Here is a 64,144-nt window from a genome sequence, read left to right as displayed (position 1 = left end):
TTATCTACAGCAGGAAATATTTTAGATAGTCTCTCCTTTTTTAAGTAATAATGATGGACAATTTTAAATTGAATTAGACAGTGATTGGCAAATATAAAAGAATTCACATTTTTCAAAATTCGAAACCAATCTTCATTCACAAAGGTCACATTAAGTTCTCTCCCAATCTTGTTTAATCTTTAGTGATAGGTTCACTTTTTGTACCAAGAGTAAATTATAAATTCTGCTAATGGAACATTTTGCTAAAGGATTCAATTTCAAAATGGTATCCAACAAATCAGATTCTTGTAAGTATGGAAACGTAGGTAAATATTGTTGTAAAAAATGTCTAACCTGAAAATATTGCAAAATATGTATGAGCAAGGGAATATTTATTAATTAACCATTATAAAATAAATCTGTAAAAAAACGGATCCATTTATTTTTCCATAGGAGAAAAACGGGTTGATTATTGAGGGTTTAAATAAAAAGTTTCGATAAAAAAATAGACAACTTAAATTGCTTATAATTTTAAAAAATTACGAAACCGAATCCAAATCTGTAAAGGTTGTTTAATAACCGGGTAAAAATTTAAATTTGGAATTTTAGAGAGCTGTAAAGGTAACGGAGCTCCTAATATTGAAGTTAAATGAAATTGTTTGACAGCTTTTAATTCCAGTTCAACCCAAAGTGGTTTTGGCTCTTATCGAGCCAATATAACCAAAAACTAATTGTCTAATATTTACTGCCCAATAATACAGTCTTAGATTAAGAAGTGTAGGTCCGCCATCTTTTTTGGGTTTTTGTAAATGGTATTTATTAATTCTTGATCTCTTATTGTTCCATATAAAGGAAGAAATAAGAGAATCAATTTGATCAAAAATTTTTTAATTTAAATGGTAGGTACATTTTGGAAAATATATAAAAATCTAGGTAAAATCATCATTTTCACAGCCTGAATACGACCTATTAAAGAAAGGGTAAGTAGATTCCATGAGAAAATAGTAATTTCATGGAGTCCATTAAAGGAACTATATTAGCTTGATAAAGATCTTTATATTTTTTAGTAATTATCATACCTAAATATCTAAGTATTAACAATTCTAAAAGGAATATCATTATATGTACTAACAGGAGCAGTCAGTGGAAACAATTCACTTATATTCATATTAAGTTTATATCCTGAAAATTTTCCAAAATCTTTAACTGTTTCCAAAATATTAGGAATTGATTCCTCAAGATTCGAATAAAAATCAAAAGATCATCTGCATAAAGAGAAATCTTATGTATGGTTCCATTTATAGAAATACCATGAATGTTTTTGGCCTCCTGTAATCTTATAGCTAAAGTCTCCAATACAAGATTAAATAATAAAGGGCTTAATGGACATTCCTGTCTCGTACCATAAGAAAGTAAAAAAGAAACAAGACCTGCAATTGTTAGTTATGACCGTGGAAATAGGGTTCTTATAGATCATTTGAATCCATCTATTAAAATTATTACCAAATCTAAATTTTTCTAATACTTTGAACAATTATGGCCATTCAACTATATCACATGCCTTTTCTGCATTAAGAGAGATAACACATTGAGTTTGCTTAGATAATGGTGAATAAATAACGCTCATCAATCTCCGAACATTAGTGAATGAGTAATGGCCTTTAATAAGGCCCGTCTGGTCCATAGAGATAATTTTAATTAAAATAAATTTCCAAGCGCTCAACCATTATTTTAGAAAGAATTTTGGTATCCACATTTAATAATGAAATAGCGACATATGATGAACATACGACAGGGTCTTTATCTTTTTTAAGTATTAAGGAAGTCGATGTTTCATAAAAAGGAGGTAAATTACCCTTCTCATTCATAAAACATTTCCAAAAGATATGGAGAAAGTAATCTTCCAAATTTTTTGAAAAAATCCCACCGAGTAACCATCAAGTCCAAGAGATTTACCTGATTGCATTGATAAAATAGCTTTCTGAATTTCATGCTCAGTAATTGGAGCATCAAGCATCTGTCGATCTTCATCAGAAATTTGTGGAAATTTAATCTTATGTAAAAAAGCTTTCGTTTTGGAGGAATCTGCAGGAAATTGAGATCTACAAAGATTAGAATAAAAATCTTGAAAAGTATTATTAATATCTTCATAGTTACTTACTATATCGCCATTGTTTTTACGAATCTTCCAAATTTGTCTTTTAGCTCTAACTGCACTTTGTTGGGAAGCTAAGAGCTTATTATTTTTATCCCCAGAGATATAAAATTGACTTTTCAATTTAAGTAAATATCCTTCAATAGGATATGTTAGTAATAAGTTATACTGTGATTGTAGTTCTACTCTTCTTTTAAATGAAACAGCATTTGGGGAGAGATTGCATTAATGTTATCCAATTCTTTAATTTGTTTAGAAATTTTATCTAATTCCATTTTTGTTTGTTTCTTCAATTTAGCTATATACGATATAATTTAGCCACGTAAATAAGCTTTCAATGTATCCCAAATTACTAATTTGGAGCTATTTCCTATGTTGCTAGAGAGAAAAAACTCTTTTATCTCAGTTTCAATAAGCTCAACAAATTCTGCACTTTGTAATAAATGTTCTGGAAAACGCCAAAATGGTCTGGTAGAAACAACATCTTTCAATTCAAATATTAAATTTAAAGGAGCATGATCCGAAATAGCAATTGCATCATACTCACATTTCTGAACATTACATAAAAGTCGACGGTCGACTATAAAATAGTCAATTCTTGAATATTTATTATGAACATATGAGAAGAAGGAATATTCTCCGTCTTTAGGATTCATATGCCTCCAGACCTCAATTAAACCATAATAAATTAAAAAGGAATTAATAAGTGATGCAGAACGGTTAGGAAGTTGATGTTTGGATGATGACTTATCCATTGAAAGGATTTAAGCAAGTATTAAAATCATCACCCATTAATATATATTCATTTAAATCGGGTAATAGAGCAAAAACGGCTTTAAAAATGAGGGATCTTCAACATTTGGTCCATAAATATTAACCAAACCCATTTTCGTATTACAAATAGTTCCTTTAACAATTAAATATTGACCATTAATATCAGCTATAATATCCTCCTGACTAAAAGCAATATTAGGATCGATAAAAATGGAGACACCTCCAGTTTTACTTTTGGAATTTGCGTGAAATAGAGGGCTTTTCCAAAAATCGATTTTTATCAAATAACCTGATATGCGTCTCTTGAGCAAAAATTATATTAGGCTGGAATCGATTTATAACCTTAAATGTTTTCTTATGCTTAATAGAATGATTCCAATTACGAACATTCCAAGGTAAAACATTTAACTGTTTAGATATCATCATGAAACTTTGTATCTAAAAAAAGTAGTTTGACGCATGTCAGGATAAAGTGATTGGAAATGGCGGAGATGAACAACAATAAAAATAATTAGCGTATGCTCCAGGGTTCCATAATGTGGATAAAAACAGAAATAATAACACCCAACCTAGAAAGCCCAGGAACAAGTCGATATCAATTGACACAAGCTGCAAGAGAAGCATTGACGCAAATACAGCTCCGCCTAGCTGAATAAAAGAAAATACTAAAAAAAGTCATCTCTATCTCCCTCTACCAAATATAAATCTCATTTCAGTCAACATATATCTCAGTGTAATTAACTTGGAAGGATAGTGTTATTCTTGTGAAAGCAAATAACGTTCAATTTGAAAGTAACCTTCATAACATTCGATAAGAGAAGAAAAACACATCCAAAACAATTCTTGAAATATTTTCACAAAAGTTGAACAATTGCCATCTTTACATTGTCGAAGCTGTCTTTAAAACACAAGGATATCCAAATAATTACTTTAAAAAATCTTCAATAACGCATACGGAATAAAAAAAATACAACTGTTTCATTTAAATACTGCAAAAAAAAGTTCTAGATGGTTCAAACTTAACTGCATTCTATCAACAGTTCTCGCACTATATCTTCTAAGGTTGAAACGCTCCAAACCAGTCTTTTTCAAAAAATAAAAATACATTTTAAAATAAAGACTTTCTGTGACCATCAAATCTTCCAATTTTATCAGTCTTCCCTTTTCTCTTTTTTTTTACAATATTTTTATTCAGAAGGGGAAAAAAAACAAGATTTACAGAGTGCAACACATAGATACATCTCAACATAACTTGTGTACATTCATACATTGTGATAAAATTGCTCAAAATGTTATGGCATAACACATAAAGATACACCACTCTGTAATCAAACATTTAAAGATAGGTCATACATCATAAAAGAAATGTTTTATATAAAAAAAGTCAACCCCTTACCAACTACCAAAGAAAAAAGCTCATGGATGATAATGGATAAATTTGAAAAGAAAACATATTCGCTTAAGAAGAGAAGATAAAAATATACATAAAAGTCTGTGTGTTATTACACTTTATAAATTGGAAAAGAAATTTAGGAAAGGTCCCCAGATGTCATAAAAAGATTGTTTCAAATTTAAGATTGAGCAGCGGATCTTTTCTAAATTTAAATAAATAATATCACGTAGCCATTGAAGTTGTGTAGGAGGGGTAGACTCTTTCTATTTAAGCAAGATTGCTCTCCTTGCTATAAGAGAGGTAAAAACTCTCAGAAGTAGGTCAGAAGTATTTACTGTTATATCTTCAACTGCAATAATACCAAACAAGGCAGTAAGGGAATTTGGGTCAAATTGGACCCTTAAAAGGTGTGAGAATGTATGGAATACTTCCCGCCAAAACTTTTCAATTTTAGGGCAAAACCAAAACATATGAATTAAAGAGGCATCAGCAGAGTTGCAAAGTGGAGAAACGTTCGGATAAAAACTGGACAGCTTCTGTTTAGAAATGTAAGCTCCATGAACTATTTTAAATTGTAGAAGAGAATGACGAGCACAGAAAGATGATTTATTAACCCGTTTAAGAATTTTATTCCATCTATCATCAGAAATCTGACAATTTAGGTCATCCTCCCAAGCTTTTTTTATTTTATCTAAAAAGTCTTATCTAGATTCAGCCAACAAGTTTTAGATACCAGTAATAGAACCATTAACAAAAGGTTTTAAATTTAATAGATCGTTCAGTAAATTTTTATCAGGACCTATAGGAAAAGTAGTTAATTGGAAACATAAGGAATCTCTAATTTGAAGGTATCTGTAAAAATATGTTTTTGGGAGTGCAAATTTAGCTGACAATTGGTCAAATGAAGCAAGAGATCCTGAGATAAACAGGTCCCAAAAACATTTAATACCTAGTTCATGCCAATCCTTAAAGACTTTGTCAGTCATGGGATGAAAAAATAATTAAGGAGAATGGGAGATCATGAAAAATTCGCTAAACCAAAAAATTTCCTAAATTGAGACAAAATCCTTAAAGTTTGCTAAACAATTATGTTATCTGTTATTTTATTTGCTGTAAAAGAAGAATATGATCCAAGAAGAGAGACAATAGAGGAATTTTTTTACAGAATTAACTTCTAAGGAGACCCATGATGGGCAATCTTTACGATAAATATAATAAGACCAGAAAGGAATATTCCTTATATTGGCAGCCCAATAGTAAAACCTGAAATTGGGTAGGGCTAATCCACCCATCTCTTTATTTCTTTGAGGTAAACTTTACTTAAACGAGCTTGCTTATTATTCCAAATATAAGATGTTAAAATTGAACCTAATGAATCAAAGTAGGTCTTAGGAATAAAAATAGGTAAGGCCTGAAAAAGACATAAAAATTTAGGAAGAATCTTCATTTTAATCCAATTAATTCAGCCTATTAGAGATAAAGAAAGACGAGACCATTTAGAAAGCATCTTTTTCACATAATTCAATAAGGGGTTTATGTTTTCTTTAAATAAATTCTTGAACTTTTTAGTAAATGTTATACCTATATATGTAAATTGACGTAACAACTTGGAATGGAAATTTGGCATTTGATGACATTAGGTCATTTAAAGGAAATAACTCACTTTTATGTAAGTTCAGCTTATATCCTGAAGAACTACTAAACTGGAAAATTAAAGAACAGAAGGTAAAGAAGTTTCAGAGTTAGAGATAAAAAGTAAAATATCATCAGCATATAATGAAATTTTATGAGTCATACCTTCCCTTAGTATACCAGAAATGTCCTTAGATTCTCGAAATGCTATTGCTAAGGGTTCTATATCTAAAGCAAAAAGTAAAGGGCTAAGAGGGCAACCTTGTCTAGTTCCCCGCTGTAATTTAAAGGGCTTAGAAATTTGAGAATTAGTAATAACCTGAGCGGTAGGTGACAAGTAAATTAATTTAACCCATTGAATAAAATTAGGCCCAAAATTAAACTTTTCTAGGTTCTTAAAAAGATAATTCCACTCAATCCTATCAAAGGCTTTTTCTGCATAATATATACTCTGGTATTTTTTGGATGGTGAATATATCACATTCAATAACCGATGTATATTAAAATGTGAGTAATGATTTTTAATAAATCCTGTCTGGTCATGTGATATAATAGATGGTAAAATATTTTCAAGTCTTCGAGCTAAGATTTTGGACAAGATTTTTGCATCACCATTTAATAAAGAGATCGGTCTGTATGAAGAACATTCAGCTGGATTTTCTTTTAAGAACAAGAGAAATAAAAGCTTCATAAAAAGATTGAGGGAGTTTACCTGATTTAAAGGACTCTGATAAAACAGAGGATAAATAAGGTGTAAGTAACGTAGTGAAAGTTTTATAAAACTCCCCTGGAAAGCCGTCAGGTCCTGGGGTCTTACCAGAATGTAAAGCACGTATAGCCTCAGCCACTTCTTCATTGGAAATAGGCTGATCTAATGGTGTTAGGCTATCAGCAGCCAATGTAGGAATGTTGATACTACTGAAAAAAAGCATTCATATTACTGTATAAAGCATTCATATAGGTATCATGTAAAGAAGAGTCAGACTGATACAACTTAAGGTAAAAGACTTTAAATACGTTGTTAATTTCAGAATGGTCGGATATCTTAGTACCATTATCTTAAAAAAATTCTGTGATTTGATGATTAACTGTAAAAGATTTTAAGTGATTGGCTAATAAACTGCCTGTTCTATCCCCGAGAATGTATAATTGAGTTTTATCTCTCAACAGCTGTCGTTCAATTGGGTAAGTCAGATTGGATTCAATACGCTTATTATATATAGTTGGATCTGGAGATAGGGCATACTTTCGATCAAGATCTTTTAATATCGCTGCGAGGTCAGATCTTTCCTTGTCAGCTTTTTTCTTTATATAAGTAGAGTAAGAGATAATTTCTCCACGAATATATGCTTTAACAGTATCCTAGACTATAGTACCAGTAGTATCTCCTTTAAAATTTTCTTTAAAAGTAGAAAGTAATATAGTTTTCCAAACACTTTAGAAAATTTTTATCAGATAACAAAGATAAGTTAAAATGCCAACTTCTATTTGGTACAGAGTAAACAGGTAATCTTAAAGTCAGAAGCACCGGTGCATGATCAGACACATCCATCTCCTTATAATCACAGGATCTAACCAGTGGAAGCAAGTTTCTATCTATAAAAAAGTAGTCAATCCGAGAGTAAATATGATGAACCTTAGAGAGATATGAATATTCTTTTTCTTGGGGGTGTAAAAAATGCCACACGTTGAGAATACCACATTGAAATAGAAAAGATCTAAAAAGTAGGACTGATTTATTAGTGACAGGGGTTTTCTCTGAAGAGCGATCTAATATAGGGTCAAGTCAAAAATTAAAATCTCCACCCATCACTAAGGAATACCGATTCAAATCAGGCAGAAAAGAGAAAAGTCGTTCAAAGAACAAGGAGTCGTCTATGTTTGGAGCGTGTACATTCGCAAATACAATTAGTTTATTCTCAAGACTACCCGAAACAATAACAAAGCGCCCATTTGTATCAGAAATTACATTATGTTGAATAAAGGATACATTCTGATCAAAGAGGATAGATACGCCTCTCGATCTAGATTGAGAGGGTGAGTGAAACTGTATACCCTTCCATCCTTTGAAAAAAGCGTGAAATATCATCTTTATGAACATACGTTTCTTGGAGACAGATTATATGAGTTTTAAGTTTCCTGATATGAGAAAACCTTATTTCGTTTAACAGGGTTATTTAGACCTTTCACATTAAATCTGAGTATATTAATAAAAGAATCCATCAAGTATCCTTTAGTAATGTATAAAAGGTCATCACAGACATGTAGATAGCGAATAAGTAAAAGAGTAAAAACCTTCAATCAGCTTTCTGGAAGAACCCATTTACCCCCTCCCTCCCCCCAAAGAGAAAAATCAGCCAAGGGAGTTTGAAGACTAATTCTAACGTTCCCAACCCAAAACTCCGGTGGCTCCAAAAATGTATATATGTATAGCTGTGCTGAATAAACGATTGTAAATATATGTATACAAAAACAAAATATCAAAGTAAATAAGTCCGCTATTTACGAGAAAAAACCATGGGAAAATATAAGTATTAGTCTGGGTAAAAAGGAAAGAGAGATAAGGAAAATCAGTAAGTAAAACAACATATACTCGCGGGTGCAAAAAAAAGAGTAAAGAAACAAATAGAAAATAATTAGAAAGGGAAGCGGTTTAGATAACTTCCTACATGGCTAATTAAGGCATTCAAGGGAGAAAAAAAAACCCAAAATGATAAAACGTAAAATAATGGAAAAAAACAACAACCAGCAATAGAATATTGTATACTATTGAAAAACAGTAAAAGACCGAAAAGTGTATAAATAATCAAAAGATAGGAAAAGTCTGAATGAATTTAAAGTAAAGCAAAACATCATATAGTTTCATTCCTCAGTAATTACTACATGTATATCCTACATAATTCCTTTCAGTCAAATTACTAAAAGGAAGGTAAAAATAAAAATAACACTGAGAGAATATGACGTTTTGTTTAAAAAGAACTGCGAGAAAGTAACATTAGAGGACCCATATAAAGGCGGAAAACAAGAGAAAATGGATTCAGTCTGTCTGCATATTTTGCATAGTTTGAAAGATAACAAGGCGCCAGTTACTTAATCAAACAAATGATTAAAACTTCGTAAAACCAAGAAACCTTGTTATCAACAAAGCGCCAATTACTTGATTGAACACCTGAAATTAAAACATTTAGCATAAAGCAACTCAAGGTTGAATTTAAGCATGGAGAGTATGTAAAAAATTTTTTCTTCTTCAGGCTTCGTAAACCAAGAAACCTTGTTAACAGAAGTAGTAACCTTGAGTTTACACGGATCTTTGAGAGAAAGGCGACAGCCAAGCTTAAAAAGATCGGACATGACCTCTTTAAAAGCCTGTCTAGCTTTTAGAACTTCCGGTGGATCATCTCGAAACTGTTGATCACGGAATTGTAATCTGCGTTTCTTCCTTGATTCACGAAAGATCTGTTCTTTAATCTGATAGTTATAAAAGCGAATGATAATAGAGCGAGGTTTGGCAGGATCCCAATTCGGCGGGGTAACTCGGTGAACGCGCTCAAATTTTTGTAGTTCCGAAGGTATAATCAGGGAATAAATCTTTCAGCATTTGAGCACAAAAATCGATAGATTGATTACCCTCCAGTTTTTCGGGAAGTCCAAGAATTCTGATATTGCACCTTCGGTTCCTGGTCTCCAAATCTGTCAGTTTCTTCAGTAATTTTTTCAGTTCTTCCTTAGAAATTTTCTTGAAACCTTCGATATCCTTCTGCCACTCCGGCAGAGATTCTTCGTGTAGCTTAATACGAATTTCATGGTCACTCGCAGTCTGCTGTATACTTCCAAGTTTCCGATTGAGCGTTTTCAGTTCAGATTTAACCAGGTCGAAGGAATTCTGTAACAAGTCAAACTTGGATTCCAAGTCATCCAGTTTGTCCAATTTTTCGAGTCTCTGACATTTGTTGAGACATTTCAGCCAAAGTATCTAAAGTAACCTCTTTTCCAGAGTGTTTTCTACTCATGGTGCTCTCACCCAGATAGGTTTAAACAGCAAAGTAAGCGAATAATTTCGGAGCACGCAGCTACTGCAACCTACTCCAAGACAGCCACCGGAAGTCTTTACACCGCGAGACACTGGAACCATGATAAGTCATTCAAATTCAGGCTTCAAATTCGTCGTCATTGAAATATTTGCACAGAAGAAAAAAAAATCGCATTCTTTAAATTGTCCGGTCTTTCTTTAAAACGTAAGAAAATCCATGTAATTACTCAAAAAAAACTTTTCAAAAGCACACGAAACAAAAAAAAAGTTAGTACATTAGATGCTACAGAAAAAAAAGCCTAAATTGTCTAGAATTATCTACAGTCTTTCAACAGTTCTCCCGCTATATCTTCTGAGGTTAAAACCCTCTAAAGCAAACTTCTTCAGAGATAAAAATACATTTTAAGATAAAAACTTTTATAACCATCAAATCTTCCAATTTCTTCACTTTACACCACGAAACAATCAAACTCATTCAATCATTCAATCTTCAAACTTCAGATTCGCCATTGGACTCGCCAGACAAAGAGTTAATAAAATGCAATGTATCAGCTAGATCATGGAAAATAAGAATTCCAGAATTTTTATTACTGATCCTTAATTTCGTTAGATACTGTAGTAATGGAAAAGGCTTCTTTTGAAAAGCTAGTTTCATGGAAGGACCAAAAGCAGCGCGTTGTTACACAATTTCACGTGGAAAATCATAAAAAAACGGATTTCTGAGCCTTGAAATGAAAATATTTTGTTTTCTTGCAAGCTTAATAATGCGTTCGTTGCCTCTAAACCGGAGAAAACGCACCACAATATGCCTGTGTTTACCTTCATCCAGGGATTCTAAAGCACCGGTTCTGTGAGCCGATTCGATCTCCGGGAGTTGCGAACAAACCTCCGGAAATAAAGACTGAAACACTTTAGCAAAATAGTCCAGTGTGTCGGCAGATTTTTTTCTTTTAATCCAACAATTAGAATATTATTCCGACGTGATGGAGCTTCCAAATCCACGATTCCTTTTTGAGCCTTTTCAAAACGAGGAGCGATCAGCCGCATTTCGATTGACTTCTTTAAGATCGACGCTCAAAGAGTCAATTTGTTCTTCAATTTCCCTTTTAGTTGAGTTGCTTCAGTGCAGATACTGCTGATTCGAGATTCTAATTTCTTACCCCAAGGGGGTTCTTCCGCGTACTCGTCGGTCTTCTTAGATCTTCTGTTGGGCGGGTCCGGAGTTCGTCTGGTGGTCCTCGAAGTAGCCATAACTATTGCTGTGCAAACTCGACTGAATAAAGTTGAAATTTCAAAGTTTAAATCGGAAAAGGGAGGCATTAAAGGCGGACAGTGAGCATTAGGGTCTTACATGTCCGAAAGCGGGAGGCGGAGTCTACTACAATGATCAATCTGTGGTAGATCCCTTCCCCTAAGAATCTCCTCCGGTTCCGGGGCCTGGCTGCCGAACTGTCCGTTGGGTCACCGGTAAGTAGCAAATTCTCTGCTTCTCTCTCCAGTCTCTGTCACCCTGGATGTTGAAACAGCCTCTCGGGAGCTTGAGGTGTCTGAGGATCGGAAGCGGGTCAGATTGTCCCAATACGAGCCGGTAAACAGATCGACCTGGAGTCTGTTCGGTTTTCTGAATGACCGGAAGAAGTTCACTGCTCAGCCTTGTGTGCTGGGATCGGAGGAATTCACATCGGGGAGACATTACTGGGAGGTGGATGTGGCGAAGAGTCAGAGATGGGGGCTGGGTGTCGCCGCAGAGTCTGTGGAGAGGAAGAAAGAAATCAAACTGAAACCGAAGTTTGGCGTCTGGGCCATTGGGCGAAGTGCTGACAGTTTTTATGCATTCACCTCCCCTGTGTCCCGTCTCCCTGCCGATCCCATCCCCGGGAGGGTGGGAGTTTATCTCAGTTACGAGTCCGGGACTGTTTCTTTTACAACGCAGAGACCAAGTCCCATCTCCACACCTTCACTGGGAATAAACTCACGGAGAAACTTTATCCTTTCTTTTGGACTTGGAATGAAAACGAGTGGCTGAGAATCTGCTGCCATTAGGATCGGGAAAACGGCGTGGTCCTGGGACTGGCGTGAGGAGCGCAGCGCATCGGCTGTGGGACGGAAGCTGCGCTGAACAGGCTCCATTTAATCCCCAAAGACTGTACTGTAAGTCTGAAAAGAGTCCGAAGATGACTGGAAGAATTGCATCAGCCATGATCGAATGACTGAATTTATGCCGTAGCTCTGCTGATTTTAACGTGTTATCTGCATCCTTCGCACTTGGAAATAATCGCCATACCTGCGAATTCCGCAATAGCTGCGTGCAGAGAGTCCCGTGATCCCCGACTCATAGAACATTACAGCACAGAAACTCGTCTTTTGGCCCTTCTTGGCTGTGCTGAACCATTTTTCTGCCTAGTCCCACTGACCTGCACCTGGACCATATCCCTCCATACCCCTCTCATCCATGTACTTGTCCAAGTTTTTCTTAAATGTTAAAAGTGAGCCCGCATTTACCACTTCATCTGGCAGCTCATTCCACTCTCCCACCACTCTGTGAAGAAGCCCCCCAATGTTCCCTTTAAACTTTTCCCCTTCACCCTTAACCCATGACCTCTGTTTTTTTTCTCCCCTAACCTCAGTGGAAAAAGTCTTCTTGCATTCACTCTATCTGTACCCATCATAATTTTATATACCTCTATCAAGTCTCCCCTCATTCTTCTATGCTCCAGGGAATAAAGTCCTAACCTATTCAACCTTTCTCGGTAACTCAGTTTCTCAAGTCCCGGAAACATCCTTGTAAATCTTCTCTGCACTCTTTCAACCTTATTAATATCCTTCCCGTAATTCGGTGACCAAAACTGCTCACAATACTCCAAATTCGGCCTCACCAATGTCTCACCATAACATTCCAACTCTTATACTCAATACTTCGATTGATCAAGGCCAATGTACCAAAAGCTCTCTTTAATACCCTATCTACCTGCGACACCACTTTTAGGGAATTTTGTATCTGTATTCCTGGACCCCTCTGTTCTACTGCACGCCTCAGTGCCCTACCATTTACCTTGTATGTTCTGCCTTGGTTTTTCCTTCCAAAGTGCAATACCTCACACTTGTCTGTATTAAACTCCATCTACCATGTGCAAAACCCAGTAGAGAAAATGAAAATAAAAACAAAATAACACAATGATATTAAGTAACTAAGCTATAACTCTAGAGATCATGAGATAAAGAGACCCTGAGAGTGAGTCCATAGGTACTGGGAACATTTCAGTGATGGGGTAGTTCAAAAGCTTGATGGCTGAGGGTTAGTTAGATAGTGAGGGGGACGGCAGTGAGATCATGTTGGAACTGGAGAGCAAAGGGCGAGGAAATATGCTACTCCTGTCAGAGGACAACAACAGCACAGATATTGATGTATCCAGAATATGATTTGAGACCTGGGACCATTCATCGCGAGCTTGATCCAATCTCTGGCCGTCCCGTTGGTGCATCTCTGTAGCCAGTTCCAGATGAAAATATACTTTGTTCAAAGGAAGAGGCTCGTCACTGCAAATTGTGAATAATGTTAATCACTTACATCATTCACAGTAGGAATCAGGGGTACCGTACAGTGAGTGTAGGACTGTTGGTCAGGTCTGGCACTGCTTGGAGTAGGGTGTAAAACAGATGGGCAGGGGGCTATCACTGTGCACTACCGTGCAAGCATCATTGGGCACAAGTCTGTCTCCCTATAAGAGTAGGGTACATTACCTGTAACCTTCGTGCTGTCAGATGGGTGTGGGTCACGATAGAGCGAACAGGCAGAAAGAGGTACACAAACTCCAAAAACTGCATCCTTGAACATAACTGAGATGCTTGGCTTTTTTTACGTGTAGTTATGTTGCTTGAAAAGGTTGCATATCAGATTTGAATGGTTGCAGTATCTCAGCGTAGCATATGGTAACACAAGTATTGCGATAATAAATTTTATCTTGAGCTTTGAAACTTGACTTCTGTGCCTTTGAAGACTTTCACATCATCAGCATCTTCATTTATAATATTAGACCATCAGAAATGGGAGAAGCAATTTCACATTGGACCTATATTAATCATTTACTGTTCACAAGTGCCAATAAAACACTGATTTAGACAGTCTTTTCGAAGCTCTAAGGCACTCGTGAGACCACACGGAGTATTGTGTGCAGTTTTGGGCTCCTTATTTTAGAAAGGATGTACTGACCTTGGAGAGGGTCCAGAAAATATTCACGAGAATGATTCCAGAAATGAAAGAGTTACCGTATGAGGAATATCTGGCAGCTCTTGTGCTATATTCCATGGAGTTCAGGGGAATAAGGGGGGGGGGGAAATCACATAGAAACATTCCAAATGTTAAAAGGCCTGAAAGGAGAAAGAAAAACAGCTAATGGTAATTAATTAATTAATCAATCAATCAATTAATTGATGGATAGATGGTTAGATAGATAAATAAATAAATGAATAAGCAATAGATATCAAGATCATGAGATGAGGTGTACTTGAAAGTGAGTCCATAGGTTGTGGGAACAGTTCGGTGATGGGGCGAGTGAATTTGAAGTTATCTGAACTGGATCATGTGGGTCCTGATGGCCCCAGTGGGAAGAGAGCAGGAGCCGGGTGGTGGGGGTGTGCAGCTTTCCTGCAACAATGGTCTGTGTAGATGAGCTCAGTGCTGGGGTGTTGGTGATTCCAGACCAGACCGTGATGCAGCCAGTCAATATGCTCTCCACCACTCACCTATATAAGTTTGTCCAGGTTTTACATGTTGTGCTGAATCTTGGCAAACCCCGGAGGAAGCAGAAACGCTGTCTGCTTTCTTCATAATTGTACTGAATCGTTCCGGGCCCCGGTCAGTTCCTCCGAAATGACAACACCGAGGAATTTAAAGTGGCTGACCCTCTCCACCTCCGATCCTCCAGTGTGGACTGGCTCATGGAGCTCCAGTTTCCTCTTCCCGAAGTCAATCATCAGCTCCTCAGTCTTGCTGACATCAGGAGGTTGTTGTTCTGGTGCCTCTCAGCCAGATTTTCAGTCTCCTCCGATACGCTGATTCATCACCACCTTTGACTGGCCTGAGAGAGAGGTGTCACCAGCAAACTTAACCCTGGCATTTGGGCTGTGCTCAGCCACACGGTCAGGAGTGTAAATTGAGTTGAGCAGGGTCCGAGAATACAGTCTTGTGGTGCATCTGAGCTAATTGATCTAATTGAACAGCCTGATCAGAACGCTGAAACTATTGAACTGTCTCAATAACCAAGGGTTTGATTACTTTTACTTGAAACAAAATCTTGTAGCATTTGCTAGTGATGGGGTGAGTGTAATGCTTGGTGTCAAATCTAGTGTTGCTACAATTCTCAAGGAACATTACCCTGATGTGATAATTTGGCCCTGTCTTAATCACAGATTAGAACTTGCAGTAGGTGATCCTGCGAGAGAAGTTCATGGAATAAATCATTTCCAATCATTTAATGGACAGATTGTACTCTGTTTACAGTAAATCACCTCTAAATCAAAAGGAACTGTCTGAATGTGTCTCTCAAGTAGGTCAACACATTTGCAAAATAGTCTGTGTTCTGGGCACCAGGTAGATAGCTAGCTCATTTTAAACAGTTTCAGCAGTGTGGCAAAATGATGAAGCACTGTGTTTTTATTTTGAAAAAGCAATTAAGGATGAATCAAGATCTGGGAGTGACAGAAAACCCTGTGAAGGTCTGTTCAACAGACCCTCTTCAGAACAGTTTCTATTGGCCTGAGCTCTAATGTATGACACCTTGCACGAACTTGGTTTACTGTCAGAGAGTTTACAGAAACACACTACTACGATTGTTTATGCAGGCAAAACCTGCAGAATGGATGGTCACTGATGACAACACAATGTTCAGCACCATCTGCCACCCCTCAGGTAATGAAGCAGCCCACAACACAAATGCAGCAAGACCCGGACAATATCCAGGCCTGGGCTGATAGGTGGCAAGTGACAATCACACCACACAGTGTCAGGCAGTGATGTCTGAGGAAGGGATCTCTGGGAATCATGAGAACTGGGGAAATTGCTAAATATTTAAACTAGGTGCCCTACAATCTGGGGAATGATGGTAAAATTAATTAGACCAAGGGAGAAGGTGACTGAGAGGTGACGATATGACAGTCAGGTCAGTGATTAGACTGGGGACGTGTTCAGTCAGCAAGGTGAAGCTCACTGGATCAAACGTAAACAGGTGGAGGTCGGATTGCAGACCACGGCAGGAGAGTTTATCATCAGATAAGGAGAGTCACGGCAGGAAAACAGGGTCAGAAATGAAAACAGTGAATTACAGAGAGCATTGGGAAATGACTGTCAGTGAGATAGTGAGAGACCACAGACAAATAATCAAAGCTCAAATGCTACAGAGAAATATAGCTCACCACTGATGTCTGGCAGGTTTTGTCTGTGCTGTTCCATCTGAACCGTATTTAAGTGGGAGACTGGTCCCCACACCCACAACCCAACCCCCAGTCCCTCTGTCCCTCGAGCTGCTGTTGTGGAAGCTGTCTGATGAAGACTGTCAGACTCAGCGAGGTGGAGATTGCAGAGCAACACACTCAAAATACTGGAGGAACTCAGGGGGTCAGGCAGCAGCTGTGGAGGATAACAGTCATCGTTTCAGACCGAGAACCTTCAACGCTGTTTATTCCTCTCCATATGCTGCATGACCGGCTGTTCCTCCAGTATATTGTGTGTGTTGCTCTGGAATTCCAGCATCTGCAGAATCTCTTGTGTTTGTGAGTGGAGATTCCAGTCCAGTGCCCCTGCTCTCCGGGGCTGACGGGGTTCAGAACACAGGCGGGGGAAATCATTTCCACACGTGGACCCTGTTCAGAACAAGTGAGACCGGACCTTAGGAGCCGGGCCGGGTCAAGCAGGGAAATGGAAATCAGGAGTTGAATGTTTCCCACACTGTGACGTACAATGTCCAGTCCTGTGGTGATTCCTGCAGACACATCTTTGTCATCGCCACAGCATCAGTCTCCCCACAGCAGATTCTCTCCACATCCCGTGTTCCGTAACATTAACTGATTTAATAGTTGCTATAAATTTAATTTACATTAATAAATTTATGCTATTATGCTATTAATGCTATAAATTTACATTAATCACCGTTTTTACATCCCAGTCTCACTTTAGTCCTCCAGCTTTTGGAGGAACACCAAGGGTCAGGCAGCATCTGTGGAGAGAAATGGACAATCGACAATTTAGGTCCAGATCCTTCAACTAGACTGTCTGAATCCGGAATACCTTCTGTTTATTTTTCTCCACAAATGCTGTCTGAACTGCTTAGTTCCTTCCAGACTCTTGTATTTACTGTCCCTTGTGTCTCTCTATTCAGGACTTGCCCCTTCAGTTCTGCCGTAGAATGAACCAAGCTCTTCTCTGCGGCTTTATCTATGTTAGACTTGTTTAATGTGTTTCTGATCGCTGCTGTGGAAAAGAACACGATTCCTGCTTCACTGAAAAGGAACAGTCATTCCCCAGACCGCAGCGCCCCTGGTGGACAGCGGCGGTACCGCAGGGTTCAGTAACTCCCCGAAAATGAAAGGACCCTGAACCCGGAAGTACCGGGAGTTAACATGGCTTCGAAAGGACAGGTCGAGAGTTTAACCGAGGAGGCAATTTGTCCCATCTGCCTGGATTTCTTCACCGATCCGGTTATACTGGAGTGTGGACACAACTTTTGCCGCTCCTGCATCACACGGTGTTGGGACAGGGAGGAAAGAAACTCCTGCCCGGAATGTAGAGAGGAGATTGCGGACCGCACCCTCAGGGTCAATCGGGCCTTGGCAAATCTGTCTGAGAAAGCTCGAAAACTAAACCTGAATCTGAAAGGGAAGGAAAGTAAACTTCTCTGCGAGAAACATGGGGAAGAACTGAAGTTGTTTTGTGAGACGGACAAGACACCGATCTGCCTGATATGTGCGACTGCGCGGGAACACAAGTCTCACAACTTCATGCCGGTTAACGAAGCCGTTGAAATCTACAAGGTAAAACTAACCAGGTTTTGATCAGCTGCTTACTTAGTTGCATATTTTGGTCTAATGTCTTCACTCTCTGATTCCCAGGGTCGGGTTAAATCTTCCTTAGACTCTCTCACTAAAAAGAAATCGGTCTTCGAGGAAATGGAGCAACAACAGAAAGAGAAGATTTCTGGAGTTCGGGTGAGGCTCCGGGGCAGAACTTACAAATTCGCTGTGTAGTTTTTTTTCGCAACCCCAGTAACCTGTGATCGATCCTGACACCTGGGAGCTATCTGCGTGGAGTTTGCAAGTTCCCCCCATATCCAGTACCTTCCATTAGCCGACATTGCATGGTTGAACGGTAAATTGGCGACTGTAATTAACCTTGTGACGTTGGGTGGTCTGTGAATCAGGTCGGAGTTAGTGGGTCAGAGACGGAGTATATGTTTCAGGGAGATGTGGGGGAATGTGATGGAGGGGATTGTTCTGAGAACCAGCATAGACTTTAATGGGCTGAATGGTTACCTTCCATGTCAGAAGGAAATACCAAATATAGCATCAAATAGTAAACTAGCCTCTCCTTTCATTCACAGGAACAGTCACACAGTCTTCAGTCCCACATCACATCCCAGTTTGCTGAACTGCGCCGGGTTCTCACTGAGAAAGAGCAGCGTGCACTCCGAGATCTCAGGGAAGACGAGGCGAGGATTCTGAATCCAATGAAGAAAAACCTTCGAGAGATTCAAGAGAATTTAAATTACATCCAGGAGGAAATCTCAAAGTTACAGGAACGAATGTATCAACAAGAAAATATCACATTCCTCACGGTGAGAGATTTCAGTTTGTTTCTGTTGAAGTGCACCATCACAAAATGATACATTCTATCACAAATACTGTTGTCGGAAACTGATTTCCACCAGTCAGAACATCCTGACTGTTCAGAATTGTCATTGTACCAAACCGGCCTCCCACAACATCTGTACATCACAGGACAGTCTGCAACCTTCTCGGGAATGAGTTACTCTGATCAGAGCACTGAGCTGGTGGTCGTTTCTGTGATTCCCACGTATAATATCCCCGATACTCAGAGTGACACCCAGTTACAGTCACAGACTGTGAGTGTGTTTCTGATATTCTCTTCACCACATTTCTTGTGGGATTTATTAACAACCAAATGATGCTTTATCTTTGACTTTTGGTCTCACACAAGCAGAAATATTTTCTCAACTCCGACCCCATCAAATCCATTCAGAAAGTTAAATTCCTCCAACTGATCCTCTCTGACATCGTATCCAGATAAAAATGCACAACCTGTCCAGTGTCTCTTGCATTTCCATCCTCTCAGTTTTGGTATAAATTTCATAAACACTCCTTGTACTTTCTCCCGTGGTTCCCCTCTTTCTCCATTCTTTTCAGTTTGAGAGAGTTAAGTTGGAATTTTCAGCAGCTTGTAATAACTTGTCTCAGATTCCTGCTGTTCAGATGCCGACAGTCAGTCTCAGTCAGTTGAGATGTGTGTTTTATTTATTTCAGGAGGAAGCTCGTCGGAAGAGGAGGTAGGACATGGTCTTTACTGAAACTCTGTATGGATTTGTAAAATAGTTCAAACATTGCTGATGCTCAGTTTATAACCAGCTGTGTAATATTTACAGGATTAGTGATGAAGACAAGAAATTGTCAGTGACAGACGGTGCCCTACTGGTTGAAAAATTCTATCACCCCTATTTGTTCGACATAGCATTGGGAGAAGCGTTTGACGGCATTAAACGAGGTAAAACATACAGATTCATTCCGGAACCAACCCCACCTGCCGGGAGGCATCACTGCCACATGGTCAGCTGGAGATGTCAGACCCTTGAACACACCAAACCAGGGACAATATACAAACAATTCACTGGTCTGTTAGGTGAATCACTGCATCCTGATCCCATTTGCACTGGGCAAACAAGCCAATGCACGGGTTTGAATCCTGACATGGTAGTTCTGGAATTAATACTCCATTAATGACATTAAAGAGGATAAAATCTGGTATCACTGCGGTGACAGGGATTGTCAGAATAATACACCAGTCCTTCGAGCCCCTCCCCCTGTCTGACCTGTCCGTGACCGCAGAATGATTGACTCAGCTCTGCCCCCTGCTGGACTCGCCAGTCTCACTGTTGTGATCAAACCACCACATTGAGACTGAGCCCGGACACACCAACCAGCTTTAACACTGGTGGACACAGCATAACCGGTCTGGCAAATCTCCCTTACACACATTCACAAGAAGGCTCAGCAGATTGTAGTCAGAGCCTCAACATTGCACATTGTTCGTTCCCTCAGTATCCTGGAAACTATTCTCTTCAGACACAGTGAATGGTTTAAATTGAACAATTCACACCCGTGTCACACATTGTCAACATACACTAGACATGTGAAGACACATTGTAACATATAAATAGCTCAATGTGCACACTCACCTTCATTGTGTACACACACTCACTGATATTTACCTCAACCAACACACACCCACACATTGACACATTGATATATTGATAATATCCAAATGCACCATCAGACTGGGACACATTGTCAGAGACACAGACACATTTCCTTCTATTTGTCCAATATCCTTCTAACCGTTGCCTATTGTTGTACCTGTCTAAATTGATTTTATGGTATTTTAATTTTACATCTTTCGACGGCTTCCTTTGTCAGCAAATTTCACATATAGCCACTTCCCTCACAGTGAGAAAGTTGCCCTGCAGATCTCTTGAAAAATTTCCCCTCTCACCTTCAATCTCTGCCCTCTAGTTCTGGACTTCCCTAGAGTTCCCTGGTGTGACCTTCCAGCCCATTTTACGGCAGCACCTGAGCCACCCTCCAGTCTTCCAGGAGCTCACCTGTGGTGAAATGTGAAGCAAATATATCTGCCAGAGTCTCTGCAAATTCATCCTCTGTCCTAATGACGGGCTGTGGGGAGAAGAAGAAATCAATATTCATGACATCAGGTCAGAGGCTACCCAGGCAGAATATAAGGTGTTCTCCTCCAGCCTGAGGATGGCCTCATCTTGGCGCAAGAGGTGGCCATGGACCGACATTTTGGAACGGGAATTAAAATGTTTGGCCACTGGGAAGTTCCCCTTTGGGCGGATAGAGTGGAACCTCCTTTACTGATCAGATTCCAGCACAGGTTGGCCCTTGTGCTCCTGTTTCTCACCCTCCCACAGCTGTCTCCCACCTTCCCATCTCCCAACCTTCCCCGCAACCCCGCTCCGACTAGCGATCAAAACTTTCACTGTGTTGGTGTTGGTTTCACTTTCCAGTGTCTCCCAACTCCACAGTCCACACTCCCCACCCTTCCATTGCCTGGAACAAGCTGCCTGCCATCTTTCACCCCTCTTCAGTCCACAGTCACTTCAGACTCCTGTCTCATCACTCCCCTTTTCCTCTGCTCAATCTACACCCCTCATAACCCTATATATCTCTGTTAGTTCACCTCCCAGTCCATTTACCTGCATTTGGCCCGTATCTTTCAAAACACCCCTGTCATCATTTATCTGTCCCAGGCCTCAACTCCTATTCTGTGCCAGTTCCACAGGGCCCTCAATTCCCCCCTGTTACAGAAGATGATCGACTTCATTTTCTACCACATTACAGAAGCAAATGTGCTGCAGGTCCTAAAATGCAGAAAGGTCGATAAATCCCCAGGTCCTGATCAAGTGTATCCCAGGACATTGTGGGAAGCTCAGGAAGAAATTGAGAGGCCAATGGAGATATGTGTGTCATCAATAGCTACGGGTGAGGGGCCAGAAGACTGGAGGGAGACTAATGTTGAACATTTATTGAAGATCGACTGTAGAGAAAAACCTGGGAAATACAGACCGGTGAGCCTAAAGTCAGAGGTGGGTACATTAATGGAGGGGATTCTGAGAGACAGGATCTACATTCAATTGAAAAGGTCAGGACTAATCAGGGAGACCCAGCTTGGTTTTCTGCATGGACGGTACGGTAGCATAGTGGTTAGCACAATGGTTTACAGTACCAGTGACCCGGGTTCATGTCCCGTCACTGGCTGTGAGGAGTTTGTACGTTCTCCCTGTGACCGTATGGATTTCCTCTGGGTTCTCCGGTTTCACAGTCCAAACCCGTACCGGTTGGCAGGTTATTTGGTCATTGTAACTTGTCCCATGGTCAGGCTTGGATTAAATCAGGGGTTGCTGGGTGGTGGGGGTCATTGTAACTTGTCCCATGGTCAGGCTCGGATTAAATCAGGGGTTGCTGGGTGGTGGGGGTCATTGTAACTTGTCCCATGGTCAGGCTGGGATTAAATCAGGGGTTTCTGGGTGGTGGGGGTCATTGTAACTTGTCCCATGGTCAGGCTCGGATTAAATCAGGGGTTGCTGGGTGGTGGGGGTCATTGTAACTTGTCCTATGGTCAGGCTCGGATTAAATCGGGGGTTGCTGGGTGCTGGGGGTCATTGTAACTTGTCCCATGGTCAGGCTCGGATTAAATCAGGGGTTGCTGGGTGCTGGGGGTCATTGTAACTTGTCCCATGGTCAGGCTCGGATTAAATCAGGGGTTGCTGGGTGCTGGGGGTCATTGTAACGTCACATGGTCAGGCTCGGATTAAATCAGGGGTTTCTGGATGGTGGGGGTCATTGTAACTTGTCCCATGGTCAGGCTCGGATTAAATCAGGGGTTGCTGGGCGGTGGGGGTTATTGTAACTTGTCCCATGGTCAGGCTCGGATTAAATCGGGTTTCTGGGTGGTGGGGGTCATTGTAACTTGTCCCATGGTCAGGCTCGGATTAAATCAGGGGTTGCTGGGTGCTGGGGGTCATTGTAACTTGTCCCATGGTCAGGCTCGGATTAAATCAGGGGTTGCTGGGTGCTGGGGGTCATTGTAACGTCACATGGTCAGGCTCGGATTAAATCAGGGGTTTCTGGATGGTGGGGGTCATTGTAACTTGTCCCATGGTCAGGCTCGGATTAAATCAGGGGTTGCTGGGCGGTGGGGGTTATTGTAACTTGTCCCATGGTCAGGCTCGGATTAAATCGGGTTTCTGGGTGGTGGGGGTCATTGTAACTTGTCCCATGGTCAGGCTCGGATTAAATCGGGGGTTGCTGGGTGGTGGGGGTCATTGTAACTTGTCCCATGGTCAGGCTCGGATTAAATCAGGGGTTACTGGGCAGTGGGGGTTATTGTAACTTGTCCCATGGTCAGGCTCGGATTAAATCGGGTTTCTGGGTGGTGGGGGTCATTGTAACTTGTCCCATGGTCAGGCTCGGATTAAATCGGGGGTTGCTGGGTGGTGGGGGTCATTGTAACTTGTCCCATGGTCAGGCTCGGATTAAATCAGGGGTTGCTGGGTGGTGGGGGTCATTGTAACTTGTCCCATGGTCAGGCTCAGATTAAATCAGGGGTTGCTGGGTGGTGGGGGTCAAAGGGCCGGAAGGGCCTATTCCGTGCTGTATCTCAATAAATAAATTACAGCTGATGAAAGTGCAGTGGACCGTCTCCATGGAGTTTAGCGAGGGATTTGACAAGGTAGCAGAGAGTTAGATCACATGGGATACAGTACAATAGACAATAGACAATAGGTGCACAAGTAGACTATTCGGCCCTTAGAGCCTGCACCGCCATTCTGAGATCATGGCTGATCATCTACTATCAATAACCGGTTTCGGCCTTGTCCCCATATCCCTTGATTCCCAAATCCATAAGATACCTATCTAGCTCCTTCTTGAAAGCATCTAGAGAATTGGCCTCCACTGCCTTCTGAAGCAGTGCATTCCAGACCCCCACAACTCTCTCGTAGAAGAAGTTTTTCCTTAACTCTGTCCTAAATGACCTACCCTTTATTCTCAAACTATGCCTTGTGGTACTGGACTCTCCCAGCATCTGGAACATATTTCCTGCCTCTATCTTGTCCATCCCTTAATAATCTTTTATGTTGCAATCAGATCCCCTCTCAATCTCCTTAATTCCAGCATGTACAAGCTCAGTCTCTCTAAACTCTCTGCGTAAGGCAGTCCAGAAATCCCAGGAATTAACCTTGTGAATCTACTCTGCACTTCCTCTACAGCCAGGATGTCCTTCCTTAACCTTGGAGAATAAAACTGTACACAATACTCCTGGTGTGGTCTCACCAGGGCCCTGTACAAATGCAAAAGGATTTCCTTGCTCTTGTACTCAATTCCCTTTGTAATAAAGGACAACATTCCATTGGCCTTCTTCACTGCCTGCAGCACTTGCTCATTCACCTTCAGTGACTGATGAACAAGGACTCCTAGATCTCTTTGTATTTCTCCCTTACCGAACTCTACACCATTCAGATAATAATCTGCCTTCCTGTTCATACTCCCAAAGTGGATAACCTCACACTTATTCATATTAAACGTCATCTGCCAAGTATCTGTTCACTCACAGCCTATCCAAGTCACCCTGAATTCTCCAAACATCCTCATCACATGTCACACTGCCACCCAGCTTAGTATCATCAGCAAACTTGCTGATGTTATTCTCAGTGCTTTCATCTAAGTCGTTGACGTAAATCGTAAACAGCTGTGGTCCCAATACCGAGTCCTGTGGCACCCCACTAGTCACAACCTACCATTCCGAGAAACACCCATTCACCGTTACCCTTTGCTTTCTATCTGCCAACCAGTTTTCTATCCATGTCCATATCCTCCCCCCAATGCCATGAGCTCTGATTTTACCCGTCAATCTCCTATGTGGGACCTTATCAAATGCATTCTGAAAATCAAGGTACACTACATCCACCGGATCTCCCTTGTCTAACTTCCTGGTTACATCCTCAAAAAACTCCAATAGATTAGTCAAGCATGATTTGCCCTTGATAAATCCATGCTGGCTTGGCCCAATCCTATCACTGCTATCTAGATATGCCACTATTTCATCGTTAATAATGGACTCTAGCATCTTCCCCACTACTGATGTTAGGCTGACGGACGAATGTTCTCTGTTTTCTCCCTCCCTCCTTTCTTAAAAAGTGGGATAACATTAGCCATTCTCCAATCCTGAGGAACTGATCCTGAATCTAAGGAACATTGGAAAATGATTACCAATGCATCCGCAATTTCCAGGGCCACCTCCTTTAGTACCCTAGGATGCAGACCATCTGGACCTGGGGATTTGTCAGGCTTCAGTCCCATCAGTCTACTTATCACCGTTTCCTTCCTAATGTCAATTTGTTTAATTTCCTCTGTTACCCTATGTCCTTGGCCCATCAATACATCTGGGAGATTGCTTGTGTCGTCCCTAGTGAAGACAGATCTAAAGTACTTATTAAATTCTTCTGCTATTTCTCTGTTTCCCATAACAATTTCACCAAATTCATTCTTCAAGGGACCAACATTGTTCTGAACTATCTTCTTTCTCTTCACATACCTAAAAAAGCTTTTGCTATCCTCCTTTATATTCCTGGCTAGCTTGTGTTCGTACCTCATTTTTTCTCCCCGTATTGCCTTTTTAGAAGTTCTGTTGTTCCTTAAAAATTTTCCCAATCATCTGTTCTCCCACTCACCTTAGCTCTGTCATAGTTCCTTTTTTGTTAATGCTATGCAATCTCTGACTTCCTCTGAAGATCTGGAGTAGGATGCAGAGTTGTCTGGGTGGAGTCCTGTGACCAGTGGTTGTGCTGCAGGGATCAGTGCTGGGTCCACTGTTTTTCATTATTCATATGAATGATTTGGAGAGAACGTAGGTGACGTGTTTAGTAGGTTTGTGAAGGACTCTAATATTGGTGGTTTCATGGATAGTGAAGAGGTTATTTATTTATTTAGAGACAGTGTGAAACAGGCTGTCCCAGACCAACGACCGGCTCCACCCAGCACCCCAACTATTAAAAACCAGCCTAATCACGGGGCAATGTACAATGACCATTTAACCTGCAAACCGTTATGTCTTTGTACGAGCGTCACAGAGTCATAGAAACTAACAGCACAGGCCCTTCAGCCCACTTGGTCTATACCGAGGCATTTAAACTACCTGCTCCCATCGACCTGCAACGGGATCATGGTCCTCCAACTCCGACCATCCATGTACCATCCAAACTTCCCTTAAATATATAATTCGAGCTGGCATGTACCACTTGGGCTGGCAGCTGGTTCCACACTCTCACAACCCTCTGAATGAAGAAGTTTCCCCTCATCTTCCCCTTAAACTTTACATCTTTCACCTTTAACCCATGACCTCTGGTTGTAATCCCACCCAACCTCCATGGAAAAAGCCTGCTTGCATTTACCCTATCTATACCCCTCATAATTTTGTATACCTCTATCAAATCTCCACTCAGTCTTCTATGTTACAGGAATAAAGTCCTAAACTATTCAATCTTTTCTTATGACTCAGGTCCTCCAGTCCCAGCTACATTCCTGGAAATTTTCTCTGTACTCTTTCAAACTTATTTCCATCCTTCCTGTAGGTAGGTGACCAAAACTGTACACAATACTCCAAATAGGCCTCACCAACATCTCGTACAACTTCAACATAATATCCATCTCCTGTACTCAATATTTTGATTTATGAAGGCCAACGAAAAGCTTTTTTTATGACCCTATCTACCTGTAACACCACTTTCGATGTATTCTGGACCTGTTTTCCCAGATCTGCTGTAGAACAGTGTCCTCAGTGCCCGACCATTCACTGTGAAAGACCGACACTGGGGTCCTACCGAAGAGCAACAGCTCACACTTGTCTGCAGTAAATTCCAGCTGACACTTTTCAGCCCATTTTCCCAGCTGCCCCAGATCCAACTGCAAGTAATGATGGTCTTCCTCGCTGTCCACTCCTTCCCAATCTGTGGGATAAATCGGGAGCACCCGGAGGAAATGCACAAGGTGACAGGGAGAAAGTACAAACTCCTTACGGATGGTGTCGGAATTGAACTCTGAACTCTGGAATGCCCCAAGTGCTATAGTATCGTGTTATCCACTACATAACCCTGTTGCTCATCGTTTATCCAAGATTACAACAAGTTCTTGATTAATTGGGTCTCTGGGCCTTTGGATGGAAATTGATTTTAATTCAGAGAGATGAGGGTGTTGGATTTTGGAAGGTAAACCAGGACAGGATTTACACATCAATCGGGGGCCCTGGAGAGTGTTGTGGAACAGAGACCAGGAGGTGATTGTCTTCATCAATCAGAATACTGAGTACAGGAGTCACGTTATGAGTGTACAAGACATTGGGAAGGCCACGTTTGGAGCAGAGTAACTCACACAAACTGCTGGAGGAACTCAGCAGGTCAGGCAGCAGCTCTGGATATGAATAAACAGTTGATGATTTGGGCCAAAGTTTTGTGTGTGTTGCTTTGGATTTCCAGCATCTGCAGACTTTCTTGTCTTTATGATTTGCATCACTCTGTCCAGTGTTGGTGATCTTTCTACAGGAAGAATGTCATTAAACTGAGAGGGTATAAAACAGATTTACAAGGATGTTACTGGGACTGGAGGGTTTGGGTTATAAGGAGAGGCTGGATATTCTGGGTCTTTTTCCTGGAGGCTGCCAAAGGAAATCGTGGAGGTGGATACAGTTACAATAATTTAAAATACACCTGGACGGGTACATGGGTGGGAAAGGTTTAAAACAATAATGGGCAAATACAGGTAAATGGAACTAGTTCATTAAAGCGAGTTGGTCGGCACGGATGAATCCTGCCTCTTTAAGTGCTTCCACTGTTTACTCACCCCATCCTCATCCGGATCCAGTTGTTGCTCCACCCCTTCCTCACACCCGTTTCCACTGCTATCTCCCCTTATCACACGCTGCTTGACCGCTGAGATCCTCCAGAATTTTGTGTTTGTTGATCGAGGAAAATCCGCTCTCCATTTTGAGGAAAAACCTCGGGAAGATGCCTGTTGTCCATCCGCTGTGTTTGGGAAAGGGTCCCGTCGGCAACCCGTCAACCCCCAATCCCCGGACCCGGGGCAGCGCTGCCCGAGTCTCCCCCTGGTCCCGGGGCCGCGCTGCCCGAGTCTCCCCCCGATCCCCGGAGCCGCGCTGTCCGAGTCTCTCCCCCGGTCCCGGGGGCCGCGCTGCCCGAGTCTCCCCCTGGTCCCGGGGCCGCGCTGCCCGAGTCTCCCCCCGATCCCCGGGGCCGCGCTGCCCGGGTCTCCCCCCGATCCCCGGGGCCGCGCTGCCCGAGTCTCCCCCCGATCCCCGGGGCCGCGCTGCCCGAGTCTCCCCCCGATCCCCGGGGCCGCGCTGCCCGAGACTCCCCCGATCCCCGGGGCCGCGCTGCCCGAGTCTCCCCCGATCCCGGGGGCCGCGCTGCCCGAGTCTCCCCCCGATCCCCGGGGCCGCGCTGCCCGAGTCTCCCCCCGATCCCCGGGGCCGCGCTGCCCGAGACTCCCCCGATCCCCGGGGCCGCGCTGCCCGAGTCTCCCCCTGGTCCCGGGGCCGCGCTGCCCGAGTCTCCCCCCGATCCCCGGGGCCGCGCTGCCCGGGTCTCCCCCCGATCCCCGGGGCCGCGCTGCCCGAGTCTCCCCCCGATCCCCGGGGCCGCGCTGCCCGAGTCTCCCCCCGATCCCCGGGGCCGCGCTGCCCGAGACTCCCCCGATCCCCGGGGCCGCGCTGCCCGAGTCTCCCCCGATCCCGGGGGCCGCGCTGCCCGAGTCTCCCCCCGATCACTGGGGCCGCGCTGCCCGAGTCTCCCCCCGATCCTCGGGGCCGCGCTGCCCGAGTCTCCCCCCCAATCCCCGAGGACTCTTTAATTCTCTGCTTCTCTCCCCAGTCTCTGTCACTTTGGATGTGGAAACGGCGCATCCGCGGCTCGAGGTGTCTGAGGATCGGAAGAGTGTGAAACTGACCGGGACTCGGAGGGATCTCCCTGACACCAGGAAGAGGTTCACAGACTGGGCTTGTGTGCTGGGATCAGAGGGATTCACATCGGGGAGACATTACTGGGAGGTGGAGGTGACGAGGAATCGGTGGTGGAGTCTGGGAGTCGCCGCAGAGTCTGTGAAGAGGAAGGGAGGGGTCAGACTGAGTCCTGAGACCGGATTCTGGACCATCGGGCGGTTTGATGACGAGATGTGGGTTCACACATCCCCTGTGTCCCGTCTCGCTGCCGGTCCCATCCCCGGGAGGGTGGGAGTTTATCTCCGTTACGAATCCGGGACAGTTTCATTTTACAACGCGGAGACCAAGTCCCATCTCCACACCTTCACAGGGAATAAATTCACGAAGAAACTTTATCCTTTCTTCTGGAGTGGAAATGAAAACCAGTGGCTGAGAACCTGCTCCGGTTCCGCTCCGGGTCTGTAAACGGGTCGGGTCCCGGGACCGGCGTCAGGAGTAAGTCAGTGTAAATATAAATGTGAGGAGAGTGAAATAAACACGATGTGAGAATTATCGGTCCATTAATTTTAACCCGTTCATCGCATCCATCAACGGAACATAAACACTGCGGATTCAGCAGCAGCCGCGGGCGGCGGGTCCTGAACTCCCCGGCTCCCCCGGGTCCGAAAGTCTACCGGGACTGACGGGAAACTGGGACAAGTGGTGGTGGTGCTGACTGGGAGAGGGAGGTCAGGGTGAACCTTGGTAACACGGGACATGTTGTGATGGTACACACAAAGCGTCTGGGTCTCCCACTGTGTCGGGTAACATCTGTGGAAGGAAATGGGCAGGTGAGGGGTAATAGCTGAGGGAGGGGTGGAAATGTGTCAGAAACTGGGAGGTGAGAGGTGTCAGTGACAGAGGGCAGAAGATTTTGGAATCTGACAGGAGCGGACAGCGGACCCCGGAGTAAAGGGAGGGAGGTGGGGAGGAGTGTGTGGGAGATGGGCAGATGGAGAGGGTATGGAGGAGAGTGAAGCTGGGCAGATTCAGAGGGTGGGGGAGGAGTGTGTGGGTGATGGGCAGATGGAGATGGTAGGGGTGGAGAGTGTGGGTGATGGGCAAATGGAGAGGGTGGTGGAGGAGTGTGTGGGTAATGGGCAGATGGAGAGGGTTGGGGAGTAGAGTGAGGGTGTGCAAATGGAGAGGGTGTGGGAAGAGTGTGCGGTTGATGGGCAGATGGAGATGTTGGGGGCGGAGATTGTGGGTGATGGGCAGATGGAGATGGTGTGGAAAAGTGTGTCGCTGATGGGCAGATGGAGAAGGTTGGGTAGGAGAGTGTGAGTGATGGGCAGATGGAGAGGGTGTGGGAGGAGTGTGTGGGTGTTGGGCAGATGGAGAGAGTTGGGTAGGAGAGTGTGTAATGGGCAGATGGAGATGGTGGGAGAGGAGAGTGTCGGTGATAGCAGATGGAGAGGGTGTGGGAGGATTGTGTGGGTGATGGGCAGATGGAGAGGGTGGGGGAGGAGTGTCCGGGTGATGGGCAGATGGAGTGGGTGGGGGAGGAGTGTGCGAGTGTTGGGCAGTTGGAGAGGATGGGGGAGGAGTGTGCGGGTGATGGGCAGATGGAGAGGGTTGGGGAGGAAAGTGAGGCTGGGCAGATGGAGAGGTTGGGGGAGGAGTGTGTGGGTGATGGGCAGATGGAGAGGGTGGGGAGGAGTGTGTGAGTGATGGGGAGATGGAGAGGGTGTGGAGGAGTGTGTGGGTGATGGGCAGATGGAGAGGGTGGGGAGGAGTGTGTGGGTGATGGGTAGATGGAGAGGGTTGGGGAGGAGAGTGTGGGTGATGGGCAGATTCAGAGGGTGGGGGAGGAGTGTGTGGGTGATGGGCAGATGGAGAGGGTTGGGGAGGAGAGTGTGGGTGATGGGCAGATTCAGAGGGTGGGGAGGAGTGTGTGAGTGATGGGGCGATGGAGAGGGTGTGGTACAGTGTGCCGCTGAAGGACGGATGGAGAGAGTTGGGTAGGAGAGTGTGGGTGATGGGCAGATGGAGAGGGTGGGGTGGAGTGTGTGTGTGATGGGCAGATGGAGAGGGTGGGGAGGAGTATGCGGGTGATGGGCAGCTGGAGAGGGTTGGGGAGGAGAGTGAAGCTGGGCAGATTCAGAGGGTTGGGGAGGAGTGTGTGGGTGATGGGCAGATGGAGAGGGTTGGGGGGTAGAGTGAGGGTGTGCAAATGGAGAGGGTGTGGGAAGAGTGTGCGGTTGATGGGCAGATGGAGAGGGTGGGGAGGAGAGTGTGGGTGATGGGCAGATGGAGAGGGTGGGGGAGGAGTGTGTGGATGTTGGACAGATGGAGAGAGTTGGGTAGGAGAGTGTGTGTAATGGGCAGATGGAGAGGGTGCGGGAGGAGTGTGTTTGTTATGGGCAGATGGAGGTGGTGGGGGAAGAGAGTGTGGGTTATGGCAGATGTAGAGGGCTGGGGATGAGAGTGTGGGTGATGAGCAGATGGAGAGGGTGGGGGAGGAGAGTGCGGCTGATCGGCTATTGGAGAGAGTATGGAGGTGTGTGCGGGTGATGAGCGGATGGAGAAGGGGGGGAGGAGTGCGGGTAATGGGCAGATGGAGAGGGTGTGGAAAAGTGTGTCGCTGATGGGCGGATGGAGAGGGTGGGGAGGAGTGTGCGGGTGATGGGCAGATGGAGAGGGTGTGGAAAAGTGTGTCGCTGATGGGCGGATGGAGAGGGTGGGGAGGAGTGTGCGGGTGATGGGCAGATTGTGAGGGTGAGGCGCAGTGTGCGGGTGATGGGCAGATGGAGAGGGTGGGCATGTGTGTGTGGGTGAAAGGCAGATAGTGCGGGGGAGGAGGAGTGTGTGGGTGATGGGCAGATGGAGAGGGTGGGGAGGAGGGTGTGGGTGATGGGCAGATGGTGAGGGTGAGGAGGAGTGTGTGGGTGATGGGCAGATGGAGAGGGTGGGGAGGAGTGTGTGGGTGATGGGGAGATGGAGAGTGTCGTGAGGAGTGTGTGGGTGATGGGCAGATGGAGAGGGTGGGGAGGAGTGTGTGGGTGATGGACAGATGGAGAGGTTAGGGAGGATTGTCCGGCTGATGGGCAGATGGAGATGTTGGGGAGGAGTGTGCGGTTGATGGGCAGATGGAGAGGGTTGGGGAGGAGAGTGTGGCTGATCGGCTATTGGAGAGAGTATGGAGGTGTGTGCGGGTGATGAGCAGATGGAGAGGGTGGGGAGGAGTGTGTGGGTGATGGGCAGATGGAGAGGGTGTGGAGGAGTGTGTGGGTGATGGGCAGATGGAGAGGGTTGGGAGGAGAGTGAGGCTGGGCAGATGGAGAGGGTGTGGAGGAGTGTGTGGGTGATGGGCAGATGGAGAGGGTGTGGAGGAGTGTGTGGGTGATGGGCAGATGGAGAGGGTTGGGAGGAGAGTGAGGCTGGGCAGATGGAGAGGGTGTGGAGGAGTGTGTGGGTGATGGGCAGATGCAGAGGGTGGGGTGGAGTGTGTGGGTGATGGGCTGATGGAGAGGGTGGGGGAGAGTGTGCGGGTGATGGGCAGATGGAGAGGGTGGGGAGGAGTGTGCGGGTGATGGGCAGATGGAGAGGGTGTGGAAAAGTGTGTCGCTGATGGGCGGATGGAGAGGGTGGGGAGGAGTGTGCGGGTGATGGGCAGATGGAGAGGGTGTGGAAAAGTGTGTCGCTGATGGGCGGATGGAGAGGGTGGGGAGGAGTGTGCGGGTGATGGGCAGATTGTGAGGGTGAGGCGCAGTGTGCGGGTGATGGGCAGATGGAGAGGGTGGGCATGTGTGTGTGGGTGAAAGGCAGATAGTGCGGGGGAGGAGGAGTGTGTGGGTGATGGGCAGATGGAGAGGGTGGGGAGGAGGGTGTGGGTGATGGGCAGATGGAGAGGGTGGGGAGGAGTGTGTGGGTGATGGGGAGATGGAGAGTGTCGTGAGGAGTGTGGGGGTGATGGGCAGACGGTGAGGTGTGGAGGATTGTCCGGCTGATGGGCAGATGGAGATGTTGGGGAGGAGTGTGCGGTTGATGGGCAGATGGAGAGGGTTGGGGAGGAGAGTGCGGCTGATCGGCTATTGGAGAGAGTATGGAGGTGTGTGCGGGTGATGAGCAGATGGAGAGGGTGGGGAGGAGTGTGTGGGTGATGGGCAGATGGAGAGGGTGTGGAGGAGTGTGTGGGTGATGGGCAGATGGAGAGGGTTGGGAGGAGAGTGAGGCTGGGCAGATGGAGAGGGTGTGGAGGAGTGTGTGGGTGATGGGCAGATGCAGAGGGTGGGGTGGAGTGTGTGGGTGATGGGCTGATGGAGAGGGTGGGGGAGAGTGTGCGGGTGATGGGCAGATGGAGAGGGAGGGGGAGAGTGTGCGGGTGATGGGCAGATGGAGAGGGTGGGGGAGAATGTGCGGGTGATGGGCAGATGGAGAGGGTGGGGGAGGAGTGTGCGAGTGTTGGGCAGTTGGAGAGGATGGGGGAGGAGTGTGCGGGTGATGGGCAGATGGAGAGGGTTGGGGAGGAGAGTGAGGCTGGGCAGATGGAGAGGGTGTGGAGGAGTGTGTGGGTGATGGGCAGATGGAGAGGGTGGGGAGGAGTGTCTGGGTGATGGGTAGATGGAGAGGTTTGGGGAGGATTGTGTGGGTGATGGGCAGATGGAGAGGGTGGGGGAGGAGTGTGCGGGTGATGGGCAGATGGAGAGGGTGGGGGAGAGTGTGCGGGTGATGGGCAGATGTAGAGGGTTGGGGAGGAAAGTGAGGCTGGGCAGATGGAGAGGTTGGGGGAGGAGTGTGTGGGTGATGGGCAGATGGAGAGGGTGGGGAGGAGTGTGTGAGTGATGGGGAGATGGAGGTGTGGAGGAGTGTGTGGGTGATGGGCAGATGGAGAGGGTGGGGAGGAGTGTGTGGGTGATGGGTAGATGGAGAGGGTTGGGGAGGAGAGTGTGGGTGATGGGCAGATTCAGAGGGTGGGGGAGGAGTGTGTGGGTGATGGGCAGATGGAGAGGGTTGGGGAGGAGAGTGTGGGTGATGGGCAGATTCAGAGGGTGGGGAGGAGTGTGTGTGTGATGGGCAGATGGAGAGGGTGGGGAGGAGTATGCGGGTGATGGGCAGCTGGAGAGGGTTGGGGAGGAGAGTGAAGCTGGGCAGATTCAGAGGGTTGGGGAGGAGTGTGTGGGTGATGGGCAGATGGAGAGGGTTGGGGGGTAGAGTGAGGGTGTGCAAATGGAGAGGGTGTGGGAAGAGTGTGCGGTTGATGGGCAGATGGAGAGGGTGGGGAGGAGAGTGTGGGTGATGGGCAGATGGAGAGGGTGGGGGAGGAGTGTGTGGATGTTGGACAGATGGAGAGAGTTGGGTAGGAGAGTGTGTGTAATGGGCAGATGGAGAGGGTGCGGGAGGAGTGTGTTTGTTATGGGCAGATGGAGGTGGTGGGGGAAGAGTGTGTGGGTTATGGCAGATGTAGAGGGCTGGGGATGAGAGTGTGGGTGATGAGCAGATGGAGAGGGTGGGGGAGGAGAGTGCGGCTGATCGGCTATTGGAGAGAGTATGGAGGTGTGTGCGGGTGATGAGCGGATGGAGAAGGGGGGGGAGGAGTGCGGGTAATGGGCAGATGGAGATGGTGTGGAAAAGTGTGTCGCTGATGGGCGGATGGAGAGGGTGGGGAGGAGTGTGCGGGTGATGGTCAGATGGAGAGGGTGGGGTGGAGTATGCGGTTGATGAGCAGATTGAGAGGGTGGGGAGGAGTGTGCGGGTGATGGGCAGATTGTGAGGGTGAGGCGCAGTGTGCGGGTGATGGGCAGATGGAGAGGGTGGGCATGTGTGTGTGGGTGATAGGCAGATAGTGCGGGGGAGGAGGAGTGTGTGGGTGATGGGCAGATGGAGAGGGTGGGGAGGAGGGTGTGGGTGATGGGCAGATGGTGAGGGTGAGGAGGAGTGTGTGGGTGATGGACAGATGGAGAGGTTAGGGAGGATTGTCCGGCTGATGGGCAGATGGAGATGTTGGGGAGGAGTGTGCGGTTGATGGGCAGATGGAGATGTTGGGGAGGAGAGTGCGGCTGATCGGCTATTGGAGAGAGTATGGAGGTGTGTGCAGGTGATGAGCAGATGGAGAGGGTGGGGGAGGAGTGCGGGTAATGGGCAGATGCAGAGGGTGGGGTGGAGTGTGTGGGTGATGGGCTGATGGAGAGGGTGGGGGAGAGTGTGCGGGTGATGGGCAGATGGAGAGGGAGGGGGAGAGTGTGCGGGTGATGGGCAGATGGAGAGGGTGGGGGAGAGTGTGCGGGTGATGGGCAGATGGAGAGGGTGGGGGAGGAGTGTGCGAGTGTTGGGCAGTTGGAGAGGATGGGGGAGGAGTGTGCGGGTGATGGGCAGTTGGAGAGGGTTGGGGAGGAGAGTGAGGCTGGGCAGATGGAGAGGGTGTGGAGGAGTGTGTGGGTGATGGGCAGATGGAGAGGGTGGGGAGGAGTGTCTGGGTGATGGGTAGATGGAGAGGTTTGGGGAGGAGAGTGTGGGTGATGTGCAGATTCAGAGGGTGGGGGAGGAGTGTGTGGGTGACGGGCAGATGGAGAGGGTTGGGGAGGAGAGTGTGGGTAATGGGCAGATTCAGAGGGTGGGGAAGGAGTGTGTGGGTGATGGGCAGATGGAGAGGGTTGGGGAGGAGAGTGAGGCCGGGCAGATGGAGGGGTTGGGGGAGGAATGTGTGGGTGATGGGCAAATGGAGAAGGGGAGGAGGAGTGCGGGTAATGGGCAGATGGAGATGGTGTGGAAAAGTGTGTCGCTGATGGGCAGATTGTGAGGGTGGGGCGCAGTGTGCGGGTGATGGGCAGATGGAGAGGGTGGGCATGTGTGTGTGGGTGATAGGCAGATAGTGCGGGGGAGGAGGAGTGTGTGGGTGATGGGCAGATGGAGAGGGTGGGGAGGAGGGTGTGGGTGATGGGCAGATGGTGAGGGTGAGGAGGAGTGTGTGGGTGATGGACAGATGGAGAGGTTAGGGAGGATTGTCCGGCTGATGGGCAGATGGAGATGTTGGGGAGGAGTGTGCGGTTGATGGGCAGATGGAGATGTTGGGGAGGAGAGTGCGGCTGATCGGCTATTGGAGAGAGTATGGAGGTGTGTGCAGGTGATGAGCAGATGGAGAGGGTGGGGGAGGAGTGCGGGTAATGGGCAGATGCAGAGGGTGGGGTGGAGTGTGTGGGTGATGGGCTGATGGAGAGGGTGGGGGAGAGTGTGCGGGTGATGGGCAGATGGAGAGGGAGGGGGAGAGTGTGCGGGTGATGGGCAGATGGAGAGGGTGGGGGAGAGTGTGCGGGTGATGGGCAGATGGAGAGGGTGGGGGAGGAGTGTGCGAGTGTTGGGCAGTTGGAGAGGATGGGGGAGGAGTGTGCGGGTGATGGGCAGTTGGAGAGGGTTGGGGAGGAGAGTGAGGCTGGGCAGATGGAGAGGGTGTGGAGGAGTGTGTGGGTGATGGGCAGATGGAGAGGGTGGGGAGGAGTGTCTGGGTGATGGGTAGATGGAGAGGTTTGGGGAGGAGAGTGTGGGTGATGTGCAGATTCAGAGGGTGGGGGAGGAGTGTGTGGGTGACGGGCAGATGGAGAGGGTTGGGGAGGAGAGTGTGGGTAATGGGCAGATTCAGAGGGTGGGGAAGGAGTGTGTGGGTGATGGGCAGATGGAGAGGGTTGGGGAGGAGAGTGAGGCCGGGCAGATGGAGGGGTTGGGGGAGGAATGTGTGGGTGATGGGCAAATGGAGAAGGGGAGGAGGAGTGCGGGTAATGGGCAGATGGAGATGGTGTGGAAAAGTGTGTCGCTGATGGGCAGATTGTGAGGGTGGGGCGCAGTGTGCGGGTGATGGGCAGATGGAGAGGGTGGGCATGTGTGTGTGGGTGATAGGCAGATAGTGCGGGGGAGGAGGAGTGTGTGGGTGATGGGCAGATGGAGAGGGTGGGGAGGAGGGTGTGGGTGATGGGCAGATGGTGAGGGTGAGGAGAAGTGTGTGGGTGATGGGGTGGGTGCTGGGCAGATGGAGCGGGTGGGCAGGAGTTTGAGGCTGATAGGCAGATGGAGAGGGTGGGGTGGAGTATGCGGTTGATGAGCAGATTGAGAGGGTGGGGAGGAGAGCGTGGTTGATGGGCAGATTGAGAAGGTGGGGGAGTAGAGTGTGGGAGATGCGCAAATGGAGGGGGTAGGAGTGAGCGGTTGATGGGCAAATGGATAGGGAGGTTGGAGTTTGCGGGTAATGGGCAGATGGAGAGTGTGGGTGAGGAGTGTGTGTGTGATGGGCAGATGGAGAGGTGGGGAGGAGTGTGCGTGTGATGAGCAGATGGTGACTGTGGGGAGGATTATGCTGGTGATGGGCAATTGGAGAGTGTAAGGAGGTGTGTGAGGGTGATGGGCAGATGGATGGGGGGAAGAGTGTGCGGTTGATGGGCAAATGGTGAGTGGGGTGGAGTTTGCGGCTGATGGGCAGATGGAGAGTTTGGGGGACGAGTGTGCGGGTGATGGGCAGATGGAGAGGTTGGGGAGGAGTGTGCGGGTGATGTGCATATGGAGAGGGTGTGGAGCAGTGTGCGGGTGATGGGCAGATTGTGAGGGTGGGGAGCAGTGTGCGGGTGATGGGCAGATGGAGAGCGTGGGAGGGTGTGTGCGGGTGAACGGCAGATGCTGAGGGTGAGGAGGAATGTGTGGGTGATCGGCAGATGGAGAGGGTCCTGAGGAGTGTGTGGGTGATGGGCAGATGGAGGGGGTGTGGAGGAGTGTGTGGGTGATGCGCAGATGGAGAGGGTGGGGAGGAGTGTGTGGGTGATGGGCTGATGGAGAGGGTGGGGAGGAGTGTGTGGGTGATGGACAGATGGAGAGGGTGGGGAGGAGTGTGTGGGTGATGGGCAGATGGAGATGTGGGGAGGAGTGTGCGGGTGATGGGATGATGGTGACGGTGGGGAGGATAATGCGGGAGATGGGCAATTGGAAAGTGTAAGGAGGTGTGCGCGGGTGCTGGGCAGATTGAGACGGTGGGGGAGTAGAGTGTGGGAGATGGGCAGGTGAAGATGGTGGGGAAGGATTCTGTGAGTGATGGGCAGATGGAGGGGGTTGGCGAGGAGATTGTGTGTGATGGGCAGATGTAGCGGGTGGGGAGCAATGTGCGGGGCATGAGCAGTTGAAGAGGGCTGTGGAGGTGTGGATGATGGGCAGATGGAGAGAGTGGGGGAGGAGAGTGCGGCTGATCGGCTATTGGAGAGAGTATGGAGGTGTGTGCGGGTGATGAGCGGATGGAGAAGGGGGGGAGGAGTGCGGGTAATGGGCAGATGGAGAGGGTGTGGAGGAGTGTGTGGGTGATGGGCAGATGGAGAGGGTGGGCATGTGTGTGTGGGTGATAGGCAGATAGTGCGGGGGAGGAGGAGTGTGTGGGTGATGGGCAGATGGAGAGGGTGGGGAGGAGGGTGTGGGTGATGGGGAGATGGAGAGTGTCGTGAGGAGTGTGGGGGTGATGGGCAGACGGTGAGGGTGAGGAGGAGTGTGTGGGTGATGGGGAGATGGAGAGTGTCGTGAGGAGTGTGGGGGTGATGGGCAGACGGTGAGGTTAGGGAGGATTGTGCGGTTGATGGGCAGATGGAGAGGGTTGGGGAGGAGAGTGCGGCTGATCGGCTATTGGAGAGAGTATGGAGGTGTGTGCGGGTGATGAGCAGATGGAGAGGGTGGGGGAGGAGTGCGGGTAATGGGCAGATGCAGAGGGTGGGGGAGAGTGTGCGGGTGATGGGCAGATGGAGAGGGTGGGGGAGAGTGTGCGGGTGATGGGCAGATGGAGAGGGTGGGGGAGAGTGTGCGGGTGATGGGCAGATGGAAAGGGTGGGGGAGAGTGTGCGGGTGATGGGCAGATGGAGAGGGTGGGGGAGAGTGTGCGGGTGATGGGCAGATGGAGAGGGTGGGGGAGGAGTGTGTGGGTGATGGGCAGATGGAGAGGGTGTGGAGGAGTGTGTGAGTGATGGGGAGATGGAGAGGGTGTGGAGGAGTGTGTGGGTGATGGGCAGATGGAGAGGGTGGGGAGGAGTGTGTGGGTGATGGGTAGATGGAGAGGGTGGGGAGGAGAGTGTGGGTGATGGGCAGATTCAGAGGGTGGGGAGGAGAGTGTGGGTGATGGGCAGATTCAGAGGGTGGGGGAGGAGTGTGTGGGTGACGGGCAGATGGAGAGGGTAGGGAGGAGTGTGTGGGTGATGGGCAGATGGAGAGGGTGGGGAGGAGAGTGTGGGTGATGGGCAGATTCAGAGGGTGGGGGAGGAGTGTGTGGGTGACGGGCAGATGGAGAGGGTTGGGGGGTAGAGTGAGGGTGTGCAAATGGAGAGGGTGTGGGAAGAGTGTGCGGTTGATGGGCAGATGGAGAGGGTGGGGAGGAGAGTGTGGGTGATGGGCAGATGGAGAGGGTGGGGGAGGAGTGTGTGGATGTTGGACAGATGGAGAGAGTTGGGTAGGAGAGTGTGTGTAATGGGCAGATGGAGAGGGTGCGGGAGGAGTGTGTTTGTTATGGGCAGATGGAGGTGGTGGGGGAAGAGTGTGTGGGTTATGGCAGATGTAGAGGGCTGGGGATGAGAGTGTGGGTGATGAGCAGATGGAGAGGGTGGGGGAGGAGAGTGCGGCTGATCGGCTATTGGAGAGAGTATGGAGGTGTGTGCGGGTGATGAGCGGATGGAGAAGGGGGGGGAGGAGTGCGGGTAATGGGCAGATGGAGATGGTGTGGAAAAGTGTGTCGCTGATGGGCGGATGGAGAGGGTGGGGAGGAGTGTGCGGGTGATGGTCAGATGGAGAGGGTGGGGTGGAGTATGCGGTTGATGAGCAGATTGAGAGGGTGGGGAGGAGTGTGCGGGTGATGGGCAGATTGTGAGGGTGAGGCGCAGTGTGCGGGTGATGGGCAGATGGAGAGGGTGGGCATGTGTGTGTGGGTGATAGGCAGATAGTGCGGGGGAGGAGGAGTGTGTGGGTGATGGGCAGATGGAGAGGGTGGGGAGGAGGGTGTGGGTGATGGGCAGATGGTGAGGGTGAGGAGGAGTGTGTGGGTGATGGACAGATGGAGAGGTTAGGGAGGATTGTCCGGCTGATGGGCAGATGGAGATGTTGGGGAGGAGTGTGCGGTTGATGGGCAGATGGAGATGTTGGGGAGGAGAGTGCGGCTGATCGGCTATTGGAGAGAGTATGGAGGTGTGTGCAGGTGATGAGCAGATGGAGAGGGTGGGGGAGGAGTGCGGGTAATGGGCAGATGCAGAGGGTGGGGTGGAGTGTGTGGGTGATGGGCTGATGGAGAGGGTGGGGGAGAGTGTGCGGGTGATGGGCAGATGGAGAGGGAGGGGGAGAGTGTGCGGGTGATGGGCAGATGGAGAGGGTGGGGGAGAGTGTGCGGGTGATGGGCAGATGGAGAGGGTGGGGGAGGAGTGTGCGAGTGTTGGGCAGTTGGAGAGGATGGGGGAGGAGTGTGCGGGTGATGGGCAGTTGGAGAGGGTTGGGGAGGAGAGTGAGGCTGGGCAGATGGAGAGGGTGTGGAGGAGTGTGTGGGTGATGGGCAGATGGAGAGGGTGGGGAGGAGTGTCTGGGTGATGGGTAGATGGAGAGGTTTGGGGAGGAGAGTGTGGGTGATGTGCAGATTCAGAGGGTGGGGGAGGAGTGTGTGGGTGACGGGCAGATGGAGAGGGTTGGGGAGGAGAGTGTGGGTAATGGGCAGATTCAGAGGGTGGGGAAGGAGTGTGTGGGTGATGGGCAGATGGAGAGGGTTGGGGAGGAGAGTGAGGCCGGGCAGATGGAGGGGTTGGGGGAGGAATGTGTGGGTGATGGGCAAATGGAGAAGGGGAGGAGGAGTGCGGGTAATGGGCAGATGGAGATGGTGTGGAAAAGTGTGTCGCTGATGGGCAGATTGTGAGGGTGGGGCGCAGTGTGCGGGTGATGGGCAGATGGAGAGGGTGGGCATGTGTGTGTGGGTGATAGGCAGATAGTGCGGGGGAGGAGGAGTGTGTGGGTGATGGGCAGATGGAGAGGGTGGGGAGGAGGGTGTGGGTGATGGGCAGATGGTGAGGGTGAGGAGGAGTGTGTGGGTGATGGACAGATGGAGAGGTTAGGGAGGATTGTCCGGCTGATGGGCAGATGGAGATGTTGGGGAGGAGTGTGCGGTTGATGGGCAGATGGAGATGTTGGGGAGGAGAGTGCGGCTGATCGGCTATTGGAGAGAGTATGGAGGTGTGTGCAGGTGATGAGCAGATGGAGAGGGTGGGGGAGGAGTGCGGGTAATGGGCAGATGCAGAGGGTGGGGTGGAGTGTGTGGGTGATGGGCTGATGGAGAGGGTGGGGGAGAGTGTGCGGGTGATGGGCAGATGGAGAGGGAGGGGGAGAGTGTGCGGGTGATGGGCAGATGGAGAGGGTGGGGGAGAGTGTGCGGGTGATGGGCAGATGGAGAGGGTGGGGGAGGAGTGTGCGAGTGTTGGGCAGTTGGAGAGGATGGGGGAGGAGTGTGCGGGTGATGGGCAGTTGGAGAGGGTTGGGGAGGAGAGTGAGGCTGGGCAGATGGAGAGGGTGTGGAGGAGTGTGTGGGTGATGGGCAGATGGAGAGGGTGGGGAGGAGTGTCTGGGTGATGGGTAGATGGAGAGGTTTGGGGAGGAGAGTGTGGGTGATGTGCAGATTCAGAGGGTGGGGGAGGAGTGTGTGGGTGACGGGCAGATGGAGAGGGTTGGGGAGGAGAGTGTGGGTAATGGGCAGATTCAGAGGGTGGGGAAGGAGTGTGTGGGTGATGGGCAGATGGAGAGGGTTGGGGAGGAGAGTGAGGCCGGGCAGATGGAGGGGTTGGGGGAGGAATGTGTGGGTGATGGGCAAATGGAGAAGGGGAGGAGGAGTGCGGGTAATGGGCAGATGGAGATGGTGTGGAAAAGTGTGTCGCTGATGGGCAGATTGTGAGGGTGGGGCGCAGTGTGCGGGTGATGGGCAGATGGAGAGGGTGGGCATGTGTGTGTGGGTGATAGGCAGATAGTGCGGGGGAGGAGGAGTGTGTGGGTGATGGGCAGATGGAGAGGGTGGGGAGGAGGGTGTGGGTGATGGGCAGATGGTGAGGGTGAGGAGAAGTGTGTGGGTGATGGGGTGGGTGCTGGGCAGATGGAGCGGGTGGGCAGGAGTTTGAGGCTGATAGGCAGATGGAGAGGGTGGGGTGGAGTATGCGGTTGATGAGCAGATTGAGAGGGTGGGGAGGAGAGCGTGGTTGATGGGCAGATTGAGAAGGTGGGGGAGTAGAGTGTGGGAGATGCGCAAATGGAGGGGGTAGGAGTGAGCGGTTGATGGGCAAATGGATAGGGAGGTTGGAGTTTGCGGGTAATGGGCAGATGGAGAGTGTGGGTGAGGAGTGTGTGGGTGATGGGCAGATGGAGAGGTGGGGAGGAGTGTGCGTGTGATGAGCAGATGGTGACTGTGGGGAGGATTATGCTGGTGATGGGCAATTGGAGAGTGTAAGGAGGTGTGTGAGGGTGATGGGCAGATGGATGGGGGGAAGAGTGTGCGGTTGATGGGCAAATGGTGAGTGGGGTGGAGTTTGCGGCTGATGGGCAGATGGAGAGTTTGGGGGACGAGTGTGCGGGTGATGGGCAGATGGAGAGGTTGGGGAGGAGTGTGCGGGTGATGTGCATATGGAGAGGGTGTGGAGCAGTGTGCGGGTGATGGGCAGATTGTGAGGGTGGGGAGCAGTGTGCGGGTGATGGGCAGATGGAGAGCGTGGGAGGGTGTGTGCGGGTGAACGGCAGATGCTGAGGGTGAGGAGGAATGTGTGGGTGATCGGCAGATGGAGAGGGTCCTGAGGAGTGTGTGGGTGATGGGCAGATGGAGGGGGTGTGGAGGAGTGTGTGGGTGATGCGCAGATGGAGAGGGTGGGGAGGAGTGTGTGGGTGATGGGCTGATGGAGAGGGTGGGGAGGAGTGTGTGGGTGATGGACAGATGGAGAGGGTGGGGAGGAGTGTGTGGGTGATGGGCAGATGGAGATGTGGGGAGGAGTGTGCGGGTGATGGGATGATGGTGACGGTGGGGAGGATAATGCGGGAGATGGGCAATTGGAAAGTGTAAGGAGGTGTGCGCGGGTGCTGGGCAGATTGAGACGGTGGGGGAGTAGAGTGTGGGAGATGGGCAGGTGAAGATGGTGGGGAAGGATTCTGTGAGTGATGGGCAGATGGAGGGGGTTGGCGAGGAGATTGTGTGTGATGGGCAGATGTAGCGGGTGGGGAGCAATGTGCGGGGCATGAGCAGTTGAAGAGGGCTGTGGAGGTGTGGATGATGGGCAGATGGAGAGAGTGGGGGAGGAGAGTGCGGCTGATCGGCTATTGGAGAGAGTATGGAGGTGTGTGCGGGTGATGAGCGGATGGAGAAGGGGGGGAGGAGTGCGGGTAATGGGCAGATGAGAGGGTGTGGAGGAGTGTGTGGGTGATGGGCAGATGGAGAGGGTGGGCATGTGTGTGTGGGTGATAGGCAGATAGTGCGGGGGAGGAGGAGTGTGTGGGTGATGGGCAGATGGAGAGGGTGGGAGGAGGGTGTGGGGTGATGGGGAGATGGAGAGTGTCGTGAGGAGTGTGGGGGTGATGGGCAGACGGTGAGGGTGAGGAGGAGTGTGTGGGTGATGGGGAGATGGAGAGTGTCGTGAGGAGTGTGGGGGTGATGGGCAGACGGTGAGGTTAGGGAGGATTGTGCGGTTGATGGGCAGATGGAGAGGGGTTGGGGAGGAGAGTGCGGCTGATCGGCTATTGGAGAGAGTATGGAGGTGTCGTGCGGGTGATGAGCAGATGGAGAGGGTGGGGGAGGAGTGCGGGTAATGGGCAGATGCAGAGGGTGGGGAGAGTGTGCGGGTGATGGGCAGATGGAGAGGGTGGGGGAGAGTGTGCGGGTGATGGGCAGATGGAGAGGGTGGGGGAGAGTGTGCGGGTGATGGGCAGATGGAAAGGGTGGGGGAGAGTGTGCGGGTGATGGGCAGATGGAGAGGGTGGGGGAGAGTGTGCGGGTGATGGGCAGATGGAGAGGGTGGGGGAGGAGTGTGTGGGTGATGGGCAGATGGAGAGGGTGTGGAGGAGTGTGTGAGTGATGGGGAGATGGAGAGGGTGTGGAGGAGTGTGTGGGTGATGGGCAGATGGAGAGGGTGGGGAGGAGTGTGTGGGTGATGGGTAGATGGAGAGGGTGGGGAGGAGAGTGTGGGTGATGGGCAGATTCAGAGGGTGGGGAGGAGAGTGTGGGTGATGGGCAGATTCAGAGGGTGGGGGAGGAGTGTGTGGGTGACGGGCAGATGGAGAGGGTAGGGAGGAGTGTGTGGGTGATGGGCAGATGGAGAGGGTGGGGAGGAGAGTGTGGGTGATGGGCAGATTCAGAGGGTGGGGGAGGAGTGTGTGGGTGACGGGCAGATGGAGAGGGTTGGGGAGGAGAGTGTGGGTAATGGGCAGATTCAGAGGGTGGAGGGAGGAGTGTGTGGGTGATGGGCAGATGGAGAGGGTTGGGGAGGAGAGTGAGGCCGGGGCAGATGGAGGGGTTGGGGGAGGAATGTGTGGGTGATGGCAAATGGAGAGGGTGGTGGAGGAGTGTGTGGGTAATGGGCAGATGGAGATGTTGGGGGCGGAGATTGTGCGTGATGGGCAGATGAGAAGGGGAGGAGGAGTGCGGTAATGGGCAGATGGAGATGGTGTGGAAAAGTGTGTCGCTGATGGGCAGATTGTGAGGGTGGGGCGCAGTGTGCGGGTGATGGGCAGATGGAGAGGGTGGGGAGGAGTGTGCGGGTGATGGGCAGATGGAGAGGGTGGGGAGGAGGGTGTGGGTGATGGGCAGATGGTGAGGGTGAGGAGAAGTGTGGGGTGATGGGGTGGGTGCTGGGCAGATGGAGCGGGTGGGCAGGAGTTTGAGGCTGAAAGGCAGATGGAGATGGTGGGGGAGGAATGTGTGGGTGATGGACATATGGAGAGCGTGGGAGCAGATGCGGGTGATGGGCAGATGGAGAAGCTGGGGTGGAGTGTGCGGGTGATGAGCAGATGGAGTGGGTGGTGGTGGAGAGTGCGGATGATGAGCAGATGGTGAAGGTGGGAGGATTATGCGGGTGATGGGCAATTGGAGAGTGTAAGGAGGTTTGTGTTGGTGTTGGGCAGATGGAGCGGGTGGGCAGGAGTTTGATGCTGATAGGCAGATGGAGATGGTGGAGTGGAGTATGCGGGTGATGAGCATATTGAGAGGGTGGGGAGGAGAGCGTGGTTGATGGGCAGATTGAGAAGGTGGGGGAGTAGAGTGTGGGAGATGCGCAAATGGAGGGGGTAGGAGTGTGTGGGTGATGGGCAAATGGATAGGGAGGTTGGAGTTTGCGGGTGATGGGCAGATGGAGAGGTGGGGAGGAGTGTGCGTGTGATGAGCAGATGGTGACTGTGGGGAGGATTATGCGGATGATGGGCAATTGGAGAGTGTAAGGTGGTGTGTGAGGGTGATGGGCAGATGGATGGGGGGAAGAGTGTGCGGTTGATGGGCAAATGGTGAGGGGGTGGAGTTTGCAGCTGATGGGCAGATGGAGAGTTTGGGGGACGAGTGTGCGGGTGATGGGCAGTTGGAGAGGTTGGGGAGGAGTGTGCGGGTAATGGGCAGATGGAGAGTGTGGGGGAGTAATGTGCGGGTGATGTGCATATGGAGAGGGTGTGGAGCAGTGTGCGGGTGATGGGCAGATTGTGAGGGTGGGGAGCAGTGTGCGGGTGATGGGCAGATGGAGAGCGTGGGAGGGTGTGTGCGGGTGAACGGCAGATGCTGAGGGTGAGGAGGAATGTGTGGGTGATCGGCAGATGGAGAGGGTCCTGAGGAGTGTGTGGGTGATGGGCAGTCGGAGAGGTGTGGAGGAGTGTGTGGGTGATGGACAGATGGAGAGGTGGGGGAGGAGTGTGTGGGTGATGGACAGATGGAGAGGTGGGGGAGGAGTGTGTGTGTGATGGGCAGATGAAGAGGGTGGGGAGGAGTGTGTGGGTGATGCGCAGATGGAGAGGGTGGGGAGGAGTGTGTGGGTGATGGGCAGATGGAGAGGGTGGGGAGGAGTGTGTGGGTGATGGGCAGATGGAGAGGGTAGGGGAGGAGTGTGTGGGTGATGGACAGATGGAGAGGGTAGGGAGGAGTGTGTGGGTGATGGCCAGATGGAGAGGGTGGGGAGGAGTGTGTGGGTGATGGACAGATGGAGAGGTGGGGGAGGAGTGTGTGGGTGATGGGCAGATGGAGATGTGGGGAGGAGTGTGCGGGTGATGGGATGATGGTGACGGTGGGGAGGATAATGCGGGAGATGGGCAATTGGAGAGTGTAAGGAGGTGTGCGCGGGTGCTGGGCAGATTGAGACGGTGGGGGAGTAGAGTGTGGGAGATGGGCAGGTGAAGATGGTGGGGAAGGATTCTGTGAGTGATGGGCAGATGGAGGGGGTTGGCGAGGAGATTGTGTGTGATGGGCAGATGTAGCGGGTGGGGAGCAATGTGCGGGGCATGAGCAGTTGAAGAGGGCTGTGGAGGTGTGGATGATGGGCAGATGGAGAGGGTTGGGGAGGAGAGTTTGGGTGATGGGCAGATGGAGAGTGTGGCGAGGAGTGTGCGTGTGATGGGCAGATTGAGAGGGTGGGGAGGAGTGCGGGGGATGGGCAGATGGAACGGATGGGGGAGGAATGTGCGGGTGATGGGCATGTGGAGAGGGTGGGGAGCTGTGAGCGGGTGATGGGCAGATTGTGTGGGTGGGCAGCAGTGTGCAGGTGATGGGCAAAAGGAGAGGGGGTGGAGTTTGCGGGTGATGGGCAGATTGAACGGATGGGGGAGGAACGTGCGGGTGATGGGCATATGGAGAGGGTGGGGAGCAGTGTGCGGGTTATGGGCAGATTGTGAGGGTGGGGAGGAGTTTGTGGGTGATGGGCAGGTGGAGAGGGTGGGGAGGAGTTTGTGGGTGATGGGCAGGTGGAGAGGGTTGGGGAGCGGAGTGTGCGTGATGAGCAGATGGAGAGGGTGGGGAGGACTGTGCGGGTGATGAGCAGTTGGAGAGGGTGGGGAGGAGAGTGTGTGTGATGGGCAGATGGAGAGGGTGGGGAGCAGTGTCCGGGTCATGAGCAGTTAGAGAGGGTTGTGGAGGAGATTGTGGGTGATGGGCAGATGGAGAGGGTGGCGAGGAGTGGGCAGGTGATGGGCAGATCGAGAGGGTTGGGCTGGTGGGTGCGTTTGATAGGCAGATGGAGAGGGTGGGGGAGGAATGTGCGGGTGATGGACATATGGAGAGCGTGGGGAGCAGATGCGGGTGATGGGCAGATGGAGAAGCTGGGGTGGAGTGTGCGGGTGATGAGCAGATGGAGTGGGTGGTGGTGGAGAGTGGGTGATGAGCAGATGGAGTGGGTGTGGGTGGAGTATTGGTGATGTGCAGTTTGAGATGGTGGCGAGGAGTACGGGTGCTGGGCAGATGGAGAGGGTGAGGAAGAGTGTGTGGGTGATGGGCAGATGGAGAGTCGGGTGAGGAGTGTGTGGGTGATGGGCAGATGGAGAGGTGGGGTGGAGTTTGCGGGTGATGGGCAGATGGAGAGTGTGGGGGAGGAGTGTGCGGATGATGAGCAGATGGTGAAGGTGGGGAGGATTATGCGGGCGATGGGCAATTGGAGAGTGTAAGGAGGTTTGTGTTGGTGTTGGGCAGATGGAGCGGGTGGGCAGGAGTTTGATGCTGATAGGCAGATGGAGATGGTGGGGTGGAGTATGTGGGTGATGAGCATATTGAGAGTGTGGGGAGGAGAGTGTGGGTGATGGTCAGATGGAGAGGGTGGGGTGCAGTATGCGGTTGATGAGCAGATTGAGAGGGTGGGGAGGAGAGCGTGGTTGATGGGCAGATTGAGAGGGTGGGGGAGTAGAGTGTGGGAGATGCGCAGATGGAGGGGTAGGAGTGAGCGGTTGATGGGCAAATGGATAGGGAGGTTGGAATTTGCGGGTAATGGGCAGATGGAGAGTGTGGATGAGGAGTGTGTGGGTGATGGGCAGATGGAGAGGTGGGGAGGAGTGTGCGTGTGATGAGCAGATGGTGAGGGGGGTGGAGCTTGCGGCTGATGGGCAGATGGAGAGGTTGGGGAGCAATGTGCGGGGCATGAGCAGTTGCAGAGGGCTGTGGAGGAGATTGTGGATGATGGGCAGATGGAGAGGGTTGGGAAGGAGAGTGTGGGTGATGGGCAGGGAGAGGGTGGCGAAGAGTGTGCGGGTGATGGGCAGATGGAGAAGGTGGGGTGGAGTTTGCGGGTAATGGGCAGATGGAGAGTGTGTGTGAGGAGTGTGTGTGTGATGGGCAGATGGAGAGGTGGGGAGGAGTGTGCGTGTGATGAGCAGATGGTGACGGTGGGGAGGATTATGCGGGTGATGGGCAATTGGAGAGTGTAAGGAGGTGTGTGCGGGTGATGGGCAGATGGATGGGGGAGGAGTGTGCGGTTGATGCGCAAATGGTGAGGGGGTGGAGTTTGCAGCTGTTGGGCAGTTGGAGAGGGTGTGGGTGGAGTGTTGGTGATGCGCAGTTTGAGATGGTGGCGAGGAGTACGGGTGCTGGGCAGATGGAGAGGGTGAGGAAGAGTGTGTGGGTGATGGGCAGATGGAGAGGTGGGCTGGAGTTTGCGGGTGATGGGCAGATGGAGAGTGTGGGGGAGGAGTGTGCGTGTGATGGGCAGATGGAGAGGTGGGGAGGAGTGTGCAGGTGATGAGCAGATGGTGAAGGTGGGGAGGATTATGCGGGTGATGGGCAATTGGAGAGTGTAAGGAGGTTTGTGTGGGTGTTGGGCAGATGGAGCGGGTGGGCAGGAGTTTGTGGCCGATGGGCAGATGGAGATGGTGGGGTGGAGTCTGTGGGTGATGGGCAGATTGTGAGGGTGGGGAGCAGTGTGCGGGTGATGGGCAGATGGAGAGAGTGGGCAGTAGTGTGTGGCTGATAGGCTGATAGTGAGGATGAGGAGGAGTATGTGGGTGATGAGCAGATGGAGAGGGTGGGGAGGAGTGTGGGTGGTGGGCAGATGGAGAGGGTTGGGCTGGTGGGTGCGGTTGATAGGCAGATGGAGAGGCTGGAGTGGAGTGTTCGGGTGATGGGCAGATGGAGAGGGTGGGGAGGAGTGTGTGGGTGCTGGGCAGATGGAGAGGGTGAGGAAGAGTGTGTGGGTGATGGGCAGATGGAGAGGTGGGGTGGAGTGTGTGGGTGATGGGCAGATGGAGAGGGTGGGGTGGAGTTTGCGGGTGATGGGCAGATGGAGATGGTGGGGTGGAGTCTGTGGGTGATGGGCAGATTGTGAGGGTGGGGAGCAGTGTGCGGGTGATGGGCAGATGGAGAGAGTGGGGTGGAGTTTGCGGGTGATGGGCAGATGGAGTGTGGGGGAGGAGTGTGCGTGTGATGAGCAGATGGTGAAGTTGTGGAGGATTATGCGGGTGATTGGCAATTGGAGAGTGTAAGGAGGTTTGTGCGGGTGTTGGGCAGATGGAGCGGGTAGGAGTGTGCGGTTGATGGGCAAATGGAGTGGGATGGTGGGGTTTGCTGGGGATGGACAAATGGAGATGGTGGGGGAGGAGTGCGGGGCATGGACAGATGGAGAGGATGGGGGAGGAGTGTGTAGATGATAGGCAGATGGAGAGGGTGAGGAGAAGTGTGTGGGTGATGGGGTGGGTGCTGGGCAGATGGAGAGGGGGGCTGGAGTTTGCGGGTGATGGGCAGATGGAACGGATGGGGGAGGAATGTGCGGGTGATGGGCACATGGAGAGGGTGGGGAGCAGTGTGCGTGTGATGGGCAGATTGTGAGGGGGGGAGCAGTGTGCGGGTGATGGGCAGATGGAGAGGATGGGGGAGGAGTGTGTAGATGATAGGCAGATGGAGAGGGTGAGGAGAAGTGTGTGGGTGATGGGGTGGGTGCTGGGCAGATGGAGCGGGTGGGCAGGAGTTTGAGGCTGATAGGCAGATGGAGATGGTGGGGTGGAATATGCGGGTGATGAGCATATTGAGAGTGTGGGGAGGAGAGTGTGGGTGATGGTCAGATTGAGAGGGTAGGGGAGTAGAGTGTGGGAGATGCGCGGATGGAGAGTGTGGGTGAGGAGTGTGTGTGTGCTGGGCAGATGGAGAGGTGGGGAGGAGTGTGCGTGTGATGAGCAGAAGGTGATGGTGGGGAGGATTATGCGGGTGATGGGCAATTGGAGAGTGTAAGGAGGTGTGTGCGGGTGATGGGCAGATGGATGGGGGAGGAGTGTGCGGTTGATGGGCAAATGGTGAGGGGTGTGGAGTGTTGGTGATGTGCAGTTTGAGATGGTGGCGAGGAGTACGGGTGCTGGGCAGATGGAGAGGGTGAGAAAGAGTGTGTGGGTGATGGGCTGATGGAGAGTCGGGGGAGGAGTGTGTGGGTGATGGGCAGATGGAGAGGTTTGGGGAGGAGTGTGTGGGTGATGGGCAGATGGAGAGGTTTGGGGAGGAGTTTGCAGGTGATGGGCAGATGGAGAGGTTTGGGGAGGAGTGTGCGGGTGATGGGCTGATGGAGAGGGTGGGGAGGAGTGTGTGGGTGATGGGCAGATGGAGAGGTTTGGGGAGGAGTGTGTGGGTGATGGGCAGATGGAGAGGTTTGGGGAGGAGTGTGTGGGTGATGGGCAGATGGAGAGGTTTGGGGAGGAGTGTGTGGGTGATGGGCAGATGGAGAGGTTTGGGGAGGAGTGTGTGGGTGTTGGGCAGATTGAGAGGGTGGGCAGGAGTTTGTGGCTGATAGGCAGATGGAGATGGTGGGGTGGAGTATGCGGGTGATGAGCAGATTGAGAGGGTGGGGAGGAGAGTGTGGTTCCTGGGCAGATTGAGATGGTGGGGGAGTAGAGTGTGGGAGATGCGCAGATGGAGAGGTGGGGGAGGATTTTGTGGGTGATGGGCAGATGGAGGGGGTAGGAGTGAGCGGTTGATGGGCAAATGGATAGGGAGGGTGGAGTTTGCGGGTAATGGGCAGATGGAGAGTGTGTGTGAGGAGTGTGTGTGTGATGGGCAGATGGAGAGGTGGGGAGGTGTGTGCGTGTGATGAGCAGATCGTGACGGTGGGGAGGATTATGCGGGTGATGGGCAATTGGAGAGTGTAAGGTGGTGTTTGCGGGTGATGGGCAGATGGATGGGGGAGGAGTGTGCGGTTGATGCGCAAATGGTGAGGGGGTGGAGTTTGCAGCTGTTGGGCAGTTGGAGAGGGTGTGGGAGGAGTGTTGGTGATGCGCAGTTTGAGATGGCGGCGAGGAGTACGGGTGCTGGGCAGATGGAGAGGGTGAGGAAGAGTGTGTGGGTGATGGGCAGATGTAGAGTGTGGGGGAGGAGTGTGCGTGTGATGGGCAGATGGAGAGGTGGGGAGGAGTGTGCGGGTGATGAGCAGATGGTGAAGGTGGGGAGCATTATGCGGGTGATGGGCAATTGGAGAGTGTAAGGAGGTTTGTGTGGGTGATGGGCAGATGGAGCAGGTGGCCAGGAGTTTGTGGCTGATGGGCAGATGGAGATGGTGGGGTGGTGTCTGTGGGTGATGGGCAGATGGAGAGGGTGGGGGAGGAGTGTGCGGGTGATGGGCAGATTGTGAGGGTGGGGAGCAGTGTGCGGGTGATGGGCAGATGGAGAGAGTGGGAAGGAGTGTGCGGATGACGGGCAGATGGAGAGGGTGGGCAGTAGTGTGTGGCTGATAGGCTGATAGTGAGGATGAGGAGGAGTATGTGGGTGATGAGCAGATGGAGAGGGTGGGGAGGAGTGTGGGTGGTGGGCAGATGGAGAGGGTTGGGGAGTGGAGTGTGCGTGATGAGCAGATGGAGAGGGTGGGGAGTGTGCGGGTCATGAGCAGTTAGAGAGGGTTGTGGAGGAGATTGTGGGTGATGGGCAGATGGAGAGGGTGGCGAGGAGTGGGCAGGTGATGGGCAGATCGAGAGGGTTGGGCTGGTGGGTGCGGTTGATAGGCAGATGGAGAGGCTGGAGTGGAGTGTTCGGGTGATGGGCAGATGGAGAGGGTGGGGTGGAGTGTACGGTTAATGGGCAGGTGAAGAGGGTGGGGGAGGATTCTGTGGGTGATGGGCAGATGGAGGGGGTGGGGAGCAATGTGCGGGGCATGAGCAGTTGCAGAGGGCTGTGGAGGAGAGTGTGGATGATGGGCAGATGGAGAGGGTTGGGAAGGAGAGTGTGGGTGATGGGCAGGGAGAGGGTGGTGAAGAGTGTGCGGGTGATGGGCAGATGGAGAAGGTGGGGTGGAGTGTGCGGGTGATGGGCAGATGGAGAGGGTGGGGAGGAGTGTTGGTGATGCGCAGTTTGAGATGGTGGCGAGGAGTACGGGTGATGGGCAGATGGAGAGGGTGAGGAAGAGTGTGTGGGTGATGGGCAGATGGAGAAGTGGGGTGGAGTTTGCGGGTGATGGGCAGATGGAGTGTGGGGGAGGAGTGTGCATGTGATGAGCAGATGGTGAAGTTGTGGAGGATTATGCGGGTGATTGGCAATTGGAGAGTGTAAGGAGGTTTGTGCGGGTGTTGGGCAGATGGAGCGGGTAGGAGTGTGCGGTTGATGGGCAAATGGAGTGGGATGGTGGGGTTTGCTGGGGATGGACAAATGCAGATGGTGGGGGAGGAGTGCGGGGCATGGGCATATGGAGAGGGGGGCTGGAGTTTGCGGGTGATGGGCAGATGGAACGGATGGGGGAGGAATGTGCGGGTGATGGGCACATGGAGAGGGTGGGCATGTGTGTGTGGGTGATAGGCAGATAGTGCGGGGGAGGAGGAGTGTGTGGGTGATGGGCAGATGGAGAGGGTGGGGAGGAGGGTGTGGGTGATGGGCAGATGGTGAGGGTGAGGAGAAGTGTGTGGGTGATGGGGTGGGTGCTGGGCAGATGGAGCGGGTGGGCAGGAGTTTGAGGCCGATGGACAGATGGAGAGGGTGGGGAGGAGAGTGTGGGTGATGGTCAGATGGAGAGGGTGGGGTGGAGTATGCGGTTGATGAGCAGATTGAGAGGGTGGGGAGGAGAGCGTGGTTGATGGGCAGATTGAGAAGGTGGGGGAGTAGAGTGTGGGAGATGCACAAATGGAGGGGGTAGGAGTGAGCGGTTGATGGGCAAATGGATAGGGAGGTTGGAGTTTGCGGGTAATGGGCAGATGGAGAGTGTGGGTGAGGAGTGTGTGGGTGGTGGTCAGATGGAGAGGGTGGGGAGGAGGGTGTGGGTGATGGGCAGATGGTGAGGGTGGGGAGGAGTGTGTGGGTGATGGGGAGATGGAGAGTGTCGTGAGGAGTGTGGGGGTGATGGACAGATGGAGAGGTTAGGGAGGATTGTCCGGCTGATGGGCAGATGGAGATGTTGGGGAGGAGAGTGCGGCTGATCGGCTATTGGAGAGAGTATGGAGGTGTGTGCGGGTGATGAGCAGATGGAGAGGGTGGGGGAGGAGTGCGGGTAATGGGCAGATGCAGAGGGTGGGGTGGAGTGTGTGGGTGATGGGCTGATGGAGAGGGTGGGGAGAGTGTGCGGGTGATGGGCAGATGGAGAGGGTGGGGGAGAGTGTGCGGGTGATGGGCAGATGGAGAGGGTGGGGGAGAATGTGCGGGTGATGGGCAGATGGAGAGGGTGGGGGAGGAGTGTGCGAGTGTTGGGCAGTTGGAGAGGATGGGGGAGGAGTGTGCTGGTGATGGGCAGATGGAGAGGGTTGGGGAGGAGAGTGAGGCTGGGCAGATGGAGAGGTTGGGGGAGGAGTGTGTGGCTGATGGGCAGATGGAGAGGGTGGGGAGGAGTGTGTGAGTGATGGGGAGATGGAGGGGGTGTGGAGGAGTGTGTGGGTGATGGGCAGATGGAGAGGGTGGGGAGGAGTGTGTGGTTGATGGGTAGATGGAGAGGTTTGGGGAGGAGAGTGTGGGTGATGGGCAGATTCAGAGGGTGGGGGAGGAGTGTGTGGGTGACGGGCAGATGGAGAGGTTTGGGGAGGAGAGTGTGGGTGATGGGCAGATTCAGAGGGTGGGGAAGGAGTGTGTGGGTGATGGGCAGATGGAGAGGGTTGGGGAGGAGAGTGAGGCCGGGCAGATGGAGGGGTTGGGGGAGGAATGTGTGGGTGATGGGCAAATGGAGAGGGTGGTGGAGGAGTGTGTGGGTAATGGGCAGATGGAGATGTTGGGGGCGGAGATTGTGCGTGATGGGCAGATGGAGAAGGGGAGGAGGAGTGCGGGTAATGGGCAGATGGAGATGGTGTGGAAAAGTGTGTCGCTGAGAGGGTGGGGAGGAGAGCGTGGTTGATGGGCAGATTGAGAAGGTGGGGGAGTAGAGTGTGGGAGATGCGCAAATGGAGGGGGTAGGAGTGAGCGGTTGATGGGCAAATGGATAGGGAGGTTGGAGTTTGCGGGTAATGGGCAGATGGAGAGTGTGGGTGAGGAGTGTGTGGGTGATGGGCAGATGGAGAGGTGGGGAGGAGTGTGCGTGTGATGAGCAGATGGTGACTGTGGGGAGGATTATGCGGGTGATGGGCAATTGGAGAGTGTAAGGAGGTGTGTGAGGGTGATGGGCAGATGGAGGGTGTGTGCGGGTGAACGGCAGATGCTGAGGGTGAGGAGGAATGTGTGGGTGATCGGCAGATGGAGAGAGTGGGGAGGAGTGTGTGGGTGATGGGCAGATGGAGAGGGTGGGGAGGAGTGTGTGGGTGATGGACAGATGGAGAGGTGGGGGAGGAGTGTGTGGGTGATGGGCAGATGGAGATGTGGGGAGGAGTGTGCGGGTGATGGGATGATGGTGACGGTGGGGAGGATAATGCGGGAGATGGGCAATTGGAGAGTGTAAGGAGGTGTGCGCGGGTGCTGGGCAGATTGAGACGGTGGGGGGAGTAGAGTGTGGGAGATGGGCAGGTGAAGATGGTGGGGAAGGATTCTGTGAGTGATGGGCAGATGGAGGGGGTTGGCGAGGAGATTGTGTGTGATGGGCAGATGTAGCGGGTGGGGAGCAATGTGCGGGGCATGAGCAGTTGAAGAGGGCTGTGGAGGAGAGTGTGGATGATGGGCAGATTCAGAGGGTGGGGGAGGAGTGTGTGGGAGTTGGGCAGATGGAGAGGGTGGGGAGGAGTGTGTGGGTGCTGGGCAGTTGGAGAGGGTGAGGAAGAGTGTGTGGGTGATGGGCAGATGGAGAGTCGGGGGAGGAGTGTGTGAGTGATGGGCAGATGGAGATGTGGGGAGGAGTTTGCGGATGATGAGCAGATGGTGAAGGTGGGGAGGATCATGCGGGTGATTGGCAATTGGAGAGTGTAAGGAGGTTTGTGTGGGTGTTGGGCAGATGGAGCGGGTGGGGAGGAGTGTGTGGGTGATGGGCAGATGGAGATGTGGGGAGGAGTGTGCGGGTGATGGGATGATGGTGACGGTGGGGAGGATAATGCGGGAGATGGGCAATTGGAGAGTGTAAGGAGGTGTGCGCGGGTGCTGGGCAGATTGAGACGGTGGGGGGAGTAGAGTGTGGGAGATGGGCAGGTGAAGGTGAGGAAGGATTCTGTGAGTGATGGGCAGATGGAGGGGGTTGGCGAGGAGATTGTGTGTGATGGGCAGATGTAGCGGGTGGGGAGCAATGTGCGGGGCATGAGCAGTTGAAGAGGGCTGTGGAGGAGAGTGTGGATGATGGGCAGATTCAGAGGGTGGGGGAGGAGTGTGTGGGAGTTGGGCAGATGGAGAGGGTGGGGAGGAGTGTGTGGGTGCTGGGCAGTTGGAGAGGGTGAGGAAGAGTGTGTGGGTGATGGGCAGATGGAGAGGTGGGCTGGAGTTTGCGGGTGATGGGCAGATGGAGAGGGTGGGGAGGAGTGTGTGGGTGATGGGCAGATGGTGAAGGTGGGGAGGATCATGCGGGTGATTGGCAATTGGAGAGTGTAAGGAGGTTTGTGTGGGTGTTGGGCAGATGGAGCGGGTGGGGAGGAGTGTGTGGGTGTTGGGCAGATGGAGAGGGTGGGCAGGAGTTTGTGGCTGAGGCAGATGGAGATGGTGGGGTGGAGTATGCGGGTGATGGGCAGATTGAGAGGGTTGGGGAGTAGAGTGTGGGAGCTGCGCAGATGGAGAGGGTGGGGAGGAGTGTGTGGGTGATGAGCAGATGGTGAAGGTGGGGAGGATTATGCGGGCGATGGGTAATTGGAGAGCGTAGGGAGTTTAGTGCGGGTGTTGGGCAGATGGAGCGGGTAGGAGTGTGCGGTTGATGGGCAAATGGGGAGGGAGGGTGGAGTTTGCTGGGGATTGACAGATGGAGATGGTGGGGGAGGAGTGTGCGTGTGATTGGCAGATTGAGAGGGTGGGGAGGAGTGCGGGGGATGGCAGATGGAACGGATGGGGGAGGAATGTGCGGGTGATGGGCATGTGGAGAGGGTGGGGAGCAGTGTGCGAGTTATGGGCAGATTGTGAGGGTGGGGAGGAGTTTGTGGGTGATGGGCAGGTGGAGAGGGTTGGGGAGCGGTGTGTGCGTGATGAGCAGATGGAGAGGGTGGGGAGGAGTGTGTGTGTGATGGGCAGATGGAGAGGGTGGGGAGGAGAGTGTGTGTGATGGGCAGATGGAGAGGGTGGGGAGCAGTGTCCGGGTCATGAGCAGTTAGAGAGGGTTGTGGAGGAGATTGTGTGTGATGGGCAGATGGAGAGGGTGGCGAGGAGTGGGCAGGTGATGGGCAGATTGAGAGGGTTGGGCTGGTGGGTGCGTTTGATAGGCAGATGGAGAGGGTGGTGGAGGAATGTGCGGGTGATGGACATATGGAGAGCGTGGGGAGCAGATGCGGGTGTTGGGCAGATGGAGAGGGTGGGGAGGAGTGTGCGGTTGATGGGCAAATGGTGAGGGGTGTGGAGTTTGCTGCTGATGGGCAGATGGAGAGTATGGGGGAGGATTGTGCGGGTGATGGGCAGATGGAGAGGTTGGGGAGGAGTGTGCGGGTGATGGGCAGATTGTGAGGTTGGGGAGCAGTGTGCGGGTGATGGGCAGATGGAAAGAGTGGAAAGGAGTGAGCGGATGACGGGCACATGGAGAGGGTGGGCAGGAGTTTGTGGCTGATAGGCAGATAGTGAGGGTGAGGAGGAGAGTGTGGGTGACGGGCAGATGGAGAGGGTCGGAATGAGTGTGTCTGTGATTGGCAGATGGAGAGGGTGGGGAGGAGTGTGTGGGTGATGGGCAGATGGAGAGGGTGGGGAGGAGTGTGTGGGTGATGGTCAGATGGAGAGGGTCGGGAGGAGTGTGCGGGTGATGAGCAGATTGAGAGGGTGGGGAGGAGAGTGTGGGTGATGGGCAGATGGAGAGGGTGGGGAGGAGTGTGTGGGTGATGGGCAGATGGAGAGGGTGGGGAGGAGTGTGTGGGTGATGGACAGATGGAGAGGGTGGGGTGGAGTATGCGGGTGATGAGCAGATTGAGAGGGTGGGGAGGAGAGTGTGGGTGATGGGCAGATGGAGAGGGTGGGGAGGAGTGTGTGGGTGATGGGCAGATGGAGAGGGTGGGGAGGAGTGTGTGGGTGATGGACAGATGGAGAGGGTGGGGAGGAGTGTGTGGGTGATGGGCAGATGGAGAGGGTGGGGAGGAGTGTGTGGGTGATAGGCAGATGGAGAGGGTGGGGAGTGTGCGGGTGATGAGCAGATTGAGAGGGTGGGGAGGAGAGTGTGGGAGATGCGCAGATGAAGAGGTGGGGGAGGATTGTGTGGGTGATGGGCAGATGGAGGGGGTAGGAGTGAGCGGTTGATGGGCAAATGGGTAGGGAGGGTGGAGTTTGCGGGTAATGGGCAGATGGAGAGTGTGGGTGAGGAGTGTGTGGGTGATGGGCAGATGGAGAGGGTGGCGAGGAGTGTGCGGGTGATGGGCAGATGGAGAAGCTGGGATGGAGTGTGCGGGTGATGAGCAGATGGAGTGGGTGGTGGTGGAGTGTGGGTGATGGGCAGATGGAGTGGGTGTGGGTGGAGTGTTGGTGATGTGCAGTTTGAGATGGTGGCGAGGAGTACGGGTGCTGGGCAGATGGAGAGGGTGAGGAAGCGTGTGTGGGTGATGGGCAGATGGAGAGTCGGGTGAGGAGTGTGTGGGTGATGGGCAGATGGAGAGGTGGGGTGGAGTTTGCGGGTGATGGGCAGATGGAGAGTCGGGTGAGGAGTGTGTGGGTGATGGGCAGATGGAGAGGTGGGGTGGAGTTTGCGGGTGATGGGCAGATGGAGAGTGTGGGGGAGGAGTGTGCGGATGATGAGCAGATGGTGAAGGTGGGGAGGATTATGCCGGTGATGGGCAATTGGAGAGTGTAAGGAGGTTTGTGTTGGTGTTGGGCAGATGGAGCGGGTGGGCAGGAGTTTGATGCTGAGTTTGATGTTTGTAGGAGAGTGTGGTGATGGTCAAATTGAGAGGGTGGGGAAGTAGAGTTTGGGAGATGGGCAGATGAAGATGGTGGGGAGGATTCTGTGGGTGATGGGCAGATGGAGAGAGTGAGGAGCAGTCCGTGTCATGAGCAGTTGGAGAGGTAGGGGACGAGTGTGCGGGTGATGGGCAGATGGAGAGGGTGGGAAGGAGTTTGTGGCTGATGGGCAGATAGTGAGGGTGAGGAGGAGAGTGTGGTTGATGGGCAGATGGTTAGGTTGAGGAGGAGTGTGTGGGTGATGGGCAGATGGAGAGGGTCGGGATGAGTGTGTGTGTGATTGGCAGATGGAGAGGGTGGGGTGGTGTTTCCGGGTGATGAGTAGATTGAGAGGGTGGGGATGACAGTGTGGCTGATGGTCAGATGGAGAGGTGGGGAGGAGTGTGCGGGAGATGGGCAATTGAAGAGTGTAAGGAGATGTGTGCGGGTGATGGGCAGATGGAGGGGGTAGGAGTGAGCGGTTGATGGGCAAATGGGGAGGGAGGGTGGAGTTTGCCGGTGATGGGCAGATGGAGAGTGTGGGGCTGGAGTGTGCGAGTGAAGGGCAGATGGAGAGGTTGGCGAGGAGTGTGCGGGTGATGGGCAGATGGAGAGGGTGGGCAGTAGTGTGTCGCTGATAGGCAGATAGTGAGGGTGAGGAGGAGTGTGTGGGTGAGGGGCAGATGGAGAGGGTGGGGAGGAGTGTGTGGGTGATGGGCAGATGGAGAGCGTGGGAAGGAGTGTGCGGATGACGGGAAGATGGAGAGGGTGGGCAGTAGTGTGTGGTTGATAGGCAGATAGTGAGGGTGCGGTGGAGTGTGTGGGTGATGTGCAGATGGAGAGGGTGGGAGGAGTGTGCGGGTGATGAGCAGATGGAGAAGGTGGGGAGGAGAGTGTGTTTGATGGTCAGATTTAGAGGGTGGGGTAGGATTCTGTTGGTGATGTGGAGATGGAGGGGGTTGGGGAGAAGAGTGTGTGTGATGGGCAGATGGAGAGGGTGGGGTGCAGTGTCCGGGTCATGAGCAGTTAGAGAGGGGTGTTGAGGAGATTGTGGGTGATGGGCAGATGGAGAGGGTGGCGAGGAGTGGGCAAGTGATGGGCAGATGGAGAGGGTGGCGAGGAGTGGGCAAGTGATGGGCAGATCGAGAGGATGGGGGTGGTGGGTGCGGTTGATAGGCAGATGGAGAGGCTGGAGTGGAGTGTGCGGGTGATGAGCAGATGGAGAGGGTGGGGTGGAGTGTACGAGTGATGGGCAGATGGAGAGGGTGGGGGAGGAATGTGCGGGTGATGGGCATATGGAGAGGGTGGGAAGGAGTTTGTGGCTGATGGGCAGATAGTGAGGGTGAGGAGGAGAGTGTGGTTGATGGGCAGATGGTTAGGTTGAGGAGGAGTGTGTGGGTGATGGGCAGATGGAGAGGGTCGGGATGAGTGTGTGTGTGATTGGCAGATGGAGAGGGTGGGGTGGTGTTTCCGGGTGATGAGTAGATTGAGAGGGTGGGGATGACAGTGTGGCTGATGGTCAGATGGAGAGGTGGGGAGGAGTGTGCGGGAGATGGGCAATTGAAGAGTGTAAGGAGATGTGTGCGGGTGATGGGCAGATGGAGGGGGTAGGAGTGAGCGGTTGATGGGCAAATGGGGAGGGAGGGTGGAGTTTGCCGGTGATGGGCAGATGGAGAGTGTGGGGCTGGAGTGTGCGAGTGAAGGGCAGATGGAGAGGTTGGCGAGGAGTGTGCGGGTGATGGGCAGATGGAGAGGGTGGGCAGTAGTGTGTCGCTGATAGGCAGATAGTGAGGGTGAGGAGGAGTGTGTGGGTGAGGGGCAGATGGAGAGGGTGGGGAGGAGTGTGCGGATGACGGGAAGATGGAGAGGGTGGGCAGTAGTGTGTGGTTGATAGGCAGATAGTGAGGGTGCGGTGGAGTGTGTGGGTGATGAGCAGATGGAGAGGGTGGGAGGAGTGTGCGGGTGATGAGCAGATGGAGAAGGTGGGGAGGAGAGTGTGTTTGATGGTCAGATTTAGAGGGTGGGGTAGGATTCTGTTGGTGATGTGGAGATGGAGGGGGTTGGGGAGAAGAGTGTGTGTGATGGGCAGATGGAGAGTGTGGCGAGGACTGGGCAAGTGATGGGCAGATCGAGAGGGTGGGGGTGGTGGGTGCGGTTGATAGGCAGATGGAGAGGCTGGAGTGGAGTGTGCGGGTGATGAGCAGATGGAGAGGGTGGGGGTGGAGTGTGGGCGATTGGCAGATGGAGAGGGTGGGGTGGAGTGTACGAGTGATGGGCAGATGGAGAGGGTGGGGGAGGAATGTGCGGGTGATGGGCATATGGAGAGCGTGGGGAGGAGTGTGCGGGTGATGGGCAGATGGAGAGGTGGGGAGGAGTGTGTGGGGGATGGGCAGATGGAGAGGGTGGGGGGGAGTGTGCGGGTGATGGGCAGATGGAGAGGTGGGGAGGAGTGTGCGGGTGATGGGCAGATGGAGAGGTGGGGAGGAGTGTGCGGGTGATGTGATGACGGTGACGGTGGGGAGGATTACTCGGGTGATGGGCGATTGGAGTGTGTAAGGAGTTGTTTGCGGGTGATGGGCAGAGGGAGAGGGGGGGTGGAGCTTGCGGCTGATGGGCAGATGGAGAGTGTGGGGGAGGAGTGTGCGAGTCATGGGCAGATGGAGAGTGTGGTGGAGGATGGTGCGGGTGATGGGCAGATGGAGAGGGTGGGCAGGAGTTTGTGGCTGATAGGCAGATAGTGAGGGTGAGGAGGAGAATGTGGGTGACGGGCAGATGGTTAGGGTGAGGAGGAGTGTGTGGGTGATGGGCAGATGGAGAGGGTCGGGATGAGTGTGTCTGTGATTGGCAGATGGAGAGGGTGGGGTGGAGTATGCGGGTGATGAGCAGATTGAGAGGGTGGGGAGGAGAGTGTGGGAGATGCGCAGATGGAGAGGTGGGGGAGGATTGTGTTTGCTGATGGGCAGATGGAGGGGGTAGGAGTGAGCGGTTGATGGGCAAATGGATAGGGAGGGTGGAGTTTGCAGGTAATGGGCAGATGGAGTGTGTTGGTGAGGAGTGTGTGTGTGATGAGCAATTGGAGAGTGTAAGGAGGTGTGTGCGGGTGATGGGCAATTGGAGAGTGTAAGGAGGTGTGTGCGGGTGATGGGCAGATGGATGGTTGGAGGAGTGTGCGGTTGATGGCCAAATGGTGAGGTGGGGTGGAGTTTGCGGCTGATGGGCAGATGGAGAGTGTGGGGGACGAGTGTGCGGGTGATGGGCAGATGGAGAGGTTGGGGAGGAGTGTGCATGTGTTGGGGATATGGAGAGGGGTGGGGAGCAGTGTGTGGGTGAACGGCAGATGGTGAGGGTGAGGAGGAGTGTGTGGGTGATGGGCAGATGGAGAGGTTCGGGAGGAGTATGTGGGTGATGGGCAGACGGAGAGGTGTGGAGGAGTGTGTGGGTGATGGGCAGATGGTGACGGTGGGGAGGATAATGCGGGTGATGGGCAATTGGAGAGTGTAAGGAGGTGTGTGCGGGTGCTGGGCAGATTGACACGGTGGGGGAGTAGAGTGTGGGGGATGGGCAGGTGAAGAGGGTGGTGGAGGATTCTGTGGGTGGGCAGATGGAGGTGGTTGGGGAGGAGATTGTGTGTGATGGGCAGATGTAGCGGGTAGGGAGCAATGTGCGGGGCATGAGCAGTTGGAGAGGTCTGTGGAGAAGAGTGTGGGTGATGGGTAGATGGAGAGGGTTGGGGAGGAGAGTGTGGGTGATGGGCAGATGGAGAAGCTGGGATGGAGTGTGCTGGTGATGAGCAGATGGAGTGGGTGGGGGTGGAGTGTGGGTGCTGGGCAGATGGAGAGGGTGAGGAAGAGTGTTTGGGTGATGGACAGATGGAGAGTTTGGGGAGGAGTGTGTGGGTGATGGGCAGATGGGGAGGTAGGGGAGGACTGTGTGGGTGATGGTCAGGAGAGGTGGGGGAGGAGTGTGTGGGCGATGGGCAGATGGAGAGGGTGTGGAGGAGTGTGAGGGTGATGCGCAGATGGAGAAGGTGGGAATGAGTGTGTGGCTGATAGGCAGTTAGTGAGGGTGAGGATGAGTGTGTGGGGATGGGCAGATGGAGAGGGTCGGGAGGAGTGTGTGGTTGTTGGGCAGACAGAGAGGGTGGGGAGGAGTGTGCATGTGATGGGCAGATTGAGAGGGTGGGGGAGTAGAGTGCGGGAGATGTGCAGATGAATGTGGGGGAGGATTCTGCGGGTGATGAGCAGATGGAGAGGGTGGGGAGGAGTGTGTGAGTGATGGGCAGATGGAGAGGTTAGGGAGGAGTGTGTGGGTGATGGGCAGATGGAGAGGGTGGGGGTGGAGTGTGGGCGATTGGCAGATGGAGAGGGTGGGGTGGAGTGTACGAGTGATGGGCAGATGGAGAGGGTGGGGGAGGAATGTGCGGGTGATGGGCATATGGAGAGCGTGGGGAGGAGTGTGCGGGTGATGGGCAGATGGAGAGGTGGGGAGGAGTGTGTGGGGGATGGGCAGATGGAGAGGGTGGGGGGGAGTGTGCGGGTGATGGGCAGATGGAGAGGTGGGGAGGAGTGTGCGGGTGATGGGCAGATGGAGAGGTGGGGAGGAGTGTGCGGGTGATGTGATGACGGTGACGGTGGGGAGGATTACTCGGGTGATGGGCGATTGGAGTGTGTAAGGAGTTGTTTGCGGGTGATGGGCAGAGGGAGAGGGGGGGTGGAGCTTGCGGCTGATGGGCAGATGGAGAGTGTGGGGGAGGAGTGTGCGAGTCATGGGCAGATGGAGAGTGTGGTGGAGGATGGTGCGGGTGATGGGCAGATGGAGAGGGTGGGCAGGAGTTTGTGGCTGATAGGCAGATAGTGAGGGTGAGGAGGAGAATGTGGGTGACGGGCAGATGGTTAGGGTGAGGAGGAGTGTGTGGGTGATGGGCAGATGGAGAGGGTCGGGATGAGTGTGTCTGTGATTGGCAGATGGAGAGGGTGGGGTGGAGTATGCGGGTGATGAGCAGATTGAGAGGGTGGGGAGGAGAGTGTGGGAGATGCGCAGATGGAGAGGTGGGGGAGGATTGTGTTTGCTGATGGGCAGATGGAGGGGGTAGGAGTGAGCGGTTGATGGGCAAATGGATAGGGAGGGTGGAGTTTGCAGGTAATGGGCAGATGGAGTGTGTTGGTGAGGAGTGTGTGTGTGATGAGCAATTGGAGAGTGTAAGGAGGTGTGTGCGGGTGATGGGCAATTGGAGAGTGTAAGGAGGTGTGTGCGGGTGATGGGCAGATGGATGGTTGGAGGAGTGTGCGGTTGATGGCCAAATGGTGAGGTGGGGTGGAGTTTGCGGCTGATGGGCAGATGGAGAGTGTGGGGGACGAGTGTGCGGGTGATGGGCAGATGGAGAGGTTGGGGAGGAGTGTGCATGTGTTGGGGATATGGAGAGGGGTGGGGAGCAGTGTGTGGGTGAACGGCAGATGGTGAGGGTGAGGAGGAGTGTGTGGGTGATGGGCAGATGGAGAGGTTCGGGAGGAGTATGTGGGTGATGGGCAGACGGAGAGGTGTGGAGGAGTGTGTGGGTGATGGGCAGATGGTGACGGTGGGGAGGATAATGCGGGTGATGGGCAATTGGAGAGTGTAAGGAGGTGTGTGCGGGTGCTGGGCAGATTGACACGGTGGGGGAGTAGAGTGTGGGGGATGGGCAGGTGAAGAGGGTGGTGGAGGATTCTGTGGGTGGGCAGATGGAGGTGGTTGGGGAGGAGATTGTGTGTGATGGGCAGATGTAGCGGGTAGGGAGCAATGTGCGGGGCATGAGCAGTTGGAGAGGTCTGTGGAGAAGAGTGTGGGTGATGGGTAGATGGAGAGGGTTGGGGAGGAGAGTGTGGGTGATGGGCAGATGGAGAAGCTGGGATGGAGTGTGCTGGTGATGAGCAGATGGAGTGGGTGGGGGTGGAGTGTGGGTGCTGGGCAGATGGAGAGGGTGAGGAAGAGTGTTTGGGTGAACGGCAGATGGTGAGGGTGAGGAGGAGTGTGTGGGTGATGGGCAGATGGAGAGGTTCGGGAGGAGTATGTGGGTGATGGGCAGACGGAGAGGTGTGGAGGAGTGTGTGGGTGAT

General features: G+C 51.7%; 1 protein-coding gene across 1 annotated transcript; it reads left to right on the top strand.

Moving 5' to 3' along the window:
- The first annotated feature begins 17,548 nt into the window (after nt 1-17,548).
- Nucleotides 17,549-29,365, top strand: LOC132394698 (zinc-binding protein A33-like). Its single transcript, XM_059971080.1, has 6 exons — nt 17,549-17,988; nt 18,067-18,162; nt 18,555-18,788; nt 19,495-19,517; nt 19,614-19,732; nt 28,704-29,365. Exons 1-6 carry the CDS (start codon nt 17,578-17,580, stop codon nt 29,234-29,236), a joined length of 1,416 nt encoding a protein of 471 aa, XP_059827063.1. The 5' UTR covers nt 17,549-17,577; the 3' UTR covers nt 29,237-29,365.
- The last annotated feature ends 34,779 nt before the right edge of the window (nt 29,366-64,144 follow it).

Source organism: Hypanus sabinus, chromosome 5 (assembly GCF_030144855.1).
Source record: "Hypanus sabinus isolate sHypSab1 chromosome 5, sHypSab1.hap1, whole genome shotgun sequence".
In the NCBI taxonomy this organism is placed as follows: domain Eukaryota; kingdom Metazoa; phylum Chordata; class Chondrichthyes; order Myliobatiformes; family Dasyatidae; genus Hypanus; species Hypanus sabinus.
The sequence above is the reverse complement of the archived record's forward strand: the minus strand, read 5'-3'. Positions and strand labels throughout refer to the sequence as shown.

Bases quoted from the DNA above. Each gene is read 5' to 3' on its own strand.
- LOC132394698 (XM_059971080.1), top strand. From the start codon at position 17,578: ATGGCTTCGAAAGGACAGGTCGAGAGTTTAACCGAGGAGGCAATTTGT. The intron at 18,163-18,554 runs GTGAGGCTCCGG...TTTCATTCACAG, and splicing joins AGAAGATTTCTGGAGTTCGG to GAACAGTCACACAGTCTTCA. The intron at 18,789-19,494 runs GTGAGAGATTTC...TATTTATTTCAG, and splicing joins AAAATATCACATTCCTCACG to GAGGAAGCTCGTCGGAAGAG.